Consider the following 72,089-nt stretch of genomic DNA (forward strand, 5'->3'; position numbering starts at 1 on the left):
TGATATCATTGTATTGCATTTCATTTGAGACAGATCAGAGGGATATTCTGAGAATTCTTTGGCCTCCAGATTGTATTATTTTCAGTTCAGTTTCAGTTAGCGTTTGCCTTACATACTCAGTACATTGTTCCTTACTGACGTCCTTTTTGCCGGGGGGCGCTGCATTCATGCCTGTAAGTATAAATAGACATATTGATAGACCTCCCCAGGAGGCAGGATTTGATATCAGCTGATCGGTGAGCTCCCTTTTTGTTCGGAGTTGCCAGGTCCTTGAAGTCTCTCCCTTTTTATTACAGATTGTATAGTACAGTCACACATTCCCTAGAGGCTTGTAGACGAGTCCTATATATAGTGTGTCTGTGTGATAGCCTTGTCGGCTTGTATATGTCTGTTTGGATATTGTTGGCTTGTACGATCATAGCAGCCTCGTTGGCTTGCTCAGTTGTGTACATATATATTTTTGGGTGTGTGTGCCCAGTGCGGATAAGATAGCCGGTATTTATATATATATTTATATATATATATATATATATATATATATATGATTGCGGCCTCGGCCGACCATTTGTTGGCATTGTACGTATGTGTAGGCCTTATCGGTTTAAGTTGGGGGTTACTTCTCCAGAGTTTTGGATTTAGAGTGGTTCGCTCAAGCCTAGTTTGGCATCGAGTGCCGATCACGCCACTCCAGATTTGGGCGATGACAAACTTGGTATCAGAGCGGGTCTGTCCTAGGGGGTCTACAAGCCGTGTCTAGTAGAGTCTTATTTATAGATGTGTTGTGCACCACATCATATAAACAAAATGAAGCTACGTGGCATTTAGGAATTAGTTACCTTTCTTTCGATCCGAATCGTCCGTAGAGCCAAGTCATAGGAGATCCGAATTAAACTTACCTTTCCATATTTGTACACGGCCATCTGGGGTGACTAAGAAGGCCGTAGCTAGTCGGAGGTGATTCGGCGGTATCGGTGAAGGGAACGAGGGCACACCCGGTGACGAGGCCCGGTCGAGGGCTGGGGTGAGACCCTCACCCCGTGATCATCGACGACTCCACCGCGAGGAGCTTCGAGGGAGCGATACCTCGTGCCCTCTCGCACCGACGGACCAGATCTTGGGAAGGTGGTGCACTTATTGACTCGAACTTGTGACAACATAGACAGGCGAGAGCACTCGCTAGAAATGGGGCCCACCGATAGGTCCAACGAGTTCGAGGGTTCGTGAGTTCTTAGCATCGACCTCGGAGACTCGGGGGTTAAGCGGTATGAGGATCCGCAACTTCGTTGATAAGCTTCAACATATTTTCAGGGTCATGCATGCTACCGAGACCGAGGCAGCAGAGTTAGCGGCTTTCACACTTTGTGATATAGCGCCCTTATGGTATGAGAGGTGGGAGCATGCCAGAGGTCCTGAGGCACCTCCAGCGTGTTCGTCTGAGTTTTCAGAGGCCTTTCTTGATCATTATTTACCATTGGAGATACGAGAGGCGAGGGTAGATCAGTTCTTGCTTGTCCAGCAAGGTAGCTCCAGTGTTCGTGATTATTGCCTCCAATTTGATTTCTTTGCCAGATATGCTCCATCCTTCTTTGATTCATTGAGGGCCAGGATTGATTCATAGATTCAGCGGGTTTGCGCCCCGATTATGAGCCGAGGCTTGTACCACCGCGGCGGTGAATGACAATATGGACCTTTTCGTATCCTGTGCATTCGCACGAGAAGCCGCGAGGATCGTAGACGTCAGTGGCAGGAAACTGAAAGGATAGAGAGGGAGCATCATAAGAGGGCTAGGACTATTGGTCAGCAGGGTGATAGTAGGGGGAGTTTCAGACCCAGTACCGGGATAGGCCATTTAGGCCACTATTGTCTCAGTCTCAGGGGTACAGATCAGGGTATTATATTCCCTCTGGACCAGGTGAGAGTTCCCGTACGTCCTAGTCACAGCAGCAAAGGGGTCCGGGACAGGCTAGATCACTACCACAAAGGCGGTGTGCTTGCGGCAGAAAGGTACCCGCGAGTGGTTATGCGGTATGGGTCGAGGGCTTGTTATACTTATGGCGAGCCCCGCATCATTTCATGAGGGATCGTCCGCAAGAGAGACCTCTTTGGTATGCCAGGCGTGGCCCGGACGGGTTCTATAGCGGGATCATCAACATCCGTACGTCCGCTCGGGCGCGGGCCTCGGAGAGTCGAGAGGCGGGGGAGGGTAGGCTCGAACCGAGGGTCGTGGGGGAGGAGTCCTCGCCGGACGCCGTGATGTGTTGACGGGGGCATATAACGTTTACGCATTGACAGATCCGTCCAATTTATCCTATGCCACTCCACTTATTGCGGGAAAGTTCGATATAGCGCCAAAATTGTTGAGTGAGCCATTTTATGTGTCTACACCTGTTGGTGAACCTGTTATTGCTAGGAAGATTTATCATGGTTGACGAGTTGTTTGTGGTCTTCATATAATGGTCGACTTTGACGTCATTATTGGATTGGTTAGCTCTATTTATGCTAGGGTGTGGACGAAGATCGTCACATTCCACTTCCCGGAGAACCCAGTTCCCCCGGAATGGAAAGGTAATACATTTCACCGAGAGGTAGGTCCCTTTCACCTATCTCAAGGCGAAGAAGATGAAGTCTATCATATAGTTCAAGCGCTGAGAAGCAAAAATCGCTAGCTCTTTAGTCCATTTGAGTGAGCGAATGTGTTATGTGCCTCTACAGCGAGAAATTGACTTCGCTATAGATGATCGGTTACTGGGCCGATATCCATTATAGGATGGCTAGAAAATGCTTCGAAGGATTTGGAGAATGGCTTTATTAGACCTAGTACGTCACCACGGAGCCCCGCATCGTAGTTGTTTGTGGTCTTGTGTATCGACTATAGGCGAGTTAAGGATAAGTATCTACTTCCGAGGATAGATGATTTATTTGGATGGTGCTAGATATTTTTCGAAGATAGACTCGAGGTCGTTATGGGGATGGATTGGAAAGACATTATTTATGCTATATGTGAGTTCCTTGTTATGTCTTTCGGGTGTAATGGGTATTCACGGACCCGATGAATCGTGTATTTAGATCCTTTCTACGTTTGGGTGTTGGACGAAGACCGTCACATCTCCACTTTAGGAGAACCGCTCTCCGGAATGGAAAGGTAATACGGCTTCACCGAGAGGTAGGTTTATTTCCTATCTCAAGGCGAAGAAGATGATTTCTTGAGTCTATCATATAGTTCAAGTCCAGAATACAGAAGCAAAACCGCTAACTCTTCAGTCCATTCCTGTAGTTAATGAGTTCCCGAATGTGTTCCCAGACGAGCTTCCAGGCCTCTCACCAGAGCGAGAAATTGACTTCGCTATAGATGTACTACTGGTTACTCAGTCGATATCCATCCCCCCTTATAGGATGGCCCCTACTGAGTTGAAGAAGCTGAAGGATCTATTGGAGAAGGGCTTTATTAGACCTAGTATGTCACCATGGGGAGCCCCAGTATTGTTCGTAAGAAAGAAGGATGGTTCGCTAAGGATGTGTATCGACTATATGCAGTTAAGGATAAGTATCTACTTCCGAGGATAGATGATTTATTTGATCAACTGCAGGGTGCTAGATATTTTTCGAAGATAGACTCGAGGTCAGGTTATCACCAGGTCAGGATCATAGGGAAAGACATTCCGAAGACAGCATTTAGGACTAGATATGGTCATTTTGAGTTCCTTGTTATGTCTTTCGGGCTGACTAATGCTCCAGCTGTATTCATGGACCTGATGAATCGTGTATTTAGATCCTTTCTAGATCTGTTTGTGATTGTGTTTATAGAGGATATTCTAGTTTATTCTCGATCAGAGACTGAGCATGCAGATCATTTGCGTTCGGTACTCAAAGTCCTTTAGGACCAGAAGTTGTATGTGAAATTCTCCAAATGTGAATTCTGGCTAAACTCTGTGGCTTTCCTAGGGCATATTGTTTTAGAGATGAGCATCAAAGTGGATACTCAGAAGATAGAGGCTGTGAAGACTTGGCCTCGACCCACGACGCCGATAGAGGTTCGTAGTTTTCTGGGTTAGCAGGGTATTACAGGAGATTTGTAGAGGGTTTCTCTTCTCTTTCTGCCCCATTGACGAAGTTGACTCAGAAGGCAGCCAAGTTCCAATGGATAGATGCTTGCGAGCGGAGTTTTCAAGAATTGAAAGATAGGTTGAATTCAACACCAGTTCTGGCACTTCCAGAGGGATCCGAGGGTTATGCTGTCTATTGTGACACTTCGAAGGTCGGATTGGGTTGTGTATTGATCAGTGGCGAGGGTGTTCAGAAGTTAATATATGCACATAAACACAGAAAATTTACCCTATATATACCCTGTAATTTTTTATCGAGGGTTCGGGTGAACACACTCGAAAACATGTAGATCCGCCCCTGGTATTGATATAGCACGACAATGTGATTGCTTACGCTTCTAGACAGCTCAGGAAGCACGAGAAGATCTACCCGACTCACGACCTAGAGTTAGCAACCGTGATTTATGCACTTAAAATCTAGAGACATTACTTATAGCGTTCATGTTGACATCTATACAGATCATAAGAGTCTTCAGTACATCTTCAAGTAGAATGAGCTAAACTTACGGCAGAGACGGTGGTTAGAGTTACTGAAAGATTATGATGTTGATATTTTGTACCACCCAGGGAAGGCGAATGTCGTAACAGATGCCCTCAGCCGCAAATCTATGGGCAGTTTAGCATACATGCGGGCTGGAAAAAGGGAGTTGGCTCATGAGCTTCTTCAGTTAGCCAATTTGGGGCATGACAAACTCTGGCAAAAATTTTGTAGAATTTCTAAGAGTTTAACATTCGAGGACGAATGTTTCTAAAGAGGGAGGAATGTTACATCTCGTAGTTTTGTACGTTGAGATTCGTTAGGTGTTAGCTATCCAACTGTAGACACTAGAGTTATTTTCTAGGACATATAAGACCATATGCACCTATCTTATGATTATGAAGGTTTAAGTTCATGTAATAGATCATGGAAGGATTGCCGAACAAGGGAATTAAGGAAATAAAGTTTGTTGGAGCTTTGGAGAAAAGATGGGCAAGGTTCATACGACAATTTTGGTCTATATTGAGAGAGGAATATCTCCTAGTATATCAGGAGTTTTGAAGTGAAACAAAAGCCTAAATTGAAGTTCAGAAAGTCTAGTTTCCAACGCAACAAACCGCGCATCGATCCGACATCGGAACCAAATGTTATGACCATTTTAAGACAGACTACCAGAGCAAGGATTAGCCCTGTGTGAATGCACCTGGGAGTGGCGTGAACGCGCAGAGAAGCACTGAGAAACTCTGCGCGATCGCGCCCCAAGGCTGCACGAACGCGCAAAGCAATTTTTAAGTCGGTTTCCACCAACTTCAACAAACTATATAAGGGTCAAAACCCTCATTTTTCCCCCAATTTATTTCCCAAAAAGTTCTGAGCACATATATAGGGATATTTGTGTCATAAAAATTTAGGGATTTGAGTGATTTTGAGTAGCGGAGTATCAATCGAGGCTCGGGTAGTGTATAGTTGTGATTATAGTATCGCATTGCGGTGGATCTTGCTTGGATTCAAGGTGAATATTGAAGATATTGCTGTTCTAGTAAGAACAAGGTAAGAATCTCTCCTTATTGATATTGATTTAGGTTTATTTATGGAGATAGAGCTATTAAATAGTCATATAATGAATTAGTTGTTGAGAAATCGAATAAACATCGTGTGGAATTTTTTATGGAGTATTTTGGTATAGATGATGATGTTGTTGATGTTAGTGTTGTTGTTGTTATTGTTGTTAGTTGTTGGTATTGTGATTTTGAGCTAGGGATATAAATAGAGGAGATGCTGCCCGAATTTCAGCAGATTTTAAAAGGAATTAATTTGAAGGCGACAAGCGTATGACGATAAGCCTAACAATAGTACGAATTATCTTGAATGTAGATTCACGAGCTTGAGAGGATAAGTGTCAAGTAGTAAGGAGACCCAAAAGGTATGCTAAGGTTGTTCCTTCTTTTCTTGGCATGATTCCACATAAGGTAAGAGCGTAATGTTACACCTCGCATTCTTAGAGCATGAGCATGCCATGTACTTCACCATATTAATGGAGTATCGGAGACGTTCCATGAAGTTTTGGAAGGTACAAGCCATGGGAAGTTCGTAACAATGAAGTAAAGGATGAATTACGATCTCGTAAGTCGTAACCGGGAAGGACAACCTTGAAACCAAAGGACATGACCATTATCAAGTATGATTAATGATAAATATCATGTATGGAGAGTTTTAGAAGATTCCGGGACCAAGCAAAGCGAAGAAAATAAGTTTGTCGAAAATTTGGAAAAAAAAAGTTGGCAGAATTCTGGACAGAATTTTGGGTCAACTTTGGAGGGGTATATCTCCGAGTATATGAGGAGTTTTAAGGTGTTTCAAAAGCCTAAAATGAAGTTCATCGAGTCTAGTTTCTAACACAACAAACCGTTCATCAATCCGACATCGGAGCAGGGAGTTATGGGCATTTTAAAACGGACAGTCAGAGGAACCCGAACCTGGGCGGGAATCCGGAAAATCCACTTAAAAGCCCACTTATGTTTTGACCCGGCCCAATCCGAATTTGGCACCTATAAAAGGGCCTCTACACTTCATTTTAGTCATTTTTCTTCAACTCCATAATCCTCTAGAACTCCCCTAACCTCTCCACACCTCTCTAGAATTTTCCACACTTCTCTCTCCACTACAAGAATATTCTTGAAGGCTCTCCACCATTCCAAAACATTTTATACCATCACAAAAGAGGATTAAACTCCAAAGCCCCAAGCTAAGTCATGGAGAAGGATTGTTCTTGTCTCCACTTAATGTTGTGATAAATTTGGTCTTGGAAGAAGTTGAGTGGGGTGAAGTTCTTTTAGTGTAAGGTATGTTCTCCATTCTATTTCTCATGATTAAGTTGATTTGAAGGTTTAGCAAGTCCTATAAAAGAAGAGAATCATAGTATAGAAGTTACAAATTATTAAAGTGAAGATGATGACTATGGAATGAATTTGAAAGGAGATTTTGGATTAATTTGAGATTAAATTGAATATAATTTTTTGATTATGGTATTGTGGATATTGTTATGGTTAGTTGAGAAATTTGGAAAACATCGTGTGGGATGTTTTATGGAGCCTATTGGTGTTGATAATATTGTTGTGATGTTGGTATTGTTGTTGTTGTTGTTGGTTGTTGGATTGTGATTTCGGGCTAGGCATATAAACAGGGGAGATCTTTGCCCGAATTTTGGGGATTCTAAACGAAATTAAATTGAAGGCTTAAGATGAGCGTATGACATTGAGCCTAATAATAGTATGAATGGTTTATATGTAGATTTACGAGCTTGGAAGGATAAACGTTGAACGACTAAGGCGACCGAAAGGTATGTTAAGGCTCGTCCCTTTCTTTCAAAGGCATGATTCCTATGGTATGATTCCATAAGTGTTTCCATAACCTCCTTGATTTCAAAAGCTAGAAGTTTATGACTCTTAAAGCTTCTTATGATGTTAAAAATGAGAATGTTTTTATGAGGATTACGTTGAGGATGATTTTATGCTTAAAGGTCTCAAATATGATTTCAACGATGATGTAAAAATGTTAAGCTATTTCATGATTTTCTCGATTAATTTCATTGTTGTTGATCTCACCTTATAAATTGTTCCTTCAAGGTGGGATAGAGCGATAGTTTTTATTTGAACTCCTATGCATGCCATGAGTATAATATATGTATATAGCTATTTTGTGACATTACAGAGTTCTATTATTTCATTTTGATTATGCACTGCACTCATTTTCATTCTTCATGTATATATAAGGCACAGTTGACAGGGGGTGACACTGTGACCTTTGTTGTATATATATAAGGCACAGTTGATAGGGGGTGACGCTGTGACCTTTGTTGTGTGTATATATGGCACAGTTGACAGGGGGTGACGCTGTGGCCTTTGTTGTGTGTATATGTATGCACGGTTGACGGGGGGTGTGTGGCCTTTGTTGTGATGTGTATATGTATGGCACAGTTGACAGGGGGTGACGCTGTGGCCTTTGTTGTGATGTGTATATATATATATATATATATATATATATATATATATATATATATATATATATATATGGCACGATTGGGGGGGGTATTTTGTGGCCTATATATATATATATATATATTATATATATATATGTGTTTCTTTGATATACATGTTCGATGCATTTATTTTGCCCATTCATTGACATGTCTCAAATGTTTTCTAGGATTTTATATACATGTTGATTTCATGCCTTACATACTCGTACACTATTCGTACCGACCCCTTTCTTTCTTCGGGGTGCGTTTCATGCCGCAGTACAGACACTCAGTTTGGTGATCCCCCGGTTTAGGACTTCAGCTCAGGTGCTTGGAGGGCTCTAGTGTTTCGGAGCTCGAGTCGTTTTGGTACAGATCCTTTGACATAGGCTTTGTTATACTCTTAGAGGTCTGTAGACATATGTGGGTTGCGTATATACGGTTTGATCAGCTATGCAGATGTAGTTCGTTTTGGATATTCCCGTGCATAGTGGCGGCCTTATCGGCTTGCATATTTTGTTATGTTTGGTTAGTTCGTGGCTTCTCAAAGAGTAGGTTCTTTTTGATGTATGATATGATGAGTTTACAGCGTGCTTTTACAGATTGCCATATTGTTTCCAGTTTCGGTCTGATCATATCGAGCAGGTTCGTATACGGGTGTCCAGTTCGGGCACTGGTCATGGCCCATCGGTTTGGGTCGTGACAAAAGTGGTATCAGAGCAGTTCGTCCTAGGGATTGTCTACAGACCGTGTCCGGTAGAGTCCTGTTTATGGGTGTGAAGCCGGCCACACTTATAAACAGGAGGGGTGCAGGGCATTTAGGAATCATTGACCTTTCCTTCTATCTTAGATCGTGCGATAGAGCCAGAGTCTAGGAAAGATCGCTTCTGACCTCTTTTTCCTGTAGGTAGGTGCAGACTGACGGAAGATGAAGAGATCAACCTCGGGCAGTGGGGGTGCTAAGAAGGCCCCCAGAGTAGATCCAGGACCCCAGGCTCCGGGACCGAGTCGGAGGAGCCTCAGTTATTCCATTGAGACTGATCCCTCGGAGGACCCAGCGACGATTCCTCCAGAGTTTTTGACATCCAGGGAGGAGGACCCCCAGGGGACAGTTATGACACAGATCCGTCTGAGTATTCGTCTGGGACACCGGAGGAGGAGATCCCCGAGGTTGTACCAGCTGCTCCTATGGTAGAGCACTACGTCAGACCAGCTTCCCCGGTAAGTGTTACGGATTACTCCAGCCCCCTATCCTGGCCGTCGATAAACCAGGAGTTGCCCAATTATCCATATCCCTCGGACTCGGAGGAGAGAGATGATGAAGGCCAAACGAGCAGATGGTGGGTAGACAATGATGAAGAGCACACTTCACCTTATAGATCACTAGATCAGACTAGAGACCGATCGACTATAGGTATATGAGACTTTATTGGAATTTTCTATGTATGTGCATTTGTTGTAGATTATTACCTAATAGCAGCGAGCGAAAATCAAAAAGGGCTGACAACCAAGTATTTATAAGTAACGGCGACCAAGGTGTTTTCGTCACCATGGGGAATTTTGAAATCTAGGATGGAAAGTAGTCATACATACAGGTGAAAGTTGGATATTGAGGATTAAAAATAAGGTAGTAATTGTGTAGTCGGAAGAATAAGAGATCCTTTCTAATTCGGAGGAGATGCGTTACGAGAATGTTTTGGAACGTTAAGACCTCAACTTGCTCGAGATTAGGTGATGAAGGTCATGCAGTAAGGTGGGTGCAATTATATCAGCACTAACACACCGGATTTTATCAGAGTTTCAAGGTTAAGCGTGTTGGGGTAAGAGAAATACTAGGATGGGTGACCCCCTGGGAAGCGTACTAAAAGTTCTATAAATTCAGACATAAGAGACAAATGAGAAGCTAGAGTAGCCTAAGGGAAAATGGAGTATGCGGAGTGGTTGGAAACTCTAAAAGATCGTGAAGAATTAGGCGGACTAGATCGGCAAAGAGAAGGAAGGCGCATCACAGTTTTAGGATTAGGATAGGTTTGAAAAGTATTCGGATGTACTTGTGAGCAAGGCGTTAGAAAATATATGCGTATGCGTATGATATCTCATATGTGGTTGTACCAACGGGTATGTGTATCCCAGCAACCGACGTTGCAGTATATGGAAGGCATTAATCGAATAAGGTAACGAAGTTCAAGTGGCAAAAATGGTACGAATGTTACAAGGTAAGTTAATGTTATTCTTATTGCAGGTTAGAGTTGAAAGGTCCTAATGCAATAACATCGGGGAAAGGAAGAAAGTGAGTATATATAGGAAGAGAAGAGATTAGAATGTCTTGAGAAAAGAAGAGAGAAGTGAGAAATGAGGGTGAGTGAAGCTTCCAAGAGAGATGACGGGCAAAGCAAGGGACTATTTGGATAAAATTTGGGAGTAGGTGTGTGAAAGGAATAGGGTATGATAGCACGGACAGGAAATGAACGTACAGAATTAGGAGAACAAATACTGGTAAGTAGGACTGAAGAGAAGTAACCACGAAGAGGAAGGGGAAGTGAGGAAGAATAAGCAGGTTCGGTAACAATGTTAGGGGATTCCCAGTTCTTGAGAAGCAATCGAGGAACTAAAGGCACGGCCAAGCAGACATAATCACCTTGGAAAGGGAGGAAGCCCTCCTAAAAGATGATTTGGAAATAAAACGGATCTGCAACTCTAAAAGGATATTCTATGAACTTTAGGGTCAATGTTATAATATGAGGAAAGGAGGAGAGCATTTAGGAGTAAAGTAACTGGAAATCTTTAACCCCGGGGGTACACAGGATGCTTTAACGATTTAGCTGTAAGAAACCGATCAATCATCGAGATAAGAACGAGGATGATGGGACGACACAAATGATTAGAAAATTAATGGCATGGGACAAGAATTCCGGTAAAGGCCGAGAGATTCGGTCATAGAGGGAGTAGAATGAAATGTAAGGAACATGTATGGAAGACAACTCGGCCGTAGCGTCAGAAAGACGGATAAAGGCTCGATGAATGAAGCATGGAGAGAGTGTAAAAGTAAGAATTCCGTGCTAAGAGCAAGAAGTAGTAGGACACTAGGAAAACTTGATGTACGGCTGCAACACGAACACATAGTTAGGAAGAATTGCGAGTAAATGAGCTAAACGGGTGGAAGGACTAACAATGGATGGAAGGGCATGGAATAGTGACGGGATGGTACGGTATAGACCTAGATGGAAGGAGAACTTAGGGCAAAAAGAGATTTTCAGTGTTAAAAGGGATTCGCACTCGTAACGAAACACTCCAAAGTTTCCTAACCTAAGAGTAAAGGATGACTAATGGAAATAGGCATTGTACAAGTAAAAGAAACTATGAGGACTAAAGGAAGGAGAAGGTGTCAATGAAATGGTTAAAGGGAATTATGTGGCCGCCGACAACAAGGAGAAGGTTAGTGAATTAGTAGGCTTGCCCAAGGGAAAACAAATTGAAATTATAAGACAATAGTTATGTGAAAGATGCAAAGATGCGATCATGAAGAAAATCGATTTTTTTTTTTTAGTTATATATCTATATGTGTGTGCACAAGTTGTAGTATCATAAAGGAAGATGAAGACTCGACGAAAGAAGAAAGGAAAGGGTGTACTTTGTGAGGATTTCATGTTAAGAACAAGAGCTGACAGAACACTAGAAGGACTATGATGCATAGCTGCGATGCAAACGAGTAGTTAAGGAGAATTACGGGACAAATGAGCTAAGATAATGAAAGGACGAGTCGTGGGAATGGATGGTGTTGAATATCAACTTTCAATGGTATAGTATAGACATAAATAGGAATTCGGAACCTAGAGCAAGGAGAATTTCAAGGATATTAAGAAGATAGTCGTGGAGAAAGACTAGGGCTAAAAGAGCGTGGTATAGTCGGACACTCCATAAGGGGCTTAATGAATTCCGATGTCCCCATTAATTCATTAACCTAGGGGACTACTAGTCATGAGAGGTAGAAGTGAAAAGACAATAAAGAAGGCGTTTGGATTGTATCCGATATGTATAAGCATTTTGATTTGATACAAGAACTCAACTAGCAAAAGGAAAACAAGTTAAACCATGCGATAAAAAGAACTCCGGCATTATATGGAATAGAGGAGTTGAAGGATCGCTAAGGTCATCCAGATGACTATCAAAGACGGTTAACACTTAAAGGTTACAGTATATGAAAACATCGTTTAAAAAGGGGGAAGAGCAAATTTGGTTCTAAGATGAGCTACAATATTCCGAAGCTCAAGAAAGGGAAATCTTAGCACTAGAAGAGATGAAAGTTTTAGCAAGAGGAATAAGTATAGGGAGTTCAATGATCTCCAAAGGAAAGGGAGATAGTGTGCCTATGAATAGCAAGACAACAGTGCTACCTAAGATTAGAAAGTACCTCGCAAGTCGTGGAGTCACAAGTCGCCGGTCATATCAAATGTGAGAGTATATGTTATAGAACCATATAGACAATCGTCTTGATGCAATGGCCGACAAAAATGGTGTAAGGACAACGATAGGGAGTCAAAGAAGAACATCGGCTAATTTAAGTCTCAAATGATCACCGGTACAAGAGAATCAAGGACTTAAGAAGAAAGCATACTCGTATCAAAAGGAAGTTATGATTAAGTAGGATTTTATCTTAGTTCCATGTTTATGAGTTTATATTGCAATTATGCTAAAACTGAGGAGAGGAAATTGTAGGAAAAGTTCAGGTATGAATAGGATGATATTGTAAGGAATTAAAGAGTTCGACCAAGGAATTAAAAAGGAGATGATGTGGTATGTATATAAGGTCGACGAGTACAAAAAGGGATAATCTAAAATAGCACCAAGAAGCAAGCAAGGAAGAGTGCCATATCTGAACAAGGGAATTTGTCTACTAGTAGAGAAATAAGGAGCAAGGCAAAAGAGTACAACAATTAAGAGTGCTCTCATGGCGGGAGGAGCCGTAGCAATCATGAGTTAAGACCATCTTAATGGCAACGAGGTCCCGGGACGGTAACTAGATATCGTTGACCATGAGTACATACATAAGAACATGAGGATATGGAACTAATGAATGAGTTCGATAGAGAATTGGGAGGATATGAAAGAAGACTAATGAGCCCATAGTATAAGAGCATGGAGATCAGGAACTAAAGGAGGACAACCATTTCAAGAAACTAATAAAAGCGTCGTAAGCTCGCAAGCTACAACATTCGAGGACGAATGTTCCTAAGGGGGGAAGGATGTTACACCTCGCATTCTCAGAGCATGAGCATGCCACGTACTTCACCATATTAATGGAGTATCGGAGATGTTCCATGAAGTTTTGGAAGGTACAAGCCATGGGAAGTTCGTAACAATGAAGTAAAGGATGAATTACGATCTCGTAAGTCGTAACCGGGAAGGACAACCTTGAAACCAAAGGACATGACCATTATCAAGTATGATTAATGATAAATATCATGTATGGAGAGTTTTAGAAGATTTCGGGACCAAGCAAAGCGAAGAAAATAAGTTTGTCGAAAATTTGAAAAAAAAAAGTTGTAATGAAATTTTTGGACAGAATTTTGGGTCAACTTTGGAGAGGTATATCTCCGAGTATATGAGGAGTTTTAAGGTGTTTCAAAAGCCTAAAATGAATTTCATCGAGTCTAGTTTCCAACGCAACAAACCGTTCGTCAATCCGACATCGGAGCAGGGAGTTATGGGCATTTTAAAACGGATTAATGGAGGAACCCGAACACAGGCGGGAATTTGGAAAAATCCACTTAAAAGCCCACTTATGTTTTGACCCGGCCCAATCCGAATTTGGCACCTATAAAAGGGCCTCTACACTTCATTTTAGTCATTTTTCTTCAACTCCATAATCCTCTAGAACTCCCCTAACCTCTCCACACCTCTCTAGAATTTTCCACACTTCTCTCTCCACTACAAGAATATTCTTGAAGGCTCTCCACCATTCCAAAACATTCTATACCATCACAAAAGAGGATTAAACTCCAAAGCCCCAAGCTAAGTCATGGAGAAGGATTGTTCTTGTCTCCACTTAATGTTGTGATAAATTTGGTCTTGGAAGAAGTTGAGTGGGGTGAAGTTCTTTTAGTGTAAGGTATGTTCTCCATTCTATTTCTCATGATTAAGTTGATTTGAAGGTTTAGCAAGTCCTATAAAAGAAGAGAATCATAGTATAGAAGTTGCAAATTATTAAAGTGAAGATGATGACTATGGAATGAATTTGAAAGGAGATTTTGGATTAATTTGAGATTAAATTGAATATAATTCTTTGATTATGGTATTGTGGATATTGTTATGGTTAGTTGAGAAATTTGGAAAACATCGTGTGGGATGTTTTATGGAGCCTATTGGTGTTGATAATATTGTTGTGATGTTGGTATTGTTGTTGTTGTTGTTGGTTGTTGGATTGTGATTTCGGGCTAGGCATATAAACGGGGGAGGTCTTTGTCCGAATTTTTGATTCTATAAACGGAATTAAATTGAAGGCTTAAGATGAGCGTATGACATTGAGCCTAATAATAGTATGAATGGTTTATATGTAGATTTACGAGCTTGGAAGGATAAACGTTGAACGACTAAGGCGACCGAAAGGTATGTTAAGGCTCGTCCCTTTCTTTCAAAGGCATGATTCCTATGGTATGATTCCATAAGTGTTTCCATAACCTCCTTGATTTCAAAAGCTAGAAGTTTATGACTCTTAAAGCTTCTTATGATGTTAAAAATGAGAATGTTTTTATGAGGATTACGTTGAGGATGATTTTATGCTTAAAGGTCTCAAATATGATTTCAACGATGATGTAAAAATGTTAAGCTATTTCATGATTTTCTCGATTAATTTCATTGTTGTTGATCTCACCTTATAAATTGTTCCTTCAAGGTGGGATAGAGCGATAGTTTTTATTTGAACTCCTATGCATGCCATGAGTATAATATATGTATATAGCTATTTTGTGACATTACAGAGTTCTATTATTTCATTTTGATTATGCACTGCACTCATTTTCATTCTTCATGTATATATAAGGCACGTTGACAAGGGGGTGACGCTCGTGACCTTTGTTGTATATATATAAGGCACGATTGACGCCGTGGCCTTTGTTGTGTGGGGTGACGCCGTGACCTTTGTTGTGTGTATATATGGCACGATTGACGGGGGGTGATGTTGTGGCCTTTGTTGTGATGTGTATATATGGCACGATTGACGGGGGGTGATTGTGGCCTTTGTTGTGATGTGTATATGTATGGCACGGATTGACGGGGGTGATATTTGTGGCCTTTTGTTGTGATGTGTATATGTATGACACGGTTGGATTGACGGGGGATGTTGTGATGTGCATTTATATATATATATATATATATATATATATATACACACATATATTATATATATGGGGCTGTGGCCTTTGTTGTGATATTTCTATGGATATATGTGTTTCTTTGATATAGTTGTACTGATGCATTTATTTTGCCCATTCATTGACATGTCTCAAATGTTTTCTAGGATTTTATGTACATGTTGATTTCATGCCTTACATACTCAGTACACTATTCGTACTGACCCCCTTTCTTCGGGGGCTGCGTTTCATGCCCGCAGGTACAGACACTCAGTTTGGTGATCCTCCGATTTAGGACTTCAGCTCAGCTTCTTGGAGGGCTCTAGTGTTCTCGAGCTCGAGTCGTTTTGGTACAGATCCTTTGACATAGGCTTTGTTATACTCTTAGAGGTCTGTAGACATATGTGGGTTGCGTATATACGGTTTGATCAGCTATGCAGATGTAGTTCGTTTTGGATATTCCCGTGCATAGTGGCAGCCTTATCGGCTTGCATATTTTGTTATGTTTGGTTTATTTGTGGCTTCTCAAGAGACGAGTTCTTTTTGATGTATGATATGATGAGCTATATCCCCTTCTCATGTCCTTGAGTTCATAGAGGACGAAGAGACATGTTACGCGGTATTTTTTTGGACATACATGATATACATATATTTTATTTAACGGCCACTTGGTCCTGAGATATTTTATTTAGCTTTGGTCATTTGGTCGATGAGACATTTTATTTGGGAAGCGCTTGGTCAGTAAGACATTTTATTTAGCCTGGCCACTTGGTCAGTGAGATAGATTTGCCTGATCGACGGGTCAGTGAGATTTTACAGTTGCCTGGCCACTTGGTCAGTGAGACATATGATATCATTGTATTGCAATTCATTTGAGACAGATCAGAGGGATATTCTGAGAATTCTTTGGCCTCCAGATTGTATTGTTTTCAGTTCAATTTCAGTTAGCGTTTGCCTTACATACTCGGTATATTGTTCCATAACGTATATAACGTCGGGGCGATTGCATTCATGAGGTACGGATAAACAAGTTGATAGACCTCCCAGTAAGGATGCGATATCAACGATCGGTGAGCTCCCTTTTTGTTCGAAGTTGCTAGGTCCTTGGAGTCTCTCCCTTTTTATTAAAGATTGTATGGTACAGTCACACATTCCCTAGAAACTTGTAAACGAGTCCTGTATATAGTGTGTTTGTGTGATAGCCTTGTCGGCTTGTCTATGTACGTTTGGATCGTTGGCTTGTACGATCCGTATATCGTCGGCTTGCTGTGTGTGTGTGTGTCTGTGTGTGTGTATATATATATATATATATATATCCATTGTAGCCTCGCCGGCTTGTTTGTATTGTCTGTGTGCAGGTAGGCCTTATCGGTTTAAGTTGGGGGTTACTTCCCCAGAGTTTTGGATTTAGAGGGATTCGCTCGGGCCTAGTTTGGCATCGAGTGCCGGTCACGCCACTCCAGATTTGGGGCTTGACATTACAGACATAGATGAATTTAAGTATAACGATATTTAAGAGATATTATTACTTCTGGTGATCATGTATTTCTTGTAAACTTTCATTCTTAGACACTAAGGATTATGAAATTAATATCATAGTTCCTCTTAGTAATATTGTTCTTTAGGAACAAGATTTGAGGCATAAATGATCAAGCGAACCATTTAAGATTCGGAGATCAAAAGAATCCAAGTATGCGAAATAATGGTAACAAACATCCAAAATCCATTAAGGATGATGTATAATACACTACTAATGTCATGGATTCATTAGCACTTTTCCATAATAACAATTTTACTTATGACAAAATACATACCAAAGATTTAGTCACAACTAACAAGTAAGGTTGGAAATTATCTTTCTTCAAGCCACATAGTCAAAATCTCAAATATCTTAACAAAGAGAACTTATGTCCCTCACGATATTATATACAACGGAGGGAACAATAAAAAATAAAAAAATAAAAAAAAACGAAAGATGCTAAAAGGAATATTCTTACTTTCATCATATTTTCAAAATAGTTGCCCAAGATGGCAGAGTCTCATACTGATAACGTGTTATAAAATAAATACTATAAAGTAAATACACCAAACATAAGTATATAGAAAGAGATTGATATACTTTAATATTCATTGTCTATTTAATTTCTACAAATGAACTCATATTTATAGGAGGAAATAAGTTAACAACTTGGTGGGCAAGTATTCTTGGTGCCCAAGTTCACGTGATGGGCATCCAACTTACAACAAATTTTGATTATTTTTGTTTTTGCAAAAGCTTCTCTAACAGACGATTCCTTTCAAAAAAAAAAAAAAAAATTGTAAAACTGTTTTTCCAAAAACTCAAACACAAAATTTGGTGTTTATCTTTACAGAAATATGACCGTCATGATCTACTGAGAGTTCTCATAACAAACCGCTTCCCATTTTTTTTTTGCTTCAAATATTCCACGACAAGACTTCCTTCGAAGGAGATAAACATGCACCGATGTGTTGCATAAATACATTCTAATCAATTGTAGAATAACAATATTTTTATATAGTTAAAATGTTGCACAATTAATAAAAATTGTTGCAGACTTACTTTATATATATATATATATATATATATATATATATATATATATATATATCCATTTCAAATATAATATTCGACTCTACTCGTTCACATGGAGAATTACCTAACATTACATCTGATTTGGCATATGCCAATTTAGTTTTCTGATTAGATTAGATGTGATTTCCTAAACGTACTATACTCAAGTACTCCCCCCGTCTCATAATAAGCATCACCTTAGCCAAAAGATTCGTCTCATAATAAGTATCATCTTAGGAAACCAAGATATAAATTGACTATTTTTTTTTCAACTCTAACCTTAGACAAAACTGACAAGTTAAAGTAATATCTAAATGATGATTGGAAAAGCCACATAGTAATTTGATATTGTTGAATTCCCAATGTCAAAAGGATTACTACTTGTGCATGCTCTAATCAAGAGGAAATAATAATTTATTTTTATTATATAGGGATAATTTAGTAAACTTCACATTGCATTATTGATTTCTTAATATGTGTGTTTTTGGCTAAGGTGACACATATTATGGGACGGAGGGAGTATTATATATTGCAGTCTCAATCATTATACATATAACAAAGTCAGTTATATCCTTGGTGACATGGTCGAGATCCCTCCATTATTAATCAGAGATTTCGAATTTAAGCCACAATCACCCCAAAAACCTTGGACGCCTTAGTTTCGCACTCCCGTGGGTTTAATTTGGAAATTGTGAAATTAAGGGATGTGTGCAAGTAGAAATGTCAATTTGCATATTATTTCTCTTTCTTGATTCTATGACATCTACAGAAGATGGTTAGCTAGATCAGTCCTCACAATCGTATAGTAACGTGGATTTAGAAAGATACGCAATTTAAAATACAATATGGGGCTTCCTTTCACCGTGCTCTCCGAACCATGCTGGCTAGTAACCCATCTAGCAGAGATCATTTTGATGTCAAAACACAAACACCCACAATTAAGAATAAGGTAAAATTGAAGTGGGATTAGCAACGAGCAAGTGTAATAAGCTGATCGACGACAGTGGTATCAGCCAATGTACTTGTGTCCTCAAGTTCATCTAAGCTATTGGAAGCAATTTTCCTCAAAATTCTCCTCATTATTTTCCCACTCCTTGTCTTTGGTAGACCTGGTGCCCAGTGAATCTTGTCTGGTGCAGCAAAACCTCCAATCTGACAATGTCAAATAATTTAACCTATTAATTATGGAGCATTTTCTAAAGGCCATCCACAAATCTTGGCCATCCACAAATCGTACTTTTGGACATAGGTTCATCTGCTTCGACATATTTAACAAAGGCAAAAAGAATCATACCTTATCTCTGACAACCTTTGTAAGACTTTTTCTGAGTTCCTCACTGTATGGAACACCTTCAGCCAAAGTAACAAATGCGTATATCCCTTGTCCTTTAACCTGATTAATTTCCAACAACATACAGGATTAGACTTGTGTCCAAACAATGAAAAACTAATTCTGATCATCAGTATATTGATATACCTCATGTTCCACGCCAACGACAGCAGCTTCAACACACTGAGGATGTGAAACTAAAGCTGACTCTACTTCAGCTGTGCCAATGCGATGTCCACTGTATGCACAATATGGAAATAGTTCAAATAACAGAATAGCTAGTTTTACCAATATTAAAGAAAAGTATTTTCCTTCGTAAATTACGAGCTTCTAGTATAGTTTTTGCAAATTCAAGATTTGAGTTTTCAAGTTCCTACGTCAACTAGATCACTGGGTTCTGGAAAGATTTAAATTTCTTATGCTCTGCTCCAAACTTCCCTAAGCTAGAAAGTTTCTGAATGCACACACTTTTTTATACCATTACTATCTCCATTAAATTGGATGAGGAATTAGCATTTAGAGGGCATGGAAAATATGAAACATACTTACATACAATATACAAACTGAAGGACTACTATACCTGACGTTAATAACATCATCTACTCTGCCAGTGAGCCAGTAGTAACCATCTTTGTCCCTACATCCAAGAGTTGGTTTATACACGTACTGTATGATCATGGAAAGGAATAAATTTTAGACTAAAATGTCCAAAATATTAACACAGCCAGAAAATTAAGTACCTGTTGCAACCATCACCACTAAAATAATATCCAGGGAAGGCACTAAAGTATGTAGTCTCATATCTTTCATGATCCCCATACAGTGTTCTGAATGCAGAAGGCCATGAACTTTTCACACATAAATATCCACTGCACTCACCTTCTAATTCCACACCCTTCTCGTCCACTATTACTGGCTGCAATATTAATTAATATTACATCATAATATTACAAATAGCTGAGCTACTCTAAACATAGTATATATAGTGCACACTACAAAAAAAATAGGTAATTTGCGGAGGTTGAAAGTTGCAATTCACGAAGGTTTTAGCCTCCACTAATTGCTAGAAGAGGCCAAAAACTCCGCGGAATGCAACTTTCAACCTCCGCAAATTATCCATTTTTTTGTAGTCATTTATTCATGTTTCCTGTTATAGGTACCTGGACTCCAAAAAATGGCAATGTAGCAGAACCAGGCTTCTGTGGCCAAGCTCCTGGTAATGGAGTAATCTGCAAGCCAAAAATTATTAAGACCTAGTTAGGCAATTCATTTGTATTTCCCTGGCAAGAGTAATGAACTAGAACCCAGAGTACATGCCGGTGTTTGTTCATGAACTTAAAGTGAAATAGAACGTTATACTCACCCGGTTCCAAATGTTAGTTGCTTTAGCAAACTGAATTGGTATCAAAACATTTGACGATTTTCAGAAACAATAAATTATTTACCTTTTTCCAAATCTACCATTAGTCCATTAGTGTTCCAATTATTGGTGTACTAATTAAGTGAGACGTTTAAAAAGACATAAAAGACTTGTTACATTAATAATCTTCTGTTTAAGTTTATCAAATGCCTTTCTTAAAGGCTTGCAGAAATAGAATACTAGACCCCAGAAGTGATTGGACTTTAGTTTATAAAAAGTCATTTTTTAACTTTCTTCTTTTTTCTTGTTATTGAAGTAATTTGACAGGTGTACATATATATATATATATATATATATATAGGAAGAAAGAATTTGATAGACTTCAATATATAGACAAAAGAGCAAATATTGAAATACCATGAAGCCTCCAGTTTCTGTTTGCCACCATGTGTCTGATATAGGGCACTTTCCATCTCCTACAACATTGAAAAACCACCTGCCCCATACATAAAAAATAACGTTATAGATAATATATTATTTCTTTTTCAGAAAGTTCTCATACTCAAGGAAAAAATTACAAATAAAAGATCCATAGGTAAAGAAAGAAACCTCCATGCACTCGGATTGATTGGCTCACCAACACTTCCCAGAACCCTCAAAGATTTTCTTGAATATCGAGTGACATGCTACAAATATATTTATAACAAATTAGAAATATTTTCATCAATAACAAGAGACATACCATAAAAACATTTATGACCAAAAAAAGAAAGTAAAAATCATTTATACGCTAGTGTTTTTAGGTCATACATAAATTTCTGGAATGAGAAGAATTTTTACCGTCAAAGTCATGTAAAGAAGGAGAGGCTACTAAAGCTTTAGCCTTAGATCCCAAAATTTTGATGCCCCAAAATTTTTTAATAAGTAATTTTATTAAACAATATTAAACTTTTTAAAAAGATAGTAAAAATGTATAAATTGTTATTAAAAGAGAACGAAAGAAAGTTGCCTACTTTTTATCAAAAGAAATATTTTAGAACTTCGAATTAAATTACTCAAATCTTTATACTAGTAAATAAAGTTTTTATAACAAGAGCAAACACATGATTAACATCTTATTAGCTTGAATTAACTCTTCCTAATACAAAATAATAATATTTCTATTTATGCCTTGTAAAAATACTAAACTATAAAAAATTATGGAAAAAAACAATACTATTGTTTGCATGTCTATGTATACATATAAATTATTTAAGACATCTTATTAAAATTGGTTTTATGCCCCTTTTTACTGAGCTGCCTTGTGTGTAGCATTTGTTACTTGAAATCTATTGACCAAGAGAATGAAATATTAATTTGAGGTTTAGGCTTACCACATCTCCCTCGCGCATGAGAGACCTTACTAATGTGGGAGCGGTATAAAAAATTGAAACCATGTACTTATCAACAATATCCCAGCAGCGTCCAGCATCTGGATAGTTTGGAGCCTGCAATATATAAGTGATCATATGTATGTGTGATACAACCCAAGTTGCATCAAGGCCTTTCACAAGGAGCCAAGCTCGTGAACTTCAAGCAATGCAAGGGTTATTCATGAAGAGGGACGTACTTGAGTACACTCTAGAGCCCTCCCGGGGATTCCAAGTGTTGATGATTGCATGGGAGGAGGGATTGGAGAAGAGTGTTGAAGATGGCTATGCTTGCAATGAGGCTATTACTTAAAGGCTAGCATTTTCAAGTTTCATTTATGAGAAAGACCAACCAAACAATGCCCTTACTTCATTAAGGGTAGAATTGTAATAACTTAGTTGTCTTCCTTAGCTTTCTAGTATAAATAACTTGTCTAAACTTTTCCTAGGGTAGATTTGGATGAATATTGAAATTACTAAACTCATTTGAGAGTAGAGAGCTTGTGAAGCTTTTGATTGTGAACCTTGTTGAGAGGATTGTTTGCTTGGGATCACAAGTCCCTTGAGGTCATCCTAGGAGTTTGGTGTTCTATTGATTACAATTTGAAGGTCTTAGTTATTATAGAACTTTGGTTGTCAAATTGTGTCTTTAGTTGTGTCAATCTAGTTATTTGTTTTCTTTGTCATTTTCTTATCCTTTTTATTTCCTTTATTGTATCAATGTGTATGTAACTTAAATTCTTAGGAGATTCACTAAATAGATTCTTGGCGTTGTGCAATGAAAATCGAAAAAAAAGAAGGTTAAAATGAAGCGGCAAGTAATTACCCCTTCAAAAACCACATTAGTTGCTCCATTTAGCAAAGGTCCATATGTAACGTAGCTATGTCCAGTAATCCAACCACAGTCAGCTGTACACCTACAAAACACAGCAAAAATAATTACCTAAAATAAATGAACAAGGAAGAAAAAAATTGGAAAACTAATGACCAAAAGTAGGAAGTAGTAATTTGATTTTGGTACTTCTCTATTTCGTTTTGACCCCTATTAGATGGCAGCCTTCTTGCTGGTGACTTTAACTTGTCAAAAATCGAAGTACTTTTGAGTCATTTGACAGTTGAGAAGAGTGCAATTGTATCTTGTGAAATCAGCTAATCTTATTTGGTTTGAGGTGAATTATTTTACCTAGAGAAAGTGATTTCTAATTAATTGCAAAGATTTTTCAACTAAGGGCTAGTCACATTATATAGATTAATAAAATAATAAGGGCTGGGTTGTGGGAACATTTTTTGGTGATTGCAGTTATTAGTAAAGCGTAAAACCAAAGTGAGAATTATAACGGAAAAAGGACTTGAGTCCATTGCTAATTTGGTGCGAACTATAATTTCCTTCAAGAAAATTTTAGTAACAATTTATGTCACTTAAATCGAATTTCAGAAACTAAGAAAGAAAAATTATTGATAATATCCATCCGTATCTATAAATGAAATCCATTTGCTAAAGCTATTGAAGGAAGAAAGGTCTGGAAAAACTTACCAATAAATGTCTTTTGGTTTGTAGTCAAATGCATACTTGAATGTTGTCGCAGTGTATACCATATAGCCTCCAGTTGTATGAAGAACACCCTTAATTAACATCAACTAAAATCCATCAAAATACTGAAACATATGAAAATAATATATAGCACAACTAGTACATGCATGAAATTAATTAACCTTAGGCTTTCCAGTACTGCCACTGGTGTAAAGCAAGAAAAGTGGATCTTCTGCATCAACCCATTCCACATCACATGTAACTGGATATTTTGGAACAACATCCTGGAATAATACAAAATAATTTGGATATTAGTTGATATAAAAAAATCAGCAAAAATGCATTTTGGTTCAGGTTTTTCTTTCAGCTTTAGGAGACATTCTTCATGGGTGGTACCCGAATTAATTAATGATTTATAGCATAGAAGTACTTGAACTAAATTTTGTAAATAGAATACACCTAAATTATATGTATAAAATGAAAAGTACTCCTAAATTGAAGACAGAAAATATGTATGAATTATTTAAAATCCCCAATACACCCAATTACCTATATAAAAGTCGAAGTTGGGCTGTACTAATTACCTGCCACCAAATATCTCTTCCTTCAACCCATTTAGTCATTTCTTTCTGCAATGCTGATTCATTCTCAAAAGTCAAACACACATCTGCAAGAGAGGAAAAAGGAAATTAGAAAATTTGCTGGAGGGAAAGTAATAGAAGGAGAGCCTTTATATGACAACTCTACGTCACTTGTAACCATTAAACTAGAGAATTCAGTATATATCGAGTGAAATATACATGTCACTGGAAAAAACCTATGGAAGTAACTACTTGAAATTTTACGTGTTCAGTGTTAGATATTACTCCCTCATTTTATTTCATGTGTCTTAATCTGGTTAGATTTATGAAAGTGAAGGAGATTTTTCAATCTTTTGATCTTAAATATTTTACGTGAATGTTGGAATTAAAGAGTTATAATAAATATAAAAAATTTCATTCTTTTTAAATTGAGTAAAACAGAAAGTAGGATACACAAATTGAGACAGAAATAGTAATCAGGAAATGACAGAAATAGTAATCAGGAAATGACGTGTTGTTCCTAAAAGTGTCCGATTTTGAATTTTTGTCCTTGCTTAACAAAATCTTTTAAAAATGACTTTAGCTTGAAAAAATTCGCTTAGAAGAACTTTTATTGCCCATAAGGCACAAGTTTTGCAAGTTTGCTGTCTTGAAATATTCTGAATTTCTGCCTTATAGGCAAAACTAATTTATATCCATTTATCGCTTTGCCTAGCGAATTTTATGAAGTAGAGACTATTTTTTACTTGTCCACTTTTGACTCGAAATAATCAATAATTTACCAATATACTCATATTAATTGGAGCATATTTTTATTGAATTTGAAAAATGATTTGAAGTGAGTATTTAATATGTCCACTTTTGATTATGCAGGGCCGCCCTTAAGAAATAATAAATGATTGCCACGTGGCATGCAGCCCTTCAAAATTATTTACTTCAAATAATTTTTTACTCATATTAATGGAGAATTTTTTTCGGCAAAAATAATGAATTATTTTTATATTTTTTTTAAAAATTATGTATTATTTTTGTCAAAAAAAAAGTCGGATTGAGTTATTTTAGTGAGTAAAAAATTATTTGAGGTAAAATAATTTTGAAGGGCTAGGATGATGCCACGTGGCAAAAGAAATATAATTGACCCCATAGTATCGTAAGGGTATAACTAATGAATGAACTATTTTTCAAAGTTCAAGGGTAATTTTGGCCCTTTTCCGATTTAATATTATAGGTAAAAGCAAGAGAAAAGAAATTGTCTTGTCTTGATATACTAAAAGTGATAAGTAAAAGCGAAAATCTATTTTTAAAATACTGGACAAGTAAAAGTGAACGGAGAGAATATAAATTTTGTTAAGCAAAGCCAAAAGATAAGACCACCCCGCCATTTGTGAACTTATTTAATTTGGAAAGGTGCTAACTGCAAAAGTGCTTCATTGACCCACAATGAGGAAACGAACAAAACGAAAAAAATAATGAGGCAAGTTATAGTGCATTTATGAATGAAGTATATTTATTTAACGGAAAAGGCTCAAATATGTCATTCAACTATCGGAAATGGCTCATTTATGTCACTCGTCAATAGTTTGGCTCATTTATGCCATCGAACTATAAGAAATGACCCATTTATGCCATCGAACTATAGGAAATGGCTCATTTATGCCACTCATCAATATTTTGACTCATTTATGCCATCGCTCGTTACCAAAATGACTCATCCATGCCATTTTTATTAACGCCGATTTTATAATACCAGATATGACACGTGGCCTTCAATTAGAGGTCTATGTCATTTAATTAAACCAACCCAATTTTAAATACGAAATTAATAAAAAATCCGACCCATACACCTCACCCACCCACAACCATAATCTAGTTGGAAGGCACGTGTCATATATGGTATTGTAAAATCAACTTTAATGAAATATGGCATGGATGAGTCATTTTTATTAACGGGCGATGGCATAAATGAGTCAAACTATTGATGAGTGGCGTAAATGAGCCATTTCCTATAGTTCGATGGCATAAATGAGCCTTTCCTACAGTTCGATGGCATAAATGAGTCAAACTATTGACGAATGGCATAAATGAGCCATTTCCGATAGTTGGATGGCATATCTGAGCCTTTTCCGTTTATTTAATTTGCTGACCTATATTGACGCCATTTTGGGCAGATTCTTTCAAGGCAGCATCAACAATATCTTTGAGAAAAATAGTCTTGGGACCTCTCCTAACAGCGTTGCATGTTATGACAACCTTAGGCTTGCAATCCACAATCCTCTGTGCAAGAGATTCTGCTGAGAACCCCGCAAACACTACCTGTACTAAAACACACAACTTCGATTAGGTGCCAGGATTTAAAGTTTGTGAGTTCGGGATTCTAACTCTTTAAAGTTATTGGGTTCTAAATTAATAATTTGTACCTATTTGACAAAAAATTTAAAACAAATATATAAGGGAAATCTACATGGTGTAGCTAACATTAGACCTTATTTTTATCTAGTAGCTATACTTTAATTTATTTACACCTCGTAGCTAAAAGGTGTATATTAATTACACTCCATAACTAAAACATACAAAATAGGTTAAAATAAAAAAGCAACCTCTGTATCCACATTTTTCTCTCTCCTCCCTCCTTCTCCCTCCCTTCTGCTCTCAATATCGCCGCCGGAGCTCCGGCGAACGAGCTTCGGTCACTGCTCCCTCATCGTCACCACTGCTTCATGCAAAAGCCAGACGGAACATTGTAGGGATATTTCTTGTACTTGGGGAATCACTGATTAATTCATGTTGCTGTTGGTTGTGGTTCGTGTTGTTGTTGTGGTTCGCTAGAGAAGTAAGCTCCGGCGATGGCTATTGCTGTTGTTGTGGCGGAGAAGATTAAGAGACTTTGTATTCATTTTGACGGTGATGTTGTTGTTGTTGGCTATGGTGGTTGTTGTTGTTCACCGTCTCTCTCTCTTCTCCCTCACGACGACGGCTGCTTACAACTCCGCCTCCCGTAGCGGTCAGATCCGGACGGAAACAGTCAGATCTGGCCGGAAATGGCTTTCTATTTTTGAATACAATCCGGTGTTGATGACGACGACGGTGACAACGGTCAAATCTGGACGGGAACAACCAAATCTGACCGGAATTTTATTTCTTGTATTCAGTTTTGAGTGTATTCGTTAATTTTATTTCTTGTATACAAATGAATTTAATGAATTTTGAAGTGTATACAAATGAATAGAGTGAAATTTATTTCTTGTATTCAGTTTTTGAGTGTATTCGTTAATTTTTTTAGTGCAAATTTTTGTGTTTTTGATGTTTTAGTTGAATACATCTGATTTGAATACAGCAAAATCTGACTCAACCGAATTTTGAATACAATCCGATTTCTGAATACAATCAACTGTAGTAAACTACCGTAGCGCGCACTGTAGCTACGAAATGTAAATAGCTAAAATGTAGCTATGCCCAATTTAAAACCCCAAAATGTTAGTCATTTATGTAAAATTCCCAATATATAATTCAGACCAAAGGCATTTGATTCCACAAAACCCACGCCTGAAGGGCTAGTTCCGCCCCTGGGTGCAACTCTTGGAATTTTTAAGTTGTTGTAAAACATTTTTTGCTTTATTTTTTGGATTACTAATCCATTGAATATGAATATATAGTCGCCTTTAAGGTGATATAGTAGTATAAGAAAATTAAATCCCATAAGTCTTACAGCTAATACCTTTAATTAGAAGTGTTGCATAGGTGGGTTGAACTGAATTTGGGCGGGTCAAAATGAACCGTGTTATTAAATGTGGGTGGCTCACCCAAAAGTTACACTTTTTTTTTTTTGTATGGTTTGTCCTTCAAAGACGCTGATCTTTAATTTTTGCCCCTCAAATTCTTTGGTCTTTCATTTTTGCCCTTCGCTTAAAAGAGTGGCCGAAAATATCCCGAGGTTCTGGATTCGAACCCCCTGCTCAGTTTAAAAAAAAAAAAGAATTTCGCAAAGCAAGGCTTACGTGAAACCTCTGTGTAACAGCCCAGCCCGCTAGTCATATTGTCCGTTTTGGACATAGGCTCGCACGGTAAGGCATGCTTACATATATATACCCAGCATCTCTCATGTGTTTTGCCGATGTGGGACTTTCCTCCTAAGTTAAGGTGCTACATACATCCCCTCTTATGGACACAGCGTCCTCACTGAGGTTTGCCCCACCGCATGGGATTCGCCTAGACTCATCACTGAGGTTTGCCTCGCCTATCCGGGATTCGCCTAAACTTATTGGCTCCAATACCATCTGTAACGACCCAACCCGCTAATGATTTTATCCGCTTTGGGCCTAGGCCCGCACGGCTTTAAAACGCGTTACTAGGGTGTAAGGCCTGTTTACTTATATACCCAGCATCTCTTGTGTTTTAAATGTATATTTGGTAATTGTTTTAAAGACGAATGGAGGAAATTAGAAAACGGTATGAAAATGAACGAAGACGAAAGATAAGTAATATGAAACGCAATTATCTTTAACATAGATATAGTAAAAAGACTTTGTACGATTAGTTTTTATAAAACTTGATTGGTTTAACTGCTAAGTTATCTGTTATCCTGTTTGATCGGTGCATTCTATACAGATGAATTTTAGTACTGCTATTGCTCTGGTGGATCTGAGCTGTTTGGCTATTATTAGATAAACCAAATATATATAAAGCAGCCACCTAAACTTTCTAATAGGTTTTTATACAATTAAAGAATTATTAACGAGTAACTATTCCAATTGACGATCTTTCATAACAACTTTCATATTTCGCAACAAAATAACCAAAATTGTTGTTGGGGGCAATTCGTATTTTTAGGTAAAAACTTATTTGAATTCGGTAGTTACACTAATTCAAAGAATACATCATACATGTCTTCAAGCACATAATTATTGCTAAATTATGGAATACTTAGTTAATACACATTTTCACCAGAATTTATCACTTAACTGTGATAATTAATTATTGTTTAATTTGATTGTGATAAGTTTTGCTGATATATTTATATAGGTAAAGTGATTTTAGATATTTTTATAATATCGATAAACAAGAAGAAGATATAGCTACATTTGAAGATATAGCTACATTTTTTGAAGGAGGCAAGCAGCACAGAGTTGATACATTAGGAAAATTCTTTCTTATTTTAGCTAGCTCAATTTTGAACATTATGTATATATATACTATTCTGTTGAATTTGTTTTTGATTTAATAAAAAGATTAATAGACACTGTCTGTTGATATATTTACTTAAAAAGAAAAAGAAAAAAAGAACAGAGATAGCTACATATTTTACTCAATTATTATTATTTAGAGAGAAATATAGGGTAAACATTACCGAGTGAATGGCACCAATCCGAGCACAGGCAAGCATAGCAATTGGAAGTTCCATAAGCATTGGCAAGTAAATGATAACTGCATCACCCTTGCCAACTCCAATATTTTTCAAGTAATTTGCCAGCTGTCACAAAGTAAATAAACTTTTCTATCATGACAAGTTTGTAAAAACAGGAATTTAACTTCTCTATGAGTTTCTGTACAAATTAGGTGAATCTAGTAACTAAATAATAAGACATAATTTAATGGAATAAGCTAAATTAACTGAAAATAACTTATACCGAGAACAAAGATATGTTGATCAAAAAAATTTTGATGAATTCATTTTTCAACCTCAAACTCAAAGAATAAATACAGTCAGAAATCATTTTGATTTGCTTGTTCCTGAAAATATTTTATCAGCTAGACGTAGTAGAGAATTGAGATTCCAAGTTTTTTTTTAATTCTTTGAATTGGAATCTTGTTGATAGAAATTAAAAAATAATAAGACATAATTTAATGTTATAAGTTATACTAAAAATAAGGAAAAAAAAAGACATAATTTAATGTAATAAGTTAAACTATACTAATAAGTATTTATTTATTTATCAATGTGTATATGTCGAATCCTTTTTTATTACCATTGATATTTCATGAAATACATTTTCTAGATCTCTTTTAGAATAAGTCGTCAATGCTGACTCAAGCAATTCCTACCCACCCACTTACTAAATACAAAGCAGTTGGGAGGATAGTTGAGAATAATAAATGTATGATCTAACATGTTAATTTTTTTGTTGTTAAACTTGGTTTCCTACTTTGTATAATATGAAAGGAGAAGTTAATGAAATAAGAGTGCAGATAAATTCAAAAGAAAATAACCTGACAAACTCTGGCCAAGAGTTGGTTGTATGTCAAAGTGCTATCACGACCAGGCTCATTTCCTTCCCAGAAAATTGCAATTTTGTCACCATTTCCAGCATCAATATTTCTGTCCAAGCAGTTGTAACATATGTTTGTTTTACCACCTTTGAACCACTGTTGCCAACAACGTAACACATGAGGGACTTTTTATATTGTTGTCCATTAAGTTTAAGAGAAGCAATTTCTATAGTTAAATTTTTTGAGAAAATTTAAAGAAAACAACAGTACTAATAAGAGAAGATGGTTAAAAGATCAGAAAGTTGGGCATAATGAAAAGATCAATTTGTCCCTGCCACTATTTTAGCTAGTCTTGGGAATAAAGGGACATTTAATTTGAGGTTCTAATAAACTATCTCCATCCTTTGGTATGTTGGACAAGCATAAATAATTTTGAGATAAAAATTTAGTATTGTATTATTTCTTGTTTGATTACTGATTCTAAGAGTATGATTAGAAATAGTGCGGGGATAAATTATTCCTGCCAGATAGTGGAAAAATAGTACACGGATTAGTTATCTCTAGATAAAATAATAAAAATGACAAAAATACTGCTGAGTCCCTCAAACTCTTTTTCTGATAAATAAGGTGGAGGATATTTTTGTAAACAAACAACATCTTCTTAGTGATGACACGTTATTTTTTTTTAATACAACTAATAAAAAAGAATAACATGATGAATAATTTCATCATAACTGGTCCCAATATAACTAATCCAAGAAATATGAAAACAGAATAGGAGAGTGACAAACCTCAATATTGACTTTGCCCTTACGAATGTCAAGATTCTCGGTGTAAACAGTTTGACCCCATCTCTCTTTCCAGTAGAACTCCGATGCTATGTCTGACCAGAATCCTGCTGGATCCTCCACTGATCTACCATACATCTCCACATACTGTGCAAAAACATGACAATCCCAAATTAATATAATAGATCAGCAAAGTACACTAATTGCTAAAAATGAGTAGCCGATTCAACAATGGAGAAACTCATTTTTTCAATTCAAAACAAATAATAATGTCAAAATTCTGAATCTAAAATATAGCAGCTGATAAAGAGTAGCTGTGTAGGTACCAGTTAGGGTGCCAATCTAGTATAGCACTGCTAACAGGACGGTCAATCGATAGAGAAAGAAAAACTTCTCACATGATGGACACATTAATGGATCAGAAAAGATGAAAAAGGGGAATTAAGCTAACCTTGTGAATTGAAGAAACATGAGCTTGGCTTGATAAATCTTGATTTGGGAATACAAGATTAATCTCTTCAGATGCAAGACCCTCTCCAATGGTAATACAGTTCGATCCTTCTAAAGGCCTTTTCATGATCACCACTTGTTCAGCTCCTCCTTAATTGGTTGCTGCTATTCACTAATCAAAACTATGTCTGGCGTTTCAGCTTTAATTTGGTCGGACCAAACAAAATGTTCCCTGATTGTACTTTTAGTTAAATGAGATAAGCAGTCAAATGTGGCAACCCAATAAATATATACATTTATGAGGGGAATGAATAATCGGGAATCTTGATTTGGAGCAAGTCAAAACGAGATATATATATATATAGATATATGATGATATATATATATATATATATATATATATATACGAACTACTCTTTGGTTCCATGCCATTTTTTATTTTTTTTATTTTTTATTATACACTTATCGGCTAGACTTGTTATATCAATAGGAGTAGTATATTTAATTTATCAGTGCACAAGACAAAAAATTGGACGAGATCTTTGGAGACATGAACTATGTGTAATTAAAGAGCTGGCTTTACCAAAATATGGAAGCAAAATCTTTGAAAATCTCCACAAATATTATTTGCCCCTTAATAAAATATTACTTCAAATGGCGCCCTTTCATCTTTATTTGATACATTCATGATCAGTACCTTCATGTTCCTCAAGTTAATTGTATTTGCTTGAATTTTTTTGGCATATATATAGTATTGATTCTCATCACAAGCAAGATTTAGAAGTCATAAAAGGAGGAGGAAAAATAATATATTGAGTGGTGTAAATCAATAGTATAACTTTTTCTTTTTCTCCTATCTAGGCCTCTACCAACCTCCTCACCAAAAAATAACAAAATTCTTTACCTGTTTATGTCCAGTGTATATAAATTCCCTAGTGGTAAGAAAAAACACATCATATGAATTATGACGATATGGTTTTGTTCATGAATATCATAGATGTTACTGTGCCAACCTCTCTTTGGTTAAAGTGAAAAAGGTTAAAAGAACAGCTCATTGGTACAACTGGTATCTTATATTTTATAAATGTAATTAGTTGTCACGTATTTATTAATTCACCTCCATTGTTATAGTGTGGATCGGCACAAATTTAGGGAAACTTACAGAAACCACTATATTTTGAAAGATTCTCACCAATTATAGATACTTTTTCATATTTATCAGTTGTGTTATAAAATAAAGACTATAAAATAAATACACGTGAGAAATATATATAGGGAGAGTAAGATTGTATATTGCTTATCTTCTATGTTACAAAACATATGGCCTCATATTTATAGAGTAAAAATTCTAGATGGCCAAGTAATTAGAGGACACGTAGTGGCCAAAATTTTTGGTGACTAAACATCCTTGATGGCAAAGTATAGGAGGAAACCTAGTGGCCAAAAATTTTGATGACTAAGAAATAATCTTGCTCTCCAAGATAGTCATGATATCCAAGCATTAATCTATAAACTTGGTGGCCACTTTTACATGGTGACATCTAATATATAAACTTGGTAGCCACTTTCACTTGGTGGACATCCACCAATAATATATTTACAACACTCCCCCTTAGATGTCCATTAATTAGATGATCTGCCTCGTTAAAACCTTATTAGGAAAAACCCTGTGGGAAAAAGTCCTAATAAAGGAAAAAGAGTACACATATCTAGTAATACGCTTTGAGAGCTGCCTCATTAAAAACCTTATCAAGAAAACTCAATGGGACAAAACCTTGGTTAAGGGAAAAAGAGTACAACACGTATTTCACTCCCCCTGACAAGGACCAAAATTCAGATGTCGGAGTCTTTGCATTCCAATCTTGAATATCATCTTCTCAAGAACTGATGTTGGCAAAGATTTGGTGAACAAATCTACAGGATTGTCACTTGAACGAATTTGTTGCACATCAATATCACCATTTTTCTTGAGATCATGTGTGAAAAATAACTTTGGTGAAATGTGCTTCGTTCTATCTCCTTTTATGAAGCCTCCTTTTAATTGAGCTATACATGCCGCAATGTCTTCATATAATACTATGGGTATTTTTGTATCACACTTCAAGCCACATCTTTCTCTGATGAAATGTATCACTGATCTCAACCACACACATTCTCTACTTGCTTCATGAATAGCTATTATCTCAGCATGATTCGAAGAAGTAGCAACAATGGATTGCTTTGTGGATCGCCATGATATAGCAGTACCTCCGCATGTAAGCGTATAGCTTTGTTTGAGATCGGGCTTTATGTGGATCAGATAAATAACCTGCATCTGCATAACCAACAAGATTTGTACTACCTTTGTTAGTATAAAACAGACCCGTAACTAGTTCCCTTCAAATATCGCAATATATGCTTAACTCCGTTCCAATGTCTTCGTGTGAGAGAAGAGTTATATCTTGCTAGCAAATTAATAAAGAATGTTATATCAAGTCTTATAGCATTAGCAAGATACATAATGTCACGACCCGGCCCGATCTCGGGCACCCGTACGTACCAAAACCCAAAAGTAGTAACTCAAACATTTAGAAAAATTTGGGCAGAGTTTCCTCTGTTTTTCTTACTAACCAAAAATTAACCTGCATTCAGAAAATACCAGCAAAGGCCACACAGGGCCAACATATTTATATACACATGTAAAGGCGAGTTTTAAGAAATGCGCGGTAGATAACCGCCCAAACACATAATACATACACAAAGCTACTGAGACAGACCATAACCCACTCTTTATGTCTACTGTGCCTCAACATACGGATCGGAATCGGAAGACGGGACGGGCCCCGCCGTACCCAATAAGCATATGTACAAAGCAAACGAACAACGGAGAGAGACATATACCAAAAATATCGACTCGGGTCAAATGGAGCACTCTCAATAGAACAGGTACCCTAAGTCGGTGGCGTGTCTCGAGGTGCGTCGTACATTCATGGGCATGTAACACGGCCCCGAAGAACGCGGGTCGCACGGAAATGTACCGAGTATGTAAGCGGATTAGTAAGAAGCATAATCATAATCGTGGGGACCTCGAGTACCGAAATATAACAGCCGAGCTATAGCCGAATCAAAATACAAATACCCATCCGAGACCTCAAGACATAATACCAAAAGATAAGTAATGCATAACGAATCATATAATGTCATATGAGCTATGTCGTGTCCCCGCCCTCTCGATAAGGGACTCGGTAGATGGAATTATACGTAACATCATCTTATGCCAAGTATGCACATAACGTGTCCCGGCCCTTTATTAAGGGACTGGTAATGTAGGATCATGCAATCATACATATATATCATGTGTACATAACGTGATCGCGGGTCCGGTGGATAATAATCATGTGCCATCCCGGCCGCCATCCCCGTATCATCACATCACAATCGTACAAATAACGTGTCCCGGCCCGCAAGTACGAGGGACTCGGTGAATAGTGCACACGATACGAGAACATATCCTGCCGGGCTCGGTGAATAGACATATCATAACTTGCACGTGCAGTAATGCGAGTAAACATATGCATATAAGTCCCGGACTCATTAAACAAATCACACAAATAGTCATAATACGTACCTTTCGAGTACCATGACGGATTATGTCAAATCGAGTTTTGAGACTATTCGGACGTAGCAAATATATCTTGGGGCTTACAAGAGATTCGTAATGGTCGTTCTTAAGCAAACGGAACAAAAAAGCGTATGACATATCGCCTCGAGAAAATCGGACGATAGGCGTATATGTATGTGTATGCTCTTGTGGGGATGGCACGATTACTTACTTCAATTCATGTTTCTAGAATCATAACACATGTCAAAGCATATCATGGACTCATCATATTCATCGTTCGACACGGTACCATAATCAAAAGATTTCTTTAACATTATATAGAAATAAGTCAATTAAAAACCGTAGTAAGAGGTCTCGGATTTTTGTGGGCCCACCTCGGGTCAAGTCGAGGCGGCGGACATAAATTATGGATCATAGACTTTATGAACTCATTTATGAGCGTTTGGAACAATCCTAGGTCCATTAGGGAAGGTTTCATGCATACAAACCATTTCGACGATAAGTTGTAAGGAACGGGTTCAATTGTACCGAACAATTTGACGCTATTTTCAATCTTGTATTATGAGACGGGAGATCGTGGCCCGCTTTCAAGCCTAGTATAACATGCCAAGAAAGAATAGGGAAGGCCCCACATACCTTTGTTATGCCTTACGCTCGTCAAATCTTGATTCCCGTTTGAAAATCGCAAATGGTCATCTTTACCAGTTACTATTCATGCAAGTTTAACATTACGACTCACGGTTAAATATTGGCTACCGAAATTTGACTCTCTATAAATATGACACCCCGAGATTCAACTCGGCTCAACACAACCAACAACAACCCAACAAAAAATATCAAGAACATCAACAACCACAACTTAATACAATAGAGCCTATTTAGTCATTTTTCCAACATAATGATATAACCCTCATTCCAACTTCGCGTTTCCAACTCAATTCCAACATTTTCACATTCATCATTCATCAAGATCATCACAATATCATTCGGAGACACACCATAACATTTCTACAATATGTATACAAGATATACAAATTACGCCAATTTTTCCACCAAAGCCATAACTTACTCAATTCTTCCAATCTTTAATATACAAGTTTATAATACATTTCTAACTTCCAAATTCATCAACATTACTCACAATTTACACCTTAACCATTTCATTTTCATAATACCATAAAATCATACTAAATGACATAAGTTCCTACATTTCATTTCAAGGCAAACTTATACCATTTTACCTTCATTTACATTACAAGGATCACAACAACAACACAACCAACATATTACAAATTAATTCAACCTCACTTCTCCTTAATGTACCACACGGCCAACCCTCCATAATTCCAACCTCAACCAAATTCTTCCAACTTCCATTGCCAATGTAATTTCCATCATAATCATAGCTAGAATACAACACAAATTTAATTAATCTTGCCTACACACACACATGTATGCACACGGCCAAACATGGCCTTCACACACACACACGCCATGCACAAGACACACCATACTTCCATAATTCTCACATAATTCTAATCATTATAACATATTTACTTATTCCATAACATAAAACATGAAATTCATACCTTTTTCTTCAAATTCCAATCTTCCGCAAAAAGCCTTTGCTTAGCTAATTGTATCACGTCGGAGAGCGTATCGAACTTGTTAAGAATTCAAGAAGAACAAGAATTTTGGATGGAACAACAAGCTTGGAAATTTTTTTTTTTTTTTTTTTTTTTTTTTTTTTTTCCTCGAGGCCGACGGCCTCCTCTTTTTTTTTTTTTTCTCTTGTTCTTTCTTTGTTGTTCTTGAAAATTCTATGGATGATCATGCAAGATCATCCCTTATATTAATTAGTCACATGCCTATCACATGACTAATTAATATTGGACTTCATCCTTTTTAGGCCATGGCCGGCCACCTCCATGTATTGGGCCTCAATTTTTCTTCCAATTTTTTCTTGGCCCAATTCGTTGAAAACTCGTTTTGTAATTTCCGAAACTAATTTCTAAAATTCCAAATTTGCCCTCGGCCTTCTCCGACGTCTTACCCCGATAAATTTTCCGTAGAACAACATAAGCATATTGACTAGAATCAAGAAATCGACTTATAACATACAAGTCACAATTATTTCAAAATTTTTCCGAATATGCGAAAATGCCGGATGTAACACATAAGTGCATCAATGGCACTAAGATGTGATACTTCAGGACCAAGAAGCCCTTCACTTTTTCTTCGTGAGGTCGGAACGGATCTTTACTCACTTCAAGTGAGTGAACAACCATTGGGGTACTTAAAAGATGCGTATAGTCCATGTAAAACTGTTTAAAACTTTTTCGGTATAGATAGATTGATGGATAAAGATCCTGTTTGCTCAATGTTCAATATGCAGACCAAGACAAAGCTTTGTCTTTTCAAGATCTTCATTTCAAATTCTTTCTTTATATATTCGATTGCCTTTTGGAGCTCTTCTGGAGTTCCAATGAGATTTATGTCATCAACATAAACAAAAAGTATAACAAACTCTGATTTTGTTTTCTTAATAAATTCACATGGACAAATGGCATAATTTATATAACCTTTATTTACCAAGTACTCACTGAAGCGATTGTACCGCGGTTGTTTTAGAGCATATAATGATCTTTGTATTCTGATTGAATACATTTTCCGAGACTTTGAACTAATTACTTCAAGCATTTTAAATTCTTTAGGAATTTTCATATAAATTTCATCAAGTAAGTCATATGAGCTGTGACAGCATCCATCAGTATAAATAATGTGACATCTTCTGATGTTTGGACTACTGGCCCAATAAACGTTACGTTTACCAAGATGTATCATTTTGCTTGGTAATTATTTCTACGTCAACATGCTTTAAGAGACGTAGAATTCAAATCCTCACAGCCTTATACAATATTGCGCGTTATATTGTACCAAAATATTGTCAACAAGATATCATTTTGCATCGGTTCGCAATTCGACATAACTTACTGAGATCTCATCACTTCATTATTTTCAGGTACCTGAACCTCGCATAAGGTTTCATGAAGTGTTATGTCGTCGGCTCTTCAAGAGCACTTTGCCTCCTTATTATGATCATTTGCTCCTCCCCCTTTTCAAGGATTATTATATTTGGAACCGATTGGTCTACCATGCTCCATGCATGTTGTAGACTCTGTCCTTCAGGGACATTAGGAGCATTTTGCAGATGAAATATGAAATAGTTGGATCAGCAAATGCTTCCAGCATTTTACTTGAATTATTTGAGGATCATACTGATGATAATTCACAACATATTTCTTACTAGCATATTCTTTCCCCTTATGTTAGAAAAACTAACACATATTCTCATTTTCTTTGGGAAATCCATCTGTGTGCATTTATAGTATATCCATTAATCATATAACGCACATCAAAAGCTATAAGATGGAAATATTTTGTTCCTGGCCCAGAACTAATTATGAGGGGACAATTTAGCATAATTTATTGGTCTGAAGAATACAAGAGTCGTTATATGCAATATCATATCTCAGACCAACATCTGAAGCTTTGTTCTCAGAAGCAATGGTTTAGCTATATAATGGAGGCATCCAACGCCAAACCAGCTTAGATATAAACCAGCTATCAAGATGAATTGTCTTAATTACATATTCTGAAAATTGTGCTTCCAACTCAATTACTTTGAGCAAGCAACTTTGTAAATGTCAAACTGCCAGTTGACAATAAACATACATGTGATCGTCTTGTAGATGCATCTATTTAAGACATCACATGGCAGGTGAAGGGGCCCACATTCACCTTTTATATTTTTCAAAATTTAAGGGATTCAATCCCAACATAACTGGTGTAATCAACTTATCATGAGAACAAGCAACACAAACAAATTCTTGAAGAATCTTCTAGTTCTTCAATATATTTCGAATACTCAATTAGCACATCGATTTAAATCAGTACAATCAAAATGGTCTTGTCAACTGATAAAATTATATGTACCTGTAAACTTCAAGTTTACCATGACGAATGTTATTTATTTTAGTAAACTTCGGATTTACAATTGCATGATATTTTATGTCAAAACTTCTGGTTTATTGTGACATGTGATCTCATCATGCTTGGGTAACGCTTTACACATGTGTTCCTACCCGTAATAACTTGGAGATATTCAATCTTCCAATCATTTGTAGTCTCAATATGATGACCATTTTTCTCGCTAGTAAACTTCAGGTTTACTACAGTTTATTTTCCAATCATAATAATTATGATCTAGGATGAATGGTACTATCATAAATAAGCTCTTCGAGAGACGTCAATTTGTTCACCATAATCATAGATTATTTGGACACCGCCGATGTCATGATACTTGTAGATAAACAATTAGCTCTTCTAGAACCCTTAATCATTAGTTTCTAGTACTACCAAATATTTTCTAGATACTTCTGGTATCACAAAAGAAAATTTGATTAGACACTACCGGTGTCATGAAAGAAACAAATAATCAAATGGAAATTTAAAGACAATTTTAAACTATAAATTACGAAAAGTAAACGTTAAGCTCTAAACATCAGTATTTCAAATATCTCCTTCAAGGAAATTAACCGTTAACATCTGAATATTTTCTATCAAAGCAACAACCACGTAGTAATCACATCATTCAGGAAGAGATACATTAATGTTTATTTCCTTCAAGGAAATCAAGAACAACTAACCATAATGTATCAATGTGATTATAATAGAAAGTATTCTATTCTGCTCCCTTTGGCCTTAGAATGATATTTTAATAAAATTATTCGAGATGTTCTACGTACGATAGGTACGTGTTTCAATGCCTTAATTTCATACCACAAAAATAGCAATTTGTTATTTTATCTCTCCAGAAGATAGATCGTGGTATTTCTTCGTTCACTCCGGGGAATGAAACTCGTTTATTCTAATGCTCTTGAAATATGACGTTCAGCAATAATTGGTTATTTTGCTCAAGCACAAGAAGGCATTGCTTCTCATATTGTCTCAGATGTACTGTCAATTCTTTCTACTTCAGGAGTAAAGTTTCAGTGTTTTACTACTTCGGGTGCAAGAATTTAAAGTTTTACTCCTTTGGAGTAAAGTTTAAAGGTTTACTACTTCAAGAGTAAATTTCAAGGTCTTACTACTTCAGGAGTAAATGTCAAAGTTCTACTACTTCGGGAGTATATTACAAATTCTTACTATTTCGGGAAAAGAATTCACAGTTTGCTATGTTTGGAGCAAATTTTTGAGTTTACTACTTCGGGAGTAAAGTATAGAATATTTCTTCTCAATTATTCCACCTCTTCTGGAGATGAGTCATGATAACTTCACAACCAAACACACGTCCATCTTTATAATCTTTAGTTACCATATCTTTGTCACATTTCACTTCAGGGAATGGATTTGTATTTGTAACATTTACAAACATTCTCATTTTTCTGGAATGGAATATATCTGAACGTGCCTCAAGCATATCAAATAATGATAGCTTAGAACCTCTTTTAAAATATTGCTACTTTAGGAGCAAATTGAGACATATATATGATGTAGAAAATTTTTCTCTAATATATTTTCAGTTGTAACTACAACAAGCCAATAATAATATTATATAATAATATTAGCACTTCCGATGATTAATTATAAGCATAAATAAATTTAGCCATACACTTTTATTGTTTACGTGAGCTACTCCAATGGCTTTGTCTCCAAGGCATGACTTACCATTTTATAAGGTATTAATTAAACAAGCCACATGCATAAACTTTTGCCACGTAATATAGCTTATTTAAAGCTACAACCCTTGTAAAGAACTGTAAACATACCTTTGCAAGAATATGTTAATAATGACAGACGAACAAGCGGCAAACGAGAATTTCTTTTCATCACCACAAGAAGTCAGACGAGAGTTTCTCGCAACAGGCGATGTTTATCTTGTACTCGTGTAACTTCAAGAATTACACCATAAATAGAGAATCAAACTCAAAATGGCAGAGTCTCGTACTGATAACGTGCTATAAAATAAAGACTATAAAATAAATACACGGGAGAAATATATAGAGAGAGAGTAAGATTGTGTATTGCTTATCTTCTATGTTACAAAACATATGGCCTCATATTTATAGAAGTAAAAATCCTAGATGGCCAAGTAATTAGAGGACACGTAGTGGCCAATATTTTTGGTGACTAAACATCCTTGATGGCAAAGTATAGGAGGAAACCTAGTGGCCAAAAATTTTGATGACTAAGAAATAATCTTGCTCTCCAAGATAGTCTTGATATCCAAGCATTAATCTATAAACTTGGTGGCCACTTTTACATGGTGACATCTAATATTTAAACTTGGTAGCCACTTTCACCTGGTGGACATCCACCAATAATATATTTACAACAATTTGTAGCTACTTTTAGGTTATTACAGTTGTATTTCATTTTTGTTAAATACATGTATTTTGTTTCGTTCCTATTTTTTTGGGCGAAATTCTAGTGCCACATCTGGATGGAATCTTTTAAAAATGGAAAACATAATAACATATCCCACAAATCACGTCTTGCGATTATATCTTCCATAGAGTAACAGGATTCTATTTCATCATCCAAAGCGGCGTTTCAAATTCAAAAAATACTCAAGATAAAAACGGTAAAACAAAAAGCATCTGAGATCATAATTGGAGCACCAAAAATTTCAATCTGCAACAGAAATTCAAATACAAGGAAGAATCAACTGATTCTTGTGATTTAGAGTCATCTCATTAAGGAAGAGCTGATTACTACGATATGTATTTTGATATATTACAGGTCTGTTTGTTTTTTGTACTGTATGATTTGTTAATTTTCCGAATATAAATCGCTCGTCTTATTTGTCACAACTTTGTCGAATACTTTTGTGTATAAAATTGAATTTCGGAGTGTGTTATAGATTTGATATGTAACACAATTCAAATACAATGAAGAACTCGATGATATTGTTTATTGAGAGTCGTCTTACTGTGTATTTCTGAATTTGGTGATTTACTTCAAAGAAGAACTGATTTCTAGAGACTAACACATTAATCTATATGTATTTCTCAATATGAATTTATTGAGAGTAGTCTTACTGTGTGTATTTGTCAATTGCTCCATATACATATATACATGTACTTCTATATGTAACTATATGTATTTCTACCAAACGACATGGATTGTTTACGAGCATAGAGATTTTTATATGCTAAATACAGATAAATACATTGTAGGCATGAAATACACAAAAATACAATGTATTGCAGGTTTGAAATACATATAAATACATCTAAATTCCTTCAGTGTATTTTTTTGCGTATTGAACAGATATAAACAGCAAATTTATTACGGGCATTAGAGAGTTTATTTCAAAATACCTGCTAGTGTATGTTTTGTATTTAACCTAGCAACATGTATTGGATGATGAAAGAGAATCCTGTTACAGGCATTAATGTATGTTTTTATATTTGTTAAATACAATAACACACACTGCAGTCATTTACTTGAAGGAATAACTGATTATTAACGGTGTGTATTCTGATCTATTACATTGTTTGATTGAATTTGGACTCATGATTTGCTATTTTGCTGAATATAACTTGATTTCTGATTTGTAATTTGTAATTACTTTCTTGACTACAGGTGTGTATAAAATTGAATTTCGGCAAAACGTAGTAATTTATGGCGACCATAACGGCATTAATTAGACACTCAGGTAGTTGGAATGAGCAGAATTGTTTTACGAATTACAATATAGATGCCATCATATTCAAGGAGTATGCATTGTATACAGATTTTGTTGCGGAAATTTCAAATCAGTTGAAAGTAGATATGAGTATTAAAAAAATACAAATCAAATACACTTTTGAAGGTAATCCTATGTCCATGGAAATACACAATGACATGGGTGTGAGGGTGCATGTTGAACTGAAGAGAGAAAAAACGAGTCCGGTATGTATCCGTTATGTGTTACCATAACTGATAAGAGAACTGAGGACTATTTATCTTGGGAGAGTGGTATTCAAGAAGAGATGTTACTACTTGAATGCGCCAATGATTTCGAACCTATGGATACAGTGGGTTCTATAGAGATGGCGGCGTCAAATACTTGCAAGGCCGTTGTTGTATTCAAACAAAGCAAAACATTGATTATTTCTGAATAAGAATCAAAAAGATATTTCTGTAGATCAGATATACAAGGATAAAGATAAAGTGAAGATGTCACGACCCTAATTCCCGATCGTGCGGGCACCTACCTTAATATCACTAGTAGGCGAATCCTTACCCATTAGCCTATTAATCACTAGCCAATTTCAACTTCTTTAATCATTTATTCTCTAAGAATCAATAGATAAGTGAATGAATAAATAGTCTAACCAAGTCATAAATAATACATACTATAAGTGTGAAAGTCTAATTATTACATCCCCAAAATTTGAAAGTCATCGTACAAGGACTCTAACCAACAATGTCTAAAGAATGAAGTATCTATCAAACATAATAATGAATAATGTCTGCAATGAAAGTAGACATCTGGAAAGAAAGATCTTCAGGCGGCATGACATGGATAGAAGCTCGCCCTCGGATCTGATCAAGCAAACTAGCTTCAAGCTAGAGATGTGGTCTGGATGAAATCTCTGGAACAGAATTTGCACTCAAAAGGGTGCAGCAAGGTAGTATCAGTACAAACACTATGTACGTGTAGATATCGTAGGCCGACTAAGATTAGTTCACGCATATAAGCATAAAATCAACAAGATAAACAGATAGGCACATAATACTCAAATCAAGGTCACAGAACCTTCCATAACTAAATCACAGCCTAAGATAAAGCTTCTAAACCACAAGTCTGTCAAGTCTCAATAATCTCACCCGATAATCACAAGTCCAAGTTCTGACCCCAGATAGAGTCACTAATCTACATTTTTAACTCCGTCATTAATCATATCTATTCCACGCAGCCGTTTCAACAAACCATGCCAAAATCAGAACTAAACGAGCTATATAATGATGCAGAATAAAATGTAATGATGTGTAATGCAAAATATAATGATGTGCAATGTAGTGCAATGTAATGTAATGCAATGCATTGGCCAATTATCTTAAACTTGTCACATATCCGTACACACATGCTAAATGGTAATGTTTGACCCATTAGCCATGACCTGCAGGGGACCCATGGTGTCCATGTACCCTCGTGCCGGAATCTTACCTCGAATCACGAGTCTTTAACTTAGGCCACATCCTCACCCCCTGTCAAATGTGCCTTTTCATAGTTATAATATCTTTCTCATCACAATGTTTTTCCATTCCACAATCAATAAGGGATGTGAACAATCAATAAATCAATATCAGGGAACACAAGTCACCATGTCACAAGTCATATCAAGACTCAAGAATCAATTCGTCAATAACATGAATAAGGGATTACTCCAAGTCAACAAGAAGAGTGTATATGAACTCCTTATTTATCATTTCATATCAGTTCATCACATAATTAATCAATCAATAGCAAACACAAGGCATCATGCCACAAGTCTTTCATGAATCGTTCCGGACCATTTCCATCATGTATGAGTGAATGAATGCAAAAATGGTAAATCAATGCAATCAATGCCAATGAATATAGTATGGAAGTCACAACACTATAATCCATATCAAGACATATAAAAATCAATGGAATGAACTGTACGCACCATCTCAGTCAACATAAAGAGTCTATAACATCTTTTTCCTTCTAATTAAACAAGTGCACTTCGCACTAAGTCTTATGTCATCAAGTGCTCAATTTTCTCATATATCATCAACATTACCAAGTCGTAATTTAATATCAGCATATGTATGAAATGAGAATGTATGCCATGCATGTTATCACCATTAACAGTACATCATACTCCACGTTTTCATATGTGTATTATCATAAGTACATATCACGATTCAGGTATACTCTCATTATCCTTCCTTTCTCCGATGATATATGACACCATAAGGTAGAATTTAGAGGTAATAAGTCTAATCACCATAACAGGGCAACAAGCCACAATCAACAACACGAGTATGAGAATATATTAACTCCTTCCTTCCCGTATCACACAAATACACCTTCTATTTAATACATAAAGTAATGGCGACAAGACCACAAAATCAGAAGTCATACCAACCTAGGTAATATCCAATCAAACACCATGTTCGAAGACCTAATCATGCTTTCTCCCGTCAATTCTACACAATATATACGTTTCGCTAATCAAAGTCTAACTAAAGTAAGCCGTAACCTACATCGAATGCAGAACAAGAGCCACAAACTACACCACACAAGCCTTCTATTTCTGAAGCACTTCAGAACGGTCAAAGTCTAGCAATATAATGCTAAGTAAGAGATAGACCTTCTAATCAAACAAGAACAACAATTGGGGAAGAATACCCAATTACTTCTACCCCTTTCAATTGGGTGAACAATAACTTAATGATGAATTTCTTATAACTTTTATCGCTACAATCATACTGTTCCAATTCATGGGTTTTCTAATCAATTTAACCCTTTCAAATAGATTTTAGGCAAAAGTTCCTATTTTTATTCGAATCCTAATTCTCAATGCACAATTCTCATAATTAATAATCAAATTGTCATCCTAGGAAGTGATAATCTATACTCCTAGATGATTAGACAACAATGAAATCAACAATCTATCAATTATTTAAGGGTTTACTAATTCTAGGGTTCTAGGATTTTCCTTCACCATTAGAGACCCTTAAACTAGCCATGGAACTTAAAGAAGAAAGGTAAAGGAACAAATAAAGGTGGGGACTTACCCTCAAAGATGCTTTCACTAATGAATGGGATAAAATTCGCCTCTTTCTCTCTTGAAAACTATGTTTGGGGTTTTGTGGGTAATGACTTCAAAATTTCAGTATAAAAGTAGGTTTCTGCAACCCCCCCCCCTCCCCCTGACGATCGCTGCAGCGGTTTTGCTTTCGCGGCCACTACTTTTGGTGCAGCAGGTTCGCTGCAGCACTCCCTCGCTTCTCTCCAGCGGACCTGCTAGTATAGCCCAAACTAAAATGACCATAACTCCCTCATCCGAAGGCGAAATGCAACGATTCTTTTTGCTATAACTTTGTAATTACGATATGGATCTAATGGTTCAATAAAAACACAAAACAAAGGTCATTTGATCAATATGGAGTCCTTTATAGCCAAAGGACAACGGCGAAAACATCGAATACGAGCGCGACAAAACCTAAATCCATCTGAAACTCTTCGGAACCTCACCAAAACTTATGGACAAGTTCAAAATCATCATATTAACTTGTTGTAACTTTCAAAATATTGACACGGGGTCGTCTTAACCCGATGTTGACCATGATCAACTCTAACTCATTAACTTAACTAGTTCCTCCACCAATGACTCAAATCACACTTGAACCTTGCAGACCAATGACTTTACTAAGTCATAACTCATACTAACGGGACTCAAGGGAAGGGTCAACAAGGGTTAATGGGTCAAAACCACTATAACGACCAGACAGGTCTTTACATAAGACAGTGATGGCAAACTATGCGATTTAAAAAGGTTCAAATTCTGCACCGAGAGGTCAAACATCTAAAGGTTAGTTTGTATGTCTAATGATGTACGTATATTCCCTATTTTGATAAATTATATGTTAAAATCTATACATGTGTATGTATCTGGAATGATCATATTTGATGTTGAATTGTTATTGTTTTTTGTATTTGAAGCTATTCACTTGTATGCATATTTGGTGAATGTGAATGGAAATTTAGGGCGTCGGCTATTGGTAAATCGGACATGGTCAGAGTTAGAGAGTTCCAAGACAAGGATAATTGTCTGTTGAAGTATAAGGTGTATTCACAACGACATGCAACTAGTTGGTTGATAGGTGGGATTATTAAGCCCAAAATAGCAAATCATAAGAGGAAATACACACTTATGGATATAGTTGATGATGTGAAAAATCAATTTGGCCCGGATGTGCCTTACATGACGACCTGGTGTGCCAAGGAGAAGACAATGAATGATTTAAATAGGATCCGAAATAGATTCATACCGTAAATTACCGGATATTTATCGATTACATCATTGGGATTAAAGGGAATACGTCTAGTAACCCTTGGCGGCACTTTTGAATCTGCCATTGATTTCAAAGAAATTGGGAGTTCTGAAGTAAAACTCTAACTATGAATGAGTTCTGTTAACTGAAATTGAAAAAGAAGGAATGAACAACAACGAACAACCAATAAATCATATACACCCACAAAATAAAACCACCCAAAAATATTGTGAGAGAAGCACTTACATATTTGTGTGCAATAACGATCTGGGTTGACGGAGAAAGTGAGATTTCGGTCGATGTAGAGAAAGAGGCGATATACTCAGTAATTGAAAACGGAAGAAAAAGAGAGAGGAAATAGAGAGAGAAAAGTGAATGAAAAATGGTTGAATTTTGATAACTGCGCGTGAAATATGGTGTTGGGGTAAAGTAACCGTATGTTACTAATTGTAGCTATAATATGTAAAGCAAATTTTTTTTATAACTACTAATAGTAAATAATAATAAAAAGATAGTTATTATATATAAATAACACTTAGACTTAGTTATGCTAAGTAAATTTTCCAATTTAAAACACGTCATAGATGATCTAAGAACCAGAAAGATGATATATCACGGAGTTTGATTTTCATGCCCCAAGTTTGACTTAAGAATCAAACACATCCCCCAAGTTTGAACAATTGACATTTTCATCCCCACCTCAACTTCCGGCCATTGATCGGTCTTAAAAAGGGCTAAAATGTAATTTACTAATATTCCAATTTAATAAATGCCCTTAATTAATCATATACATTTTTTTTCCATAATTATCATTTCTTCAAATTGGATTTAGCAAAAATGGATTATTTTATAACCAAAAAGCGATTTGAAAAAAAAAATTGGAAAATATATTCCGAAAAAAAAAATATTATTCATGACCAAAGACTACAAATAACATTAGTCAACGTGAGCTCTTTTTTTTTTTTTTTTTTTTTTAAACGTGAGATCATGAACTAGAAATGATAGTTATGAAAAGAATCTATATGTGATTATGATTAATTAAGGGCATTTATTAAATTCTAATATTAGTAAATTACATTTTAGCCCTTTAATGACCGGTCAACTATTGGTTAACTTACCAGTCAATGGCCGGAAGTTGAGATGGGGATGAAAATGTCAATTGTTCAAACCTGGGGGACATGTTTGATTTTTAAGCTAAACTTAGAGGATGAAAATGATTTTCACCCTATTTTAATTAAAAAAAGAAAAAGGAAAAAGGAAGCAGATATATCCCGGAGTTTAATGGTCAACGATAAGGTTTTAATAGAGTAAAATGAAAAGTCCTAAAGTATGTAGGGACTTAAGAAAGTAAAAAACGAAAAAAAAAAAAAAGAAGAAGAAAGTTTCAACTTATATTCACTGATCAAGTCACTGAAAAAATAATAGTAGTAAATGTTATCGTCTATACAAAAATAAGTATAAAATGAGTTATCCTGTGTCGATTTCTAGGCTGAGTAGTTGAGTATAAAATGAATTATCGTTTATACAAAATGAATTAATTGAGTTATCCTGTCGATTTCTAGGTTAGTGCGGCGTTGTGATTGGATAAACAAGACGTACAAAATCTTCTACGAATAGTAAATTAATGGTTAATTTACATTAATCTGTGATGTAGAATGGCTCAACAAGCATATTTATCATCATCCATTAATTACAAAAAAGTATAGTTACCGTAGAATCTAATTCTAAAGACATGTTTCATCAATATATGGAACTAATAATTAGTTCCCTAATATGCCCCTTCATAAATATGGATGGTCAGGCACGAAGGATAGATTATTAATTAGTAAAAAATATCTTCTTTTTTTTTTAAAAAAAAGACTCTTTGTAAAAAAGATTTAAGTTATATTCTTGTGTAATTTGTTTCTTAAGTATCTGTGTGGTTAACCTGTGATAGAAAGTACGCTAATTATCATTTATATCAAATTACAAATTAATGCTTATGATATAGATTTAATAGTGATTATTTTATAAGTAATCTAATTATACAAATAATTTATTGTCATGTACTCAGATATATAAAAGTTAAACTCCCGTAAACACACAAATAAATTGCACATATTGAACCACAAAGTCCCGTTAGCAATTTTCTTACGAGTGTGGTGCAAGGCAATTAGCCGATCTGGATTAACCAATTATTATAGAATCTAACTGAATGAAAATAAGGAGGAAGAATTTGACTTAATCACGTTACTTAGTATTTTAAACCATTGAAGCAGAAAACACTAAAAACTATTATAAAATCCAGAAAATTCAAATCTGGAATATTTCTATTCTTGTTAATTGGAACAGAATATCCTATCTTATTAATATGTATATATATATAGTCTAACTTAATATTAAGCCAAGTGGCGTAATATGAACAAGTCATTTGGCAACAAATTCTATTTGCATTAATCTATATATATAAAGAGAGTAGTCTAACTTAATATTAAGCCAAGTGGCGTAATATGAACAAGCCACTTGGCAACAAATTCTTTTTTTTTTTTGGTAATTAAATGATTTTTATTAATCACCAAAGATCAGACTTACATATCAGTAGCAGCTATACACAGCATGCTAACTTCTCATATCATTACACAAGCTAACTAGAATCTAAAGCTATGAATGACATTGTAAATTCTAGGTGTAGCTCTAACACACGCAACATACATAATCTCCTTAGCTATAACTTCCCAAGTTCTATTGTGTTTTTCAAATATTCTAGCATTTCTCTCAATCCAGATGGCATATGTGACTTCAGTGCAGACCAGTTTGAATATTTGTGCTTTCCGGGATTTTCCTTTTGAGTTGTGGATGAGCCACTGTTGGTGTTGGTCCCAGTTGACAGGGTTATAGTACTGCATTTGCATCCATTGCCCGACCCTCCTCCACACCTTTCTAGTAAACTCACATTGTACAAATAAGTGCTCCCTTGTCTCATCATGCATTTGACATAGACAGCATTTGGGCTCCACCTCTATTCCCCACTTTGCCAATCTTTCAACAGTGAGTAGTCTTCCCAACAGTTGCAACCAAATAGTAAAAACAGCTTTTGGTCTAGCTGCATTCTGGAACATCATACACTTCCATGGCACTGTGGTTCTAGCAGTTATGGCCTGGTAATAGATTTGTCTAATCAAGCTCTGCCTAGTAGGTTGAATTTGCATCTGGTTTATTAAGTTTCTAGCTTCAAAAAATTTCCTTACTAACCAGCATGCTTGCTTAGGAACTTGCACACTCTCCATTGCCTGTTGTTTGATATAGTAGGTGTGAATCCATCGGATCCACATTTTATCCTGTTTATGCTCAATATCCCACCATTGCTTAGCAATTGCTGCCCTATTCCAGATGTACGTGTTAGTAATGTTCAAGCATCCCACACTCTTAGGAGAGCACAAATTATCCCATGCTACTAAAGCTTTTTTGGTTATAGCATTACTCCCAGACCACAAGTAGCTTCTGCAATGAGCTTCTATGATTTTTTTGACCTTAGTAGGAATGATATAAATTTGTGCCCAGAATGCTTGCATTCCAAATAATCTTTTGTCTGAACAAGTTGAGCCCTGCCTGCATAAGAGAGTTTTCGAGCTGTCCAGGATTAGATTTTTGCAGTGATCTTGGATATCAGTGGTTGCCATTGGATAAGAGATATCTTTTGAGTTGCTAGTGGAATCCCTAAGTATTTAAAGGGAAGCTCCCCATAAGAATATCCCAATTTGTTCAAGATGCTTACCTGGGCAGCTTGTGTCACTCCACCGAAATAAACTGAGCTTTTCCCCAAGTTTGCTTGTAGCCCAGATGCCTGGGAGAACATATTGAAGCATGGTGCAATACAGTCATAGAAGTTATGTCACCCCTAAAGAATAAGAGCAAATCATCAGCAAAATATAAATGGCTTATTCCAAGTTTAGAGCATCTTGGGTGGTAGTGAAATTCCTTTATCATCTTGAGGCCATTGAACATTCTACTCAATATTCCATCCCTATAGCAAAGAGGAAGGGTGACATAGGTCACCCTGCCTTAATCCCCTAGCAGCATCAAATGGAGTAGCAGGCTCTCCATTAATCATAATGCTATAACTCACAGTTCTTACACATTCCATGACCCATTGAGTATATATAGTAGGGAATCCCAACTCATACATCACCTGCTCCAGGTAACTCAATTCTATTGAATCATACTCCTTTTGGAGGTCTATCTTAATCATGCATCTAGGGGATATATGTTTCCTACTATAACCTTTGACTAGTTCATGGGCAAGAATAATGTTATCACCTATCTTTCTACCCGGTATGAATCCAGCTTGGGCTTCACATATCACAGTTGTCATGACCTTTTGCATTCTAGTCGCCAAAATCTTTGAAATAAGCTTATATAGGACTGTGCAACAAGCAATAGGTTGATACTCTCTAATGGATGCAGGGTTAAAGTTCTTAAGTACCAAAGTGATAGATGTGCAGTTTACAGGTTTGTGCATTTTTCCTTGGTTGAAGAAGTCCATAACAGCTCCCACTACCTCTTGCTTGATTATGCCCCAAGATTTTTTGAAAAACACTGCATTGTATCCATCTAAACCCGGTGCTTTGTCATCTCCTATAGCCTTTAGACTCTCAGTCACTTCTCTTTCAGTAATAGGTACACATAGTTGTAGTCTCTGTGCTTGTGACAGCATTGGCCCTTTTTTCATAATGTTACCGTTAACGGCAGGTAGAGCAGAAGTGGATGCCCCCATCAGCCCTTTGTAGAAAGCCACAATTTCTTCCTTGATAGTTTCTGTAGTAGTCAATGTAGCCCCATCCAAAGAAGTGAGTGTGGTTAGCTGCTTCCTTTGAGTTCTTTCCTTTAATACTGCAGAGAAATACTTAGTATTTGAGTCTCCTAGCTAAATCCATTTAGCTCTTGATTTCTGCTTAATAGCACTTTCCTCTATGAGGGACCATTTCTCTAGCTTTATTATAGTTTGCTTTTCCTGGTTTTGCAGTGCATCAATCCATTGTCTCTTCATCTGTACTTGGATCTCAGCTAGAGATTGTCTTGCTTGCTCTATATTTTGTCCCACATACTTAAACTCCTCTGTGTTCAGTTTTTTCAAGTCAAACTTTAATGCTTTAAGCTTCAGCCAAATATTACTCATTTTGTCCCGTGATAGCTTCTTAACCCAAACTGCAGCAACAATGTCTTGAAATTTGTTATGCTCTGCCCAGATATTAAAGAATCTAAAAGGAACTTTAATGTTTCTCTGCATATTTGTTAGAGGTAGTACCATAGGGGCGTGATCTGATATGTTGGGCAATTCATACTCTAGTACCACCTGTCCCCATGCCATCATCCATTCATGGTTGCCAATGGCTCTGTCCTGCCTGCTGCACATCCTTTTATCACCATCTTTGTTTATTACTCCTGGTATAATATTCTCCTTTCCAGGCTATTTCATTTAGGTGCAGATCTTGTAGGCATTCATCAAAATCCCTTATTTCAACATACTGCACAGGGTTGTTACTCAATCTATCTTGGGGGTAAAGAAGAGCATTAAAGTCTCCACTGATCAGCCAAGGTCTGTTAAGCCCATGAGCCAAGTCCTTCAAGTATCCCCATAAATCTTTTCTTTGCTCAACTGTGTTGTACCCGTATATCACAGTCAAATAGCAGTTAATCTCAGCCCCATTTGTGACTAGGCAATGGAGTAGTTGATTCTCCTCTCTGATAAGTGTCACTGTGTATATGCTAGTGTCCCATATCATCCAAATTCGCCCATTAGTCGCAGAATTATAATTAGCACAAATACCCCATCCTGGAGCTATGTTTTGCATTATTCTAGTTGCTTTGTGTTGCTTCACTCTTGTTTCAATCAGTCCTGCTAGCTTGATGTGTTTATTCACTAGTATCTTCCTCACCTCCTTCTGCTTATATCTCTTATTTACACTTCTCACATTCCAAAATAGCCAAGTCATTGAGTAAGAGGTTTCCCTTTATCAGGGGGTAGCACTATTTTCATTACACTTGAACTTTGGTCTCCCCCAGTCCTCCTTTTTGCTGATGTTGAGCTCAATGTAGGGAAGTTTGACAAATTCAATTCAGGATTGAGGCATCCTTGATCTTGGGTACTGTTAAGCACCTGCTCATTACTCCCACTCTCTTTGTAGTTGATCTGGGCTCAGCTGATTTTGTATTGCACATTGCATAGTCCCAATGCTAATGTCTACCATTGCAGTTGGCAGCTCATTAGTTAGTGGTTGCTCTGGTATTGATTGCATTACCTGAGCTGGTTGTTCCCTTGGGTTTGTTGCTTGCTGCCCTTCTTGTGCTTGGTTTGGTTCTTTGGATACCCAGGCCTGAATTATTTTTGGTCCCCTTTTAGCAGCCCTCCTTCGTGGTCGTGCTTGAGCAGCAGGAGCTGTCACTGGTGCACATTTATGCCCAATGGACTGGCACACTTCATAGTATAGTGGTCGCCAATCATATGTCACAGGTTGGGTAAACAGTTTCCCATTTGGATCTAGCACTTTAATCTCATCAAGTAAGGTTTTGGTGATGTATGTCTCAATAAGCATTCGTGCAAATGAGACCCTTGTCTGCTTTGTAGTACACTCATCTGCATAGATAGGTGTCCCAATAGAGCTAGCAATTCGACTCAGTGAGTTTGCACCCCAACAATTCATTGGCAATTGTGGCAATTTAATCCAAAGGGGAATTTCAGTAGTGAATTCAGAAAAGTCAAATTCCGGTGTCCAGGGTTTCAAAATCAATGGCCTATAATTGATGGTGTAAGGTCCAACATACAGAATTTCACGCATATCCTCAATTGTTTGGAATTTGACAATAAAGTATCCCTCCTCATATAGGTGTACAGTAGGTTCAGTTATGTTATTCCAAGTTTGGGAGATAAATCTGTTCATGGTATTATAGCCAGGACACTCACCTATTGTGTAAACAATTAGTGCACACCGCCATTTCTCCCTCCCTTTCCACATCATCCTTCTCTAATTGCACCACCACCTCACCATCTATAATCATAGGGGGAATGTACTGCAAAGATAACCCATTCTCTACAGATTTGTTTTTTGCAAACAAATTCACCCAAGGTACCTCTGGTTGCTTACCATTGTCCACTCTTTTGCCGGAATCTGTTGTTATTTTATGTTACCCCATTTACCGGCCCCGCATTTACAGTTCTTACGGATGTATCAGCAGCTCACACAGTACTCACATCTGGTGACTCCATATCAGCAATACTCATCTGCAATTTTCTTGTTGGCCCAGCTGAGCTAGATGACGACCCTGTCTCATTCAATCCTCTCTGAATTGAGACTGGTGGTGTAACCTTGTTGACATCACCCAGATCCACCGGCGTAGTTGGTGCTTGAGCCCCTACAGAGTTAAACAAAAGTTTATAGTGGCATTTTTCGAGGCCTTCCTCGACCTCGTACCACTTCATTACCTCCCGCTTTGCCTTTACCTCGTCCTCTTGCCATGGATTCCTCACCGACGGTAGTTAGCTAACTTGCGCCGGCTTCATAGAGAGAGAACTTTTAACAGTTAATGTTGGATAGTACTAAACTTGGAAATTTTCTTTCAATTAGGGTAAAAAGTGAATTATTTTTAATAACAACAAATTCTATTTGCATTAATTATAAAAGAAGTTATTAATTGTAGTTCAAAATATTACCTAATTTAATAATCTACTACTAATACTAATAATAATATATATATATATATATATATATATATATATATATATATATATATATATATATATATATATATATATATAAAGGAGAGTAGTCTAGCTTAATATTAAGCCAAGTGGCGTAATATGAACAAGCCACTTGGCAACAAATTATATTTGCATTAAATTTAAAAAGAGATTTTTAATTACACTCATATATTACCATATAAGAGATATATCATATAGTTTATAAGGGATACTATAATAATAATAATAATAATAATAATAACAATAATAATAATAATAATAATAATAATAATAATAATAATAATTTACTATAAATATACTATGTTGACTTTTTATCTTTTTTATGCAATAAAAAACATACTACAATTAGGTGTGATTAATTATTGAGTTTCAATTAAGAATGATTGACAATCAAGTCGCATATATGGTAAAAACTGTTGAGTTTCAATTAAGATTGATTGACAATCAAGTAACATAAATGGTAAAAACTATTGAAGCACATGTATGCTAATATATTACACGATATAAAAGATAATTAATTTTTAAAAAAAATGAGAAAATCAAGGAAGCATTCCACAAAATGAGAAAATCAAGGAAGGATAACATGTCTAATCTAGAAAAAAGAGTTGCAAAATGAATAATCATGCACTAATTAAGAGCATAGTTGGAAAAAAATATGGTGCATTAAAGAAACCCCTATTTGGTAAAGAATTTTGAAGAACCAGAAGAGTACACGAAATTAAGTAGAGTATATTCATTAACATCTCAATGCCACATTTCAACATTGACAACATACTATTTAGTACATTTTATTTACTGCATTGACACAAAATTAATTAAAAGTACTATTTATAGCATATTTTTACTGCATTTAGTACAATTTAGTACTGCTAATAAGACTGAATTGGTGTCGATCAATATGATTTGCATTTATTTACTGCATTTAAAACTTTTACATAATTGACAATCAAGCAACAAACATGGGAAAAAAATATTGTCATCAAAAGCCCTTCCATAATAAAACTCCGTAATCATGGAAACTGGATTCCAAATATTTTAAAAATTTTGTTGTATCAAGAGCCGGAATCTTCCATAATAAAGTTGTATTAAATACGTAGTGTTTACATATATATTTCGATTCATTGATTAACATTTTAGGTAAGTTACACATGTGCATTTGTTTTCTCGCTATCATTCTCTGGGGTGTGGATTCCAAATATCTTTTATGTGCTCCATCTCTTTTAGTTTAAAATAAGCTTTTTTTTTGCAAATTGAAAATTACATCTCAAAAATCAAGAAACGAACATAATTAGCATCTTAAACAAGGAATCACACTCATTAACACCCATTAGTGATTTTGAACTTGCATCTCTTATGTATATTAAAAAATGAATTTTGCACAAGTAAAATAACATCAATAAGGAATTTCAATCCGGAAAAATAATAGAAAAAAACTCTTCAATATGTTGTAAATGTAAATAGATAAACGTGTTTGAGCTCATCACATTCTTTTGTTTCCATTTTTTTGTCCATTTCATTGACATAATTCGCCATTTTACACTTAGAGAACATCTCTTCTCTCTCGATTGGGGAACAAAAGAAATTATTTATGAATCCAAAAATACTTATTTTAGGTAAGAGAAAGTAATTTATATATGTGTTCTCGCTAAAGATCACAGATAAAATAATAGTAGTCAAAAGATTATGTGTTTGGAACTGATCATTCGTTATATCACGGAAAATGTTAAAGATATAAGCAAATTTGTTTCTTCTTCCATTCTAACCTAATTTAAAATAAATTACAACATAAGTATATAAAAAAATTATTTGCCATTTGTTGCATCAACATTCTCTGTGGAAGAAACGACGTTGTGTAGAAAATAAGTTACAGAAAGAAATATTACGAAAAGAAAAATAGTAACCTTTCTACGCAAATTATTATTATTAATTTATTTTGTTGTGATTTACAATTATATTACATTTATCTTTTGTTACATATGTAACTAAAGAATCTAAAGTTTCAATAGATATGATGTATACAAACATCTCACAAATGCGAAATGAATATTTGAAAAATGAACAAGTACGATGCAGAATTGAATTATATAAAGGAGTTTCACCAAGTAATCAAGGTATATTTTCATACTTGATTTAACTACTACTACTACTTATTATTATTATTATTAATATTATTTTATTGTTTATAATTAAAATTACATTTATCTTTTGTTACAGACGTAACTAAGGAATCTAAATTTTCCATATCTATGTATGCAAATATCTCACAGATGTGGAATGAATATTTGAAAAATGAACAAGTACGATGGAGAACCGAAATGTATAAAGGAGTTTTACCAAATCATACGTGCAAGGAATGGCCATAAATATATTATGAATGTACAAGAGCTCTTTTTGGCATTATTCACCATCTCAAGAGCACTGTGCAAATAAATGATCATTTTGTGTTAAGTTATTTTGTTTCTCTTTATTTTTTCCTTTTGGTCTTCTAACTTTTATGCATGGCTATTATGAGTTTTTTTTGGGGCGATACATGGCTATTATTATTACATGTATGTCTTTTCCTTTTATATAAACAGATATATGGATCAACTTTTTCCAAAAAAATATTCATTGTTTTAGCATATGCAACCTAAACTAATAAATAATAATAAAAAATTAAAATAAAAAAGAAATAAGGTAGATTGGTTTTGAAACATATGTGATCTAAAATTCTATCTATCGTTAAGTTTCTTTCATCATTTTCTTCCAAAACTACAATGATAGCAAGTGGCTTTAATTTTGTCGGCCAAAAATAAAATTTTAAGATGTTATATACATAAATCAATATTAATTATTAGAATACTACATAACGTATATCAATTACAAAAGATCTATAAAGAATTCTTATTTGACCTAATCAGAAAAATTTAGTTGCTATAAATAAGGAGCCAAAGACCATAAAAGGAGCTGAACTATTTGCTCCATAAATGAGTGCTCTATATTATTTATTTTTCAAATAAAGAATTCATATTTTAGCCAAAAAATATTATTACAATGGTTAAAAAAATTAGTTGTTATAAATAAGGAGCAAAAGACTATAATAGGAGTCGAACTATTTGCTCCATAAACGTGTTGTGCTCTATATTATTTGTTTTCCATATAAAGAGTTCTTATTCAACTAAATAACATTATTACAATTGTTAAGAAATTTAGTTGCTATAAATAAGTACCAAAAGAGTATAAAAGAAGCCGAACCTAAGCAAAAGACCTTAATTTTCTCTAAAAAGATCTTGACAGAACGAAGAAAACAAAAGATATGCAAAGCTTCAAATCAACATGTAATTTGATCAGTATTTTTTCATCCAGTTTCTCACTTTAGAAGCTTTTATATATGAATTCTTTTGACAAATTCTTTTAGCATTTTTGTCGATTCCAATTAAGATTCTTTAGAAAATATGAATTGCATTTTTTTCAGGTGTTACTGAAGGAGAAAACTTCATCAACTTTAATTCTTAATATATATCAAATGTAAAAGCTCTAAATTATTCACGGTTAGTTTCATTCCTTTAAAAGTCTCTACCTTTTGTTTCTAGAATGATATTTTAAAATTATTGTTCTTTTCGTGATGTTGAAGGTGAATCATTTTCTGATTTCTGCATGGCGTATCCTATTATTATCTTCTCTCGATTATTTTAAGGCGAAGTTATATTGCACAAATTTATTAATTTATATATGTCAATGATAATTTTTTAATTGTATCAAAGAAATAAGATGATAATTTTGTATGATTAGTTTCATTTGATACCAGTGGTGCATCGCGGGGGTACGAAAAAAAGACAAAATTAAGAATCAAGTGAATCAAACATATTTCTTTTTATTTCATCTTTTTATTTAGGATCAACTTTGATTTAAAAAGATTCTTAAGAGGAAACCCAATTTATATGTTAATTGTTTTCTCAAAGAGATTCTTTGGTAAATATGACATGATTTAATAAAGAAGTATAAGAGGATGATGTTATTTATTGAGAAAACGATTAAAAAATAAAAAGAGAATGAGAATGAGTTATTGCTCATACTCCACTTAAATGTTTGCCTTAGTACTTTTAACAAATAAACTCTCATAATATAAACTTTTTTAGCATTTGAAATAAAAGATATTTTAAATTATATTATAATAAAAAGTTATATTGTAAATAAGACCATGTAACGGAAGACTTAATAAATAGAACCAAAATTAAAAATATTGAATATAAAGAAATTCAAGTACCACACAATATTTTTAAGAATATAAATTTAATTTGTCACGTGTAACTCTAACACATAGCATTCGTAAGTTCTTTTGCTTTCCAAATCATATTTAGAAGTAAGTTACTTAACTAATAGTTAAGTCGGACAAATCTTTTAATTTATCATGATATGATTTGTTAACTGTTATAGATAAAAAAATTAATCAATGTTTAATGAACAAGGTTAATCAGCACAAGATCTAGATGTTGTTAAATTAATACATATAAGTAAATGTGTTCAAATAAGAAAAATTATAATTAAATGTTGCACAAATTTATTAATTATATATGTCAATAATAATTTTTTTATTGTATCAAGGAAATCAGATGATAATTTGGTATGATTAGTTTCATTTGATACCGGCCGCGCATCGCGCGGGTACGAATACTAGTATATATATAAAAGGAGAGTAGTCTAGCTTAATATTAAGCCAAGTGGCGTAATATGAACAAGCCACTTGGCAACAAATTTTATTTGCATTAATTATAAAAGAAGTTATTAATTGTAGTTCAAAATATTACCTAATTTAATAATCTACTACTAATATATATATATATATGTGTGTGTGTGTGTGTGTGTATATAAAAGGAAAATAGTCTAGCTTAATATTAAGCCAAGTGGCATAATATGAACAAGCCACTTGGCAACAAATTCTATTTGCATTAATTATAAAAGAAGTTATTAATTGTAGTTCAAAATATTACCTAATTTAATAATTTACTACTAATACTAATATTATATATATATATATATATATATATATATATATATATATATATATATATATATATATATAAGGAGAGTAGTCTAGCTAAAAAATAAAGCCAAGTGGCGTAATATGAACAAGCCACTTGGCAACAAATTCTATTTGCATTAATTATAAAAGAAGTTATTAATTGTAGTTCAAAATATTACCTAATTTAATAATAATAATAATAATAATAATAATAATTAAAAAAAAAACTCACGTAATATAGTCATACGATATTATCAACATATAGTAGTAGTAGTTGTTAATAATAATAATAATGAACTCACCTAATATATTCATACGATATTATCAACACATAGTTGTAGAGTTGTTAATATAATAATAATAATAATCTATATCTATATCTATATTATAATAAAAAGAGGGTAGTCTAACTTGATATTAAGCCAAGTGGCATAATATGAACAAGCCACTTGGCAACAAATTCTATTTGTCTTAATTTAAAAAGAAATTAAGTGACATTATTAAATGTACTCACCTAATTTGGTGGATTTGATTGGAGAACATAATTAATTGATACTCTTGGATCTAATTTATAGTAAAAAAATACTTCTTCAAATGCTAAGATATAATATTCAATGATAGAATTCAAAAAAAAAAAAACTTTAAGTATTGAACTGCACACGTATTGCTAAGGTAAATGTGATATAGACTAAAAGTGAAATAAGAAAAACGTTGAATTCGAATAAATTATGATTTTTTTTAATATTTATAACCAAATGCCACATTTTAATTGAAAATGATTTAAATTTTATTTGAATAATAATGAGTTTTCAGCTATATATCTAAAAAAATTAGAATATGATATAGAATATTCTTGATTTCATTTAATTGAGTAAATCAAGAAATTTAGCAACGGAATTAGAACCAAAGGTGAATTGAAGACATCAGATCAAATTGTTTACGTTATATAGGGAAGTTAGGATCATTCAATTTATTTATTTTCCTTAATTAGCATGAGGTCAAATCGTAAGTACTATTTAGAAAAAAATCACATTCTTTTTTTCCCTTAATTAGGGTGATATCGAATCTAATTGAAATTAAAGTAAATTACAAATTTCACCATAATTCTTTTTATAATGTACTCACCTAATTTGGTGAATTTGATTGGTGAAATATAATTAATTGATATTCTTGAATCTAATTTATAGTTAAAAATACTTATTAAATGATAAGAGATAATATTACATGATATAATTTCAAAAAGAAGAAAATTAAAGCGATACTGAAATTCTTAATAGAAAAAATAATATTGCATAACAAATATCAATATACGATTTGATGACTATTTATACTTTTGATACGATAATATATAAAATATGACTTATGACTTTTTATACTTTGGGATAAGTTAATATATAAAATAAAATAAAAGAATTTACGTCAACTATTAAAGATTTGATGACTTTAAAAATTTCAAGCAGCAAAATAGGATCTTAAATAAAATAGCTATATTATTATATACGTAAGAAGAAAAAATTAGGGATGACAAAAAGGATTTAGGTTTGGCCTATTAAAGGAAAATTGACAACCCATATGATTTCCTCACTAATGCTACATTTAATAATAAGGTTATTAGATGTAAGGAAAAAAGAAAGTAGTATGATTTACTTTTCAAATTTAAGATGAGACTTGATTGTTCAAGGCTTCCAAAAATATGGTAATGGTTTTTCTAATTTAACATACAAAGTAAAATAAATTCTTTCCTTTCATTTCAATTAAACACTAAATGAAAAAAAAAAACATAAAATATCATAGCTAGGGAAATAATATAGGTAGAGGAGGATAGAGATAATGCAACAGAGGGAAAATTTATTTGCTTATTGCATATAATATAAAAATAAAAATTATAGAAAATTCGACATATTTTTAACAAAATAATATGTATATTACATATATAAGGTAAGAAAAGAATAATGTTTGGTAAAAAGATTTAGTTTTGGGCTATTACAATTGACGATCTATATTATTTCTTCATTAAATGCTACATTAAATAATTAGGTTAGTAGATGTCAGGAAAAAAGGATGTAGTTATGATTTACTTTAATATTTTATATGGATATAAAATTTCTATTTTATATATAAGCAAGAAGAAAAATTATGTTGGGAAAAAATGGAGTATATTCCTTTTTCCTCTAGAAGTTTAATGTATTTGATATGCTGCTACTAATAGGAAAGTATACTTTCAAAGAAGAAAACACGATAATCAAGAAAAAATAAAATAAAGAAACAGATTGCTTTTATTAACTTTTGGGCTATTAGAGGAAAATCCACGATATGATTTTCTCACTAAATGTTACATTTAATAATTAGGTTATTAGATGTTTGGAAAAAATGATGTAATCATGATTTACTTTTCAAATTTAAAATGAGAGTTGGTGGTTCTAGGCTTAACCTCCTATATATTTACCCTTCCACTAACACATAAGTTAAATTAGGTTTTCTCCTTAAAGTTATGCTTCCTGCCGTCACCACTTCTTTCAAAATTATGTTTTCTGGAATCTTCCCTTTCTAATAGAAGGATCTACCATTATGTATGTATATTGGTTAAAAGAGTCTCCATTATTTCAAATTATTTTTTTGATTTTTACTGTGTTTTATAGTGCCACAAATGTATAAGAAAGGATAAAGATATGTAATTTCTTTGTGTGAGCTGATTGAAGAATTTTGTTTAGTTTTGTTTTCCAATGAATGATTTTATGTGGCTTTATCTTGTGATGTAACGTTTTATGATCTAACTTGCATTATTTCTCTACCATTTTGTTGCATAAATTACTTTCATGTTCTTAACTTTCATCAATATCTTCTTTGTTAATCTTTTATGTCAATGCATGTCATATAGCTTAATTACTTCTCCTATCATATTAGCCAAAAAGAAAAAGAAGCTTTATTATAAGCATTCAGTTTTCTTAGTTGCTTTTCGGATCTTAGAACATCTCATAATACTACGGATTATAGAAGGCATTAATTTTTTTTTTTTTTTGTAGTGTTTGAAACTTGGGTGGAAAAGTAGGAATTGGCAATGGCAATGAAGAAATATGATAACAAATTTCTTACAAAGACAACAAAATCACTGGTAACCTCATTATCGTAGTTTCACCTTCAAAGAAACATAATATAGATTTCTTCTGTTGCTTTTAATGGTTAACATTTTATATTTCCTCTTATATGCAGTCACGCATAAATGGTAAATTTGTTATCTCTGCCTCTCTTTGCAAATAAATGTTCTCTGTCAATATTAAAAATTATGACATTGGTTTTATTATATTAAAATGTCTGAAGTATTTGCAATCGTGATATTGGGGAAAAGCGGTATACCAAATGCGTATTTATCACAAATGATAATATGCTACTTTAAAAAGTTAAATCTGACAATATTTTCAAAAAATATTCGTTTGTACGAAGTCTTCCTCTTTAAAAGATCGAGCTCCAAGTGTAACAACCCGTTTGGTCGTTTTGGCATTTTGTAGTCTTTTCCCCAAATTATCCTTCTCGTAACTTGGAAATGATAGTCTTGACTTGCGGGGATAGGTGGGATGGTTATATAATTGACGGGTAAATTTTAGAATTTATCTATTTAATGTGTGTGAATAGTTTATTCATAGGAATTTTATTTGCAATTATATAAGGTATAAGTTGGTGAATAATGTAATTTACTAAGTGGGTCAATTTTTACCTTGTACATATTGGTTGAGTAAAAAGATTATTTTGCACAATTATTTTAATTGGTGGTTAATGGGCCAAGCCCATAATTAATTTAATACCCTATGTTATATGGTCATGTACAAGGATGGATTAACGTTAATAGGCTTTGCACTTTTGAATCGTAACAATAGAAAAATCCTACTTTGCATTTTCGGCAAAGTGAAGGGGGCGACTAACTTGACTCAGGTAAGAGCTTGCTATTTTTTTTTTTTTTGATTCATTAATTTCTAGGAAACATATCCCTTGGCATTATTTATTGTAGTATTATTTGGTGGAAAGGCACTTAAGTCCTAACTTCTTTTCCACTTTCTGTTGGTGTTTAGCATATGAAGCTAGGATACAAACTTAGTGGATCAATCATGGTAATAACTAAATGATTTGAGGCTAATGCCAATGTAATGGTGGGTTAATCATTGGGAAATAATGATGACATGGATGCTAGGTTAATGACCCTTTGTACGTTGGGTGCTAGATAGAAGTCCACTATTCATATTTGGCTACTGTAGGTTGAGTGATAGATAGAAGTCCACTGTTTGAGTGCTAGATAGAAGTCCACTGTTCATATTTGGCTTTTGGTTATGAGATTTTTCTTATGTTAATCATGATGCAAATTTCAATTTTAATATATAATGGGCATATGTAATGGGATGTTAGGTGTACTGGATTATATGAACACCTTTAAATTCATGGTATTTGAGTGTCGGAAGGTGAGATGTTAATCCTAGGTTAAGATTTTGGGATAATTGAAGGTTTCGAGCCCTAGTCTTACGAAATGAGAATTAATGACTTGAGAGTCCATTTATGGATGCAATTGACTAATTTTTTGGTTATATTACCCTTAGGTTATGGGTGAAATGATTTTTCAATAAAATTTCAATTTAGCCGGGTTCTCTTTTAAAGGTTTTTTTTTTTTTCCGATTCGAATCGTATTGTGGCAATATGGGTATCTTGGCTTCCTAATCTAATGTAGATTAATTAATTAATAGACTTTGATCGTTTGGAAGCTATTCGGAGGAAAGGCTCAAGTGGATCGATTTGTGGCATGCTCGGCATTGAGGTAGGTTACGACTTACTTGATGTTTAGACTGGTTAGCGAAACGTATGTAGATAGTAGTGATTGACGGGGGAAAGCATGATAGGTCTTCGGGCATGGTGTGAGGTGAATTCCATCTAGGTTGGTATTGTGTTGTTATGGGCTTGTCGCCATTATTGCGATGGTGTTATGTGGGCTTGTCACCATGGTTGTGATTTCATGTACTTGATATAATTCTCTCTCTCTCTCTCTCTCTCTCTCTCTGTGTGTCACGACCCAACCGGAGGGCCGCGACGAGCACCCGGTGCTAGCCCACCCGAGCACCCCTTAACATATTTATACATTTCATCTAGGTGAGCCACATAGTCATATCATGCTTTTCATTCATCATCATTCTAATCTCGTTGGGCAACAACACATCTATATCATCATTAATACTATGCCCATATAAATGTACATAAGTCGACAAGGCTATCAAAATAATATCCCAAAATATAGGCCGACAAGGCCGAACATATCTAACCATACACACATGTCTACAAGCCTCTACAAGAAGGGTACGTCATATCATAACATACGGGTGGGTGGGACCCCGCCGTGCCCATGAATATGTACACAAAAGAATCTATACCAAAAGGCTGCAACTCCGAATGAAATGGAGCTCCACTACGTAGTCCCCGAGAAATATAGCTAGGGATCAATCCCCCCGCCCACTGTGCGGCATACGCGGCGTCACAAACAAAAGGACGTCGGTACGAAGAATGCTTGAGTATGTAAAGCATGATCAATGTCAATATGAAAGCATAATAGACCACATATAAAATAACATAGGATGGTAGATAATAGCATTAGCTTCATAGCACTTACTTGCTTTCCATAGGGATATTCCATTTCTATTACGTGTCCGTGTTCGTACATCTATATCCGTACTCATTCACCTTTCGTATCCATTTTCGTATTCGTATTCGTATTTCCAGTAACACTCATATTCATATCATTTACATCTCGTATACATTGCATATACATAGCCTTTACATAACATTTACATATACTTAGCATATTCGTACTCATATTGATATCATATACATAGCATCTATATAGCATACCCGACCACATAGGTTTGGTGTTTCACATAGCTCGCCTACACCAAGGCTCAGTGTCATACTTGGCCCTATCAAGGCTCAGGGTTGTTCGTACAACTGCAAAGTGGTGCGCACATCATCATACATAGATATACATATATACATATTCATCGTATTATACCCGGCCATATAAGCTCTCTCTCTCTGGGCACATATCTCTCTCTCTTTTACTATCGTCATTCATTTCATTCTATCTCTCGTCGCATAAGAAACTTAGTACAATCGTATCATTTGAGCATCATAAGCTTAATAGCTTCTAGAGATAGGATCATTGGAGAATATCATAAACTCGTAGAAGGACAAATATTTGGCCAAAGAACCATGCCTTATGAAAGAAGGGTTAGCCTTACATACCTTTTCGTGCAACTATTCTATCACTTGCACGTTCTTCTTCAAGGCTCACGTTCTACCTTCATTAAAGTTATACTAGCATTAGAGAATTGATAGCTTAGCATTCATGACTAAAGCTAGGGAAAATCGGACAGCGTCTTCTTTATTTATACGACTTCCTCCATATCATATATCAACTCCCAAACATCAATAATATCATTCACAATATCATGACAATAGCCTTTAGTCAACTACATTACTCTTACTTCACCATTCACTCAAATTCATCCATATTCATGGTCATATCACACAAATTTCGTTCATTCATCTTCAAGGTCTATTCCATGTTCTCAATATCATTTATAACATGATTATATTCATAATGTATCAAGAATCATAACTCATTCCAAACATCTATTCAAAAGTGATACTATTCCCACATTTATGACGCATTTCCTATTTCCTCAAGCAATCCAAGTGTTTCAACTTTCAAATACTTTAAATAACATGGAGATGTCATGAAACTTACCTTAGACGGTGTAGGATTGAACCTTGGGTGCAATTTCCTCACTTGAGCAAAACCCTAGTTTTTCCTTCATTTGGATTCCTTGTCTTTGATGAACTTTAATGGGTTTCTTACACTTGATGCACTTAACTTGATGTAGTTGATCACTAATATCTCTTGAATTTATGTGGGAGAAATATTCTAGAGAGTTCTCGAGAGAAGGTGTGAAATGTGGAAATGAAATAATGAACTTGGTCCCCTTTTTAATAACTCAACATTCGATTCTGTCGGGAGACACTTATATGTCCGTATAACTTATATGGTCCGTATAAGTGACCATGAAATGGTCCTTTCACTCAGGAACCATTATACGGGCCGTATAAATTTATACGGTCCGTATAATCTGACCGTATAATTCCACCGGTGAGGGACCTTCATGATGGTCCTCACACACGGTCCATTATACGGTCCGTATAACATTATACGGTCCGTATAATGAGCCGTATAACCCACCGATCCGAACTTATTCTCGTCACTTCGTTTGATCTCCAATCCTTATGGAACCTTCTTAACACTTGTTTAATACTTCATTAACAATCCAAGGGAAGTTATAACTCTTCCCCAAAACTTCATTAAGTCATTGTTAATTCGATACTCGTAAATCTTGCCCGACACGTGACGTATACCTTGCTTTCCTTAACAACTTTTGGTCTCCCACTTCCAATGTCTTTGGAAATCTTAATTAGAATCATCAATTGCTATTTCTTACTTATTGAAACATCGTAGACTTCGTGCTCTTCATTAGCCTATTCACTGTGCATCAACGGAAAATTTTCGAGGTGTAACACTCACTCTCTCTCGTTATCTCACTTGTCATATAGAAGAGGAAACTATTATAGAGAAATTGAATATTGAATTGCATTTCATAATGAACGTGGAACCTATGATTGCGGTGATTATTGAGGTTGATTTCATCCGAGACACGCATCCTATATTCTATGTATTATTTGATGTAATTATCACCTAGTTGTATCTCTATCACATACTAGCTCACTCATCTTATGAAAGGGAAGGGTAATATTGATGATTGAACCATGGACAATACTATGACTTGTACTTATTTATTGCATATTGGTGATATAGTTGAGACTGATATCATGCATGACATGCTTACACATTACTCTTATGTTGTCCTGATAGTGAGGAGAGTGATTGGGAGACTCCGAGGTCTTTGCCGGAGATTGAGTGTGATTGAGAGACTCCGAGGTCTTTGCCGAAGATTGAGAGTAATTGATAGCCTCCGAGGTTTCTGCCGGAGAGCACGAGTGGTATATGGACTTCCCGGGTCCCTCATGGGTCATGATTATGAGGCATTGCCATAGCATGTGTGTACGATAATGGAGCGTGAGAGGTGACTACTGCATTGCATAACATTTACATAGCACGACATTGCATTGCATAGCACTCCATTTGAATTGCTATTCATGTCATTGCATGGCACATTCTCTGATTGATTCTTGGTTTGTGAATTATTGAGTTGTTGTTTGTAAGTATTTATTTTAGAGGCTTGATGGACTCAAGGTTTATAACCTGAGATATTGAAATCCCTTGTGATTATCGTTACTGCAAGACTTTCATATGTGCTAGAGTTGTGACTGTGTTTGATTACTTATCTGCTTACTTGTTAGTTGCTTCTTGTTTATATGCGTGAACTAACCATTGTCGGCCTATGATACCTACGAGCCTTGTGTTGTACTCATACTACTCTTGCTACACTCCTTGTGGAGTGTAGAGTTATTTTCAGGTGATGTTCGGAGTCTCATGACCGTTTCGAGGCATTCGTCAAAGGCGTTTGGGTGAGCTATTTGAGATCTTGCAACCCCAGTCTCTCCTTAGATTTTGTTGTTCTCTATCCTTAAACAGAAGTCATATCCAGCTTTGACTCCGTTATCTACTTCAAATTGTAAACTTTTAGAAGCTCTTGTACGAGTCTAGACTAGGTTTTGGGAATTTCTTATAATAAAAGTATTTCTTCCGCATTGGTTTAATATTTAAACTGCTAGAGTGTGTTTACATGTTGTTATTTCGCATGTTGTATCAAATTAAGGTAGTTACCTAAAGGGTTCGCCCACCAGGGAGGGTTAGTGTAGGTGCCCGCATGATCCATGATTTGGGTCGTGACAAGTTGGTATCAGAGCTCTAGGTTCACCGGTCTCACGAGTACAGAGCAATGTCTAGTAGAGTCTTGAGGAATGGTACGTAGACGTCCGTACCCATCCTCGAGAGGCTATAGGGCATTTAGGAAACTTCCATTCTTTCATTCCTTTCGTGCTAGTTCATTCAAATTGGTATCTAGTCGATCCAAATTGGTATCTGAATTGCCCTTTCTTATTCTCACACGGATGGTGGGAACTTGTCCTTAAATTCTTACACAAGCGGTCGATATGACGTGGCCCGGTACGGTGCGAGATGTGTTATTCTGATATGTACGCGTGACCAAGTTTAGCTTTCAGCTATGAGTTAGACTCTTAGGTTCGGTATGGGGAGGTGGTATGATGATTCAGAGGAGTTCATGACCTCCATGTCTTCAGCGGTGAGTTGCTCAAAAGTCGAGGGAGTAATATTATTGTTTCACAAGAATGTTTTGCACGAGATGTGATTTGTATTGGTAAGTTTTAGCGTCGTCAAGTTTATTGTGATGATTTGTGGCACAAATTGTATCGGTGGCAAGTCAACAATTCAGTAACGGTAAAGTATTGATGTCAACATTAGGAAACAAGTGTAGCTTAGGGAGGATCGTCGGATTCGACAAGAGGATAATGACCATGTTAAGGTATTGAGAAAGGAGTTGAGGATAAGGATAGGAAAGGCGAGTTTTGTGGTAAAATGTAATGATGTAAGATTTCTTAGGATATATTGATAAGAGTACTTTTTGTCTTATGGGACAGAGGCGTAAGGAAGAGGACCTAGTGTCACACCCCAATTTCCGATAGGGTGTGATGGGCACCCGACCCCACTACCAGGGCGTAGCGAACCCGCCGACCATCGTAATGTCCACACTAACTGGGCCCACGAAACATAACATACGCACGTAATGAAAATTTTTCGGAAAACGAGACATGCCTTTCGTTTTTTTTCAAACCAAATAAAATCGCAATCGTACGGAAACCGTAATATAAGGATAACGCTTCGCTTATATAGCCGCTTGCCAAGCACGTCGGTAGTTAATACATACAAACACACCGGCTTACGTAGCCGCTTACAAAACGGACCGACATATCATACACTCGACCTCGTCCGCAAAGTCTCTATCATAACTTCGAACACCACACGTAAGCACTCGACTCGGAAGCACTCCGAGGAAATGGAGCTCGCCAATCCAGTAGGAACATCTTTCAACATCATCCGCTCACCCGGGTACCGCGCTTGTAACACGAAACGCAAACCGGAAGTTAGTGGGTCGATGCGAATAATGTGCGAGTATGCAAAGCGTAAAATATACAAAACGAAATAAAGTGTACCAACGCGAGCATAATAGTCCAAATACCAATGTTCTTCCATCATCGACCTCCAAGTCACATATACCAATCATACACACATACCGCGGCCGAAAACCCGGCGGTAACATCACGTATATATACACACATTATCACCAGCCAGGAACCCAGCGGCTAATATCATAAGTATATAAGAATACCGCGGCCAGGAACCCAGCGGCTAATATCATAAGTATATAAGAATACCGCGGCCAGGAACCCAGCGGTTAATATCACAAATATATAAATATACACAGCTACACATACGTACATACCGCGGTCAAGAATCCAGCGGTCACGTCATCACTTAACCCGCGGTCAAGTATCCACGGACGATATCACACATACACGTGCAGCGCCAAGTATCAGCGTCATGGTACAGCTCAGCGGCCAAGTATCCAATGGACAATATCACACATCTTGCTACCGGACTCGGCGAAAAAAGGTAATAACAATACACACAAGCGAAAATCATAAGTAGTCATACACGTATATAATTTCTTTTATTACAAGCTCAACAAACGACCAAATCACACCATCCCTTTAAAGCCGAAGACAATAGTTAAATCGAGTTCTTTTTCAACATTATTCGAAAAATATGTCAAAGCAACATGAGATCATAATCACGTACCAAGATCACGTGCATATGAGTAAATAAATAATTAAGTTGCCTTCCAAATTTGATGACCAAATATTTTTATTAACATTAGTAAGTAAGAAACAAGTTTCGGGTTTATCAAAATTAGTATACAATAGTTACAATCTTTTGAAATCGTTCTTATGTGTCAAAATATGTTATCAAACTCAATGAGGTAGTTAAAATAGCTATTTTATAGTAATCGGGGCGATAGCCAAAAGTTCTTTTTCAAAATCACACAAATATACCAAACAGAGCAACATTGGGAGATCTCGGGATGCGTGGGCCCCACCTCAAGTCGAGCGAGGCGGCGGGCATAATTTACAAACAATAGGCTCCCTAAAGCCGTCCACGGAAGTTTCGGAGCGATCCGGATGCGTTTACAACAGTGATTACAAAGGTTTAAGCGCTCTTTTGATCAAATATAAGGATTATAATTCAATTATTTGAATGAATAGTATGCAAAATCAAACTCGGCTTTCCGAGAGCGGAATTGTCCCCGAGGTTCCGATCTTAGCCTAGTAGGGCTAGGACATGCCAAGAAGGAAAGGGCAAGCTTTACATACCTTTGTCGTGCCTTACGCTCCTCGAATCTCAATTCCCGTTTCGTCGAAACCGCAAATGGTCATCCTTACCAAGTTACTATTCATGCAAGTTAACATTTCAACTTTGGTTAAGCATTTGACTCTCGAAATTAGAAGCTGGCACCTCCTATAAATATGACACCCCCGAGATTCAACTCGGCTCAAATTATCAACAACAACCAAACCAACAAACATTATAGTGATATCGATATTCAATCCCCAAACGCATTCTAACATTAATAATCCCTTTTACACAATTCGGCAATACTCATTTATATTCAATTCAACTTCGTATATCCAAACTAACATCAACACTCGCATGTTCAAATAACAATCCGAAGCCATTCAAATCCGTTTTAAGAACATCCCAAGGGATCCACACAATATTCAAGAACTACATTAAAACCATACTAATTCTTAAATCAGCCCACACGGTTTTAGCTTAACTTGGGATCATTACACTTCATTT

The 72,089-nt window shown here is 35.6% G+C and overlaps 2 protein-coding genes across 4 annotated transcripts; both read right to left on the bottom strand.

Annotated features, from left to right (window-relative positions):
* Positions 1 to 18,761: 18,761 nt before the first annotated feature.
* LOC132039577 (acetyl-coenzyme A synthetase, chloroplastic/glyoxysomal-like) lies at positions 18,762 to 32,425 on the bottom strand. 3 transcript variants are annotated; one of them, XM_059430065.1, is made up of 18 exons: positions 32,277 to 32,425; positions 31,247 to 31,390; positions 30,456 to 30,611; positions 29,596 to 29,718; positions 26,396 to 26,564; positions 24,255 to 24,337; positions 23,853 to 23,954; positions 23,674 to 23,762; positions 22,966 to 23,056; positions 22,104 to 22,217; positions 21,340 to 21,416; positions 21,148 to 21,226; positions 20,531 to 20,599; positions 20,111 to 20,286; positions 19,951 to 20,007; positions 19,518 to 19,608; positions 19,335 to 19,433; positions 18,762 to 19,192 (listed from the first exon to the last, which is right to left on the bottom strand). In XM_059430065.1, exons 2-18 carry the CDS (start codon positions 31,379 to 31,381, stop codon positions 19,007 to 19,009), a joined length of 1,896 nt encoding a protein of 631 aa, XP_059286048.1. In that variant the 5' UTR covers positions 31,382 to 31,390; positions 32,277 to 32,425; the 3' UTR covers positions 18,762 to 19,006. The 3 variants fall into 3 exon arrangements, with proteins under 3 accessions (XP_059286048.1, XP_059286046.1, XP_059286047.1); XM_059430063.1 differs by lacking the exon at positions 32,277 to 32,425 and adding an exon at positions 31,695 to 32,034; XM_059430064.1 differs by lacking the exons at positions 22,104 to 22,217; positions 32,277 to 32,425 and adding an exon at positions 31,695 to 32,034.
* Positions 32,426 to 50,002: 17,577 nt separating this feature from the next.
* Positions 50,003 to 51,034, bottom strand: LOC132039073 (uncharacterized). The gene has a single exon (XM_059429619.1). It carries the CDS (start codon positions 51,032 to 51,034, stop codon positions 50,003 to 50,005), a length of 1,032 nt encoding a protein of 343 aa, XP_059285602.1.
* Positions 51,035 to 72,089: the final 21,055 nt, after the last annotated feature.

This window comes from Lycium ferocissimum, chromosome 12 (genome assembly GCF_029784015.1).
Source record: "Lycium ferocissimum isolate CSIRO_LF1 chromosome 12, AGI_CSIRO_Lferr_CH_V1, whole genome shotgun sequence".
Classification (NCBI taxonomy): domain Eukaryota; kingdom Viridiplantae; phylum Streptophyta; class Magnoliopsida; order Solanales; family Solanaceae; genus Lycium; species Lycium ferocissimum.

Coding starts and splice junctions, on each gene's coding strand:
- LOC132039073 (XM_059429619.1), bottom strand. CDS start 51,034: ATGGCAACCACTGATATCCAAGATCACTGCAAAAATCTAATCCTGGAC.
- LOC132039577 (XM_059430063.1), bottom strand. CDS start 31,820: ATGAAAAGGCCTTTAGAAGGATCGAACTGTATTACCATTGGAGAGGGT. Junction 23,955..24,254: donor GAAGAGATATTTGGTGGCAG/GTAATTAGTACA, acceptor GTATTATTCCAG/GATGTTGTTCCAAAATATCC. Junction 19,609..19,950: donor GATGATGTTATTAACGTCAG/GTATAGTAGTCC, acceptor TTGTGCATACAG/TGGACATCGCATTGGCACAG.